General features: G+C 44.4%; 1 protein-coding gene across 1 annotated transcript; it reads right to left on the bottom strand.

Annotated features, from left to right (window-relative positions):
* Positions 1-56,158: 56,158 nt before the first annotated feature.
* LOC136486964 (cysteine-rich receptor-like protein kinase 10) lies at positions 56,159-70,223 on the bottom strand. The gene is made up of 7 exons (XM_066484054.1): positions 69,240-70,223; positions 63,552-63,680; positions 63,344-63,468; positions 57,370-57,580; positions 57,044-57,281; positions 56,818-56,968; positions 56,159-56,700 (listed from the first exon to the last, which is right to left on the bottom strand). Exons 1-7 carry the CDS (start codon positions 70,105-70,107, stop codon positions 56,383-56,385), a joined length of 2,040 nt encoding a protein of 679 aa, XP_066340151.1. The 5' UTR covers positions 70,108-70,223; the 3' UTR covers positions 56,159-56,382.
* Positions 70,224-72,089: the final 1,866 nt, after the last annotated feature.

Genomic DNA, 72,089 nt, shown 5'->3' with positions numbered 1-72,089 from the left:
CTCTAATAGATGCAGAAATTGAAATAGTATGACCAAATTAGAATTTGAGCAAAATATTTGTGTTTTCTATCTCGTTGATCATGTTGGAAAAGTGCACATCCTTGATTTGCATGATGTTGCTCTTCATCTCCAGAGAATGATCAACAATAGGTGTCGAATCATTCGAAGATGCATCGGCAGCTGCCGAGACCGAGAAAGTCGGCTTAGCCGACTAGAAGTCGGCTAGGCTGACTTGGGCACTAGCAGGGGCAGTCAGCTTGGCCGACTGGGAAGTCGGCCTAGCTGACTCAGGGAAGGCGGCAGAGGCAGTCGGCCTAGCCGACTCAGGGCAGGCAGCAATCGGCTCAGCTGACATTGAAGTCAGCTCAGCCGATTCTGAGTAGGTAGGCAGCCCTCCTTTGTTGCTTGTAGGGGCTTGATCTCCATCAATGATGCGGTAATTACTAGATATGTGTACAACCCCATTAGCTCCTAAAAATCAAGTCTAGCTGGTTTCTAGCGTTTTCCATGCTTTTCTATAGCAAGACTTGTTTTTTGATATGTGATTGATTCGGAAAGGATATTGTATTGTTCGGCTTTTGTAGCTGAACCTTTGCTTACATCAGAATCAATTATTTCTTTCATGCCCACTAGCAATCCTCTTTTAACCGATGACTCAACTGTGATCGGCCTTTTCTCATTAGTCTTTCCAAAATATTCATAGAATTGCTCCTCTAATTGAGACCATGAACCAATAGTACATCGCGGCAAAGATGTAAACCATGCAAAGGCAATACTGGTGAGAGATAAAGAAAAATTTCGCACTCTCATATAGTCTTCTTTACCAGCAAAACCCAGCTGTGAGAGATATATACTAATATGTTCCATAGTAGTTTTATCTTCACCACTAAATTCATAAAAATCAGGTACCCACCAACCATTAGGAGTTTTCAAGTAATCATAGCATAATGGGTACGGTCTATGATAAGTGGGCACCATATGGATTCCTAGCATGGGCTAAATCTTCATGGATTCGGCTTGATTTGAGAGCAACAAGTGAAGCCGAATCATGATTGTTTGCAAGTGCACACATTGCTGAATTTTCATTGATTTGGCTACAATTATTAGCAATATGTGGAGCCGAATCATGAGTTTTAGCACCCGAATGCCTTGCTGACATTTCACTAATTCGGCTATGGTCATGAGCGAAATACAAAGCCGAATTGTGGGCATTGATCTTTGCATAAGGTGCTGAATTTTCATTGATTTGGCTATGGTTACTTGTAACACGTGAAGCCGAATCATAAGTATTAGCACTTAAGCACTTTGCTGAATTTTCATTAATTTGGCTCGAGTTGGGAGTAGCATATGGAGCCGAATTATGAATAGGAGCATTGGCATATGGTGCTGAATTTTCAGAGCAATTGGCTAAATAATTAGCATTGTTATAGCCAATTCTCTCATTCATCGGCATGTCTTGTGGTGGAACCACATATTGTAAACTTATAGTTGATGAATAACAATTTACATGTTGTATGTTGCTAGTAGCATCAAAACTCAAAGAATTTACAACATGCATCGGCTCTTGACCATAATATTCATAATTATGATGTGTATGATGAGGAGCATTAACAAAAGTATTAGCCGATGTAACATATCTAGTATCATTACCGCTAGCAACACCAACATGAGAGCTCATAGAACTTGCAAAATAACTACTAGGATCATAAGATGCATTTGCAAGTTGTACCTCAGGGTGATTGTAGTAATATTGTGATGCAACACCTTGGTACTTCATGATTTATAACTTGACCGCCTTGCTGAATTTTTCGATTATCAGCGCAACTTGTTGCAAAATCTCAAACAAGATCACAAGGGGTCAAAACCAGATGCGATCGGCCTTTTGGGCCAGATGCAATGGTAATGGCAAGCTCAAGAAGATAGATCAACGAGGAGTAAGGCTAGGTCAGAGAGGTCGGCTATAAGAGATAGGCGAACCGATCTTCCCCAGCGGAGTCATCAAAAAGTGTGTTGAAGTCGGAAGTGATCCGAATCAAACACCAATAGGGCCTTGGACGCCCGGGCCGCTACGGACCGAAGAATGCAGCGAGGATGTCACTCTTTCGTGGTGAAGAACAGAGAGGTTTATAAGCAAACCACCAAAGGATAACCAACGTGCTTACGTGACGAAGAACCGAAGCTCTCGCCCGGGAGGGACCCCGTTAGGGCAAAGACGTCATCGGGCTGCCCTAGGTCGGCCAGCAAGCCTAGGGCGTCATCCTTGGTCATTGGATCAAGGGATGAACAACATGGGGGTTGGAGAAGAGGGCAAAAGGGTTGGACTAGAGGTAGTAGATTGATTTCTTTGACGATTGGATAGATGGGAACTCAATCGGCCATAATCCTCTCATATATATAGAGGGAGGTGGTCTTATCCCAGTAGGAAACCTCTCCAAGCCTTATTTTCCAGGTTTCCCACGAGTTTGGAACAGTTCGGATCGGAATCCAAAAGGCTAGATCCGAACAGGATTTTCTGTTAGGTATGTCAGAAGTCCCGACTTGGGTCGGAACTCCTGACAGTCGAAACTTCTGACTTTTGTCAGAACTCCCGATGTAGGGATAACCCCAGACACCCGAGCAGATTTCTTTAGGCTTCCCGGAAGTCCCAACACGCGTCGGAACTTCCGACAGTCGGAAGTCCCGACTTGGGTCGGAACTCCCGACAACGAGGCATCTTTCCGAGGGTATAACTTCTTTATCCGGACTTTGAATTAGACGTTCCATATATGTTTTTTTGACCATCTCGACAAGAGGAACACAATGGTGAAGTCCATTTCACATTTTGACAACTTCACAAAATGGACATTTTTGGTTGTCAACAATTTGCTTGATGATCAACACCGTACCTCGTCTGTACACATCCGTGAGCCGAGCTACAACACCTCATTTGTAGTGTGTACACATCCGTTGCCTTGTTCAGGAGGCCATGGCATTTTGCCTTTGGCTTGTTCGTAACCCCTACTACCACCAGTTTTGGCCCCTTGCAGTGAAAGTGGGCGATGATAATTATGGTCATCACTGCTGGTTGGTTATAATAGGTTTTCACTGTCCATCATGTTACCAACCGGTGGCGATAATCATTTTCAAAAATTTCAAAATTGGACCAAAAATAGCATTTTTTAATCCAACCAGCGGTCATAATCATTTTCAGAAATTCCAAAATCATGAAAATAGCAATTTTCTAATCCCCAGAAGTCGCACAGGTCACACTATTTTTCATGTACTGCACACCGAGGCTCAGCAATATACAACATATGTATACAAAACAAGGGTGTTCTTTATGTTTCATATTAACATGGTAATTCCTATGTTGTCAAAAAAACATGGTAACTGCTTGCTGGAGGTCAACAATACCCTTTTTGCCAATTACTAAAATCTACTCCCTCTGTCCACAAAACTTGACATTTTAGGATTAAATTTTGTCCTAGAAAACATATCGCTAAGAAATTGGACAGGTCAATATAATCTGTTTCCTTCCACCTTGATCAAAACATGTTTCCTTCCGTTTCTCAGGTTTTCTATGTCAAAGAGCCTAGCTTGCATGAGTTGAGGCAGCCATCCATGTGTTTTCATGCATACAAAGACAGGTACTTCGATGCATCAGATTTCCAATGAGTCATCGAAAGGCTATGATTTGAAGGGCTTTAGAGGTTGGTGACTATGAGCAGATGAATGCTAAATAAGTACGTATGACCCAAACACGGACGTTAGCATAGGTACAGCATAGTTCATCAAGGTTTTGGGGACTAGCATGTGCTAGACCAATTCCTCTGTTGTGTTTTATTTCTTTGAGTTCCACAAAAGGAAATGATTTTCATAATAGAATCTTTGAGATTTGATGATTATGAACAATGAGAGGAGGAATGACATTTCTCATGATTAAGCTGTTCCTCTTCCTTTATGGTATTTTAGATTTTATTTTCAGCAGTAGCAGTTTACCATATGAAGTTTAGTGACATTTCACAAGAATTTTTTCAACACCCTAAATGCAAAACAACTTCATGCTTAAATGTCCATTTTGACAAAATAGAAAAAATATTTACCTTGGTTATTTGTTTTAAATTCAACAACTGATGATCCAAATAAATAAATATACTAGTTTAATTAGGCATCTGAACCTAAAATTTAATGTCTTTATGCACTCCAGTAAACAGGAGTACATAAAGGTAGCTCGAGACATAAGTGAATGTGGTACTCACATTTGTGGAGTTGCAGACGGTGTGATCTCGAGAGGTGCACTGAAAGAAATTACAATATACTGTACAGCCATTGATAACTACTAGAAGAATGGGAGACTAAAACAAATTGGAGACATTTCAGATGAACACATCATGACTATATATATCAGGATAGTCGTTGATTCCCTTCAACACTGAAGTTCTTTGTAGCCTGCAGCCCCTGCAACTAAAAATCCGGAATACACTTGAGATCCATAGCTATTAACATATAATGGACTCCCAAATGTGGTCTTCATCCATCAAAACTCCTACCTGACCGCATCGAGCAGTGGCCTTGGGAGGCATCTGGAAATTTGATAGGTTTGCAACTAGTCCCTCCCGTGACATGACTGTTGGTGAGGGGCGCTCCGGGTACTTGGAGATACAAAATGCCGGTGATCTGTGTTGGCCCTTGACTGGATCTCTCTATGAGGTTCTACCAGATAGAGAGCCTCCTGCTGACACCGAGAAGGATGACGATGAGCTGATTAACAGAGACTTGGTGGAAGCTTTACACTGATTGGTGATTGCAAGGAATCGGTCCTTCAGCGTGGATTCGACTTCTCAGAGGCATACTCAAATTCTGATGAGAAGTGTGACGCCAACAACCAGGCCAGACCAAACTGATGTACATCAAACAAATCTGATGTACAACTGATGGAGGAATCCTATTGTAAAAGTTTTGCTTAGCTGCAACTATGCAAATCCAAATCCTAATAGCCGGTGGATAAGTTCAATAAGCCAAGAACCTAACTTTTGGGCAGCACAAACCATTTGCTTCTTCTATAATGACTGTGTTTAAGGAAACATAGGAGAACAAATTATTGTGGTAATAATTATTGGAAATATTATTTAGGAGTGAAAGATTGAAATAGCAACTAATCTTATCACTTCAGAGCCCTACGAGGCTACGACGGCACATCAAGGCTGTTGGTCGAGCACAATGCAAAACTTAGTGACAGGAAAGCAGTTTACCTATAGTCTTGTCACATTTTGAGAAGTCATTGAAAGCCTTCGTTTAGGTGAAGGTTTGCAAAAGATGGGTGAGTATGAGTAGATGATTGACAAATATGAGATGAACAGGGACAGGAGGATAGATATAGCAGAGTTCATCAATCTTTTGGATGCTATTGCGTTTGCTAAACCAATTCCTCTGTTGTGTTTGATTTCATCAAGTTCCACAAAAGGAATTGATTTTCATTATAAAATGTTTGAGATTTGATGATTATGGACAATGAGAGCAAAAATGACGACAATTCTCCTGATTAAGCTGCTGCTCTGCCTACCATGTAGATTTTATTTTCAGCAGTACCAGTTTATCATCTGAAATTTAGTCACATTTCACAAGAAAATGTTTTTTCAACTCCTTGAATGCCAACGAAAATACAACTCTCAGGCAGCCATGACCTTTCTCTGAAGAATAGAAACAAAAAATGTCATTCTCTGAGAAAATAGAAAAAATGTTTTTCTAGGATATTAAATTCAGCCACTGACCCTAATGAATTATGCGTAGTTTCACTTTAGCTATCTGATCCTAAAGTTACTTCCTTTACACACTCCAGTAGACAAGAGTACATAAAAGTACCTCAAAACATAATTGAAAGGTGTACTCACATTTGTGGAGATGCAAAGCATAACAACTCTATGAGGTGCACTAAAGGAAATTACATTCTATTCAGTCATTGATAACAACGGTAAGAATCGGAGACCGAAACAAATTAGTGATGTTTCAGAGGAACACATGGCTATATGTTTCTTCAGACTAGTTGGTTCCCTTCTAAATACTCGGTAGCCTTCACCTTTCTATATATACAATGGTCTGCCAAATGTGGTCTTCATCCAGCGAAATGCTTACGTACATGCATCGAGTAGTGGCCTTGGGAAGTATCTGGAAATTCAACAAGTTAGTAACTTGCCCCACATATAAAACAATTCTTCCATTTCGAAATTTCTATCATTCAGATGTTTTGGATCACCCATATTTTGGGCAAGTAACTCATTTCGATTTTAAACTTGTTAGAATAAAACAAGCTAAAATTCAGAAACTAAACAAACAAGAACCACAACGATCAGACTTGTAGATTCATAGATATTAACAAAACAACCCTTCTGTGTTCGATGGCGATGGAAATTAATTATGAATCAATTTTGGAAACTTAGCATATTGAGCTGAGACTGAACTAATACGACACGCTTCCGGTTGGATTTAAAAAGACCCAACGCAAATTTTGTAGGCCCGAGCTTCGCTACCCTTGACAAGCACATCACTGTCGATTCAAAACCCCCCTTCACTGCTGGGTTTTGAACCGATAGTGGCATACCGGGAGTGATGGAGGTTGACATCACTGCCGGTAACTCAAACTGCCAGTGATAAGGAGAGACCACTATCGGTTCCGGCCTCCACCCGGCAATGTCCAGTTGATCTAACACTGCCGGCTTGCAGCACAAGCCATTAGTGTTGTCTTGACCAACACTGCCGGTGCGTGGCTCAAGCGGGCAGTGTTAGCTTGACCAACACTGCCGGTTCAAGACTCGAGCCGACAGTGTTATGTTGTCTATCACTGTCGGCTTGTGGTTCATGCCGACAGTGATGTCTTCCAGTGAACTGCCGGCTTGTAGCTACAACCGGCAGTGATGTCTTGAGAAACACTACCGGCTTGTGGCTCAATCGGACAGTGCCCTCTTTACCATCACTGTCGATTTTGTGCTAACCGGCAGTGATGTCTTTTTCACATTTTATTGTTTTCGTGGCTCAATCGGGTGGCTTCCTCGCTGTGGACCGCAGGGCGTACGGTGAAGAACGGCCACTGGCGTGGAGGAAGAGGAGGGCGCGAGTGCAGCAGGTGGCGGCGCAGGTGGAGGCGGTGCTTCACCGGTGTGGAGGAAGAGAGCGGCGCGGGCGTTCGAATGACGATGAAATATTTCGCCAGCCCGCGCTCGGCCTATATAGCATAGGCGCATCACTGCCGGTGGCCAAGCCAAACCAACAGTGATGATAGCTCATCACAGCGGGGGCTAGCCAAGAACCGACAGTGATGAGCTATAGCAGTGCCGGTTCCACTTAGCATTTATGTAGAATTAGTTTCGAGTTCCTTACGAACTCGTACAAATAGCGTAGCGGTTAAGGCACCACACTCTTTACCTCGAGCCCCGGGTTCGAACCCTATGTAGCGCAGGCGGGCCAAAATTTTTGATTTATTTTTCAATCACCTAACTGCACTATAACTAATAAAAGAAAATAAAAAACTAATCCTAACGCAATTACTATCCTAGCACAACAGTTAAGGCTTTACACTTTGGAGCTCGAGACCTAGGTTTGAACCCCGGGCGGGCCAAAATTTTTTAATTTTATTTTATTTTTAATATAAACTAAGTACGCTACAACTAAATAAAACAAAATACAAAAGTAAACCTAACACAACTACTATCATAGTGCAACAGTAAAGGCACACTACTCTGGACCCCAAGATCCGCGCTCAAACCCGAGGCTAGCCATAGTTTTTTGATATTTTTTTTAAATATAGTTATCACTGTTGGTTTTCAAAATGCCGCCTGTCGGTGTTTCATAAACCGGACTAGTAAATTTATACGATTGCCGCGCTGCTCTAGGAAGACATGGTAGCATCCAATAGACATAGGGATTTATACTGATTCAGGCCAGAGCCCTACGTCCTATCTCAGAGAAGATCGAGTGCGTGTTCCTCACTTGAATGCTCTAAAGTTCTTACAATGAGGGGTGCAAGAATGGTGAAAGAGGTGGTAGAACCTATGCTAGACGAGGGGCAACCCAAAGAGAAGCTCTAGGAGCCCTACTACTATGGATGGAATGGTAGAGGATGAAGAATGTCAAGATGTCCCGAGATGCGAGCCCTGGCTGCCCTTATATAGAGTTCAGGGCTAGGGCTCGTTACAAAGAGAAGGGTCGAGGATGGAATGGTAGAGGATGAAGAATGTCAAGATGTCCCGAGATGGGAGCCCTAGCCGCCCTTATATAGAGTTTGGGGCTGAGGCTCATTACAAAGAGAGGTCCTAGCTAACTTGGCTTGCAAGCTATGCCATCTTCTGATGCTTGCCCGGGTGTGGCTGTCATTAGGGTCTTGTGGTCACATCGCGGCAGGGTCTGACGTGGTGCTACTGTGCTGGCCGTGCCACACTATAGCCATGGTGATAGTTCGTCAGCTATCCTGTGCAACGTGGCATCCGTCATGGTCTTCGTCGTCGTCTCTAGGTTCCCTAGGGTGCAGTACCCATAGTAGGTAGCCACCCTGGGTCATTGTTCGCCTGGTCGCTTCGTGGGGCCAAGGGCCATGACCCCAATCATTGGGGTCGGAGCACTCCGTGAGCCAGGGAGGTCTCTAGGTTGAGGCCCTTGTCATGGATCCCATCCCATAGTGGGTGGGACATATGCGTGTCTTATAGGTCCATATTCGGACGGTGGGTTTCGTACCCATTGCCACAGCTATGTGGTGTTGTCTTGTTGATGCGGTATGGCACTGGGTTGGAGCCTGACCGGACCAAGGTGACTGCTATCATATCGGTCCTAGCAGGGTCAGCATGGCATGCTCGCCTTCATCAGAACGGGCATGTCACATGGGGCTCAACCTCTCCCTGTCTCTCCCTGGGTCATGATGGGGAAGAGGTCGTGTATTTGAGCATCAAGCGGCTAATCCTGAAGGAAGGGATCATGATCGCCCCTAGCCTTACCACCTGGCCTACTTTGCTCTGCTTTTGCTAGGCCTCGGTCATTCGTAGCTGCTGGGTTGCGGACCATGTGGCCCGCTAACTAATCGATGCCCTGAGACGCCCTAGGGTTATGACCCCGATAGTAGCCCCCAAGCGTTTTTGCGATCATAAAGTGATTGTGAGAGCACTGATACATGTGTGCGTTAGAGCGTGGGTCGGTGGTCCTGACCTAGGCTGAGATGAGTGATCTCATCGACCTTGTTGCGGCTCTGCCTTTAGGAAGATCTCAATTTCCCAACCTCTCGTGGGCGTCTAGTGTGGGCCGGGACCTCCCTGGGCTCGCCGTGTGGCAAGGGGGGTCCCAGGCTGCTCGGTCTTCCCCTGGTCTTTATAAAAGCCTTTTTTCTGCTTCAACCACCCCTGGTTTCTTTGAGAGATTGAGTTTTGAAGAGGGGAAGGTTTTGAAGAGGACCATGTGGTTCTTGAGCATGCGACCCGCTGGGGGTAGTTTGCGGTGGCCAGAGGCGGCCATCACCCATTCTGGCAATCAATGCTAGAAGGGATCTTGTGGGCGGAGAAGTGAAGGAGGGCATGGCCACCATGTAGGAGGCAGTGTAGGCTTTGTGACATGGTTGCACTTTGGCCTCCCTTTTGCTCCATCTTGGCACCGGGATGGTCACCAAGATTCTTGTTGGAGCTAGGCAGTCCTGCCGATCTCTTCCTTCTCGTGCCTCATTCCTAGGGTTGCGACACTATAGGAGGGTCTGTGAGTTCATTTTTTTGCTTCGTCTCGCTTCCCCTGTAGCGTCGTTCCCCATAGGCCTTTCAGTGATAGCACCACTAGTGTGTGGTGGCATCAGTTTTTTCATTCTTTGCTGTGCGGATCGCCCATGCATCACTTTGTAATCATATAGGATATGAATGAAAGCTTAAGGAATCAAAGCTGTGATGAGCCCCTAAGCCATTTTGGCCAGATCTAGGCTTGTTGATTAACGGTTTCCCACACAGGCCATTGTTCTCTCATCATGTGAGGTTGCTAGGCAGCTTTGGGCTTCTCTGCCCGAGCTCCTGGGTTGCGTTTGACCAGGCATTTGCTTTTTCTCTTGCGTGGATCATGGCCTTAAGCCTTTCTCCTTGGGTGTTCATAAGTCAGAGTTCTGCAGGCTTTGGGTGAGTCATTGGCCTCTCGCCACGCTGGGCGATGAGGTCGTCAAGCGACCTTGGACCTCTCCTCCCGAGTGTCTACGAATTGGAGGTTGTAGGCTTCGGGTGAGTCATGGGCCTCTCGTCGCGTAGGGTGATGAGGTCGTCGAGCAACCATGGACCTCCCCTCCTGAGTATCTATTAGTTGGAGGACGCAGGCTTTGGGTGAGTCATTGGTCTCTCACCGCATAGGGCGATGAGGTCATCGAGCAACCTTGGACCTCTCCTCCCGAGTATTTGCGAGCTTGAGGACATAGGTTTTGGGTGAGTCATCGGCCTCTCACCGCATAGGGCAATGAGGTTGTCAAGCGACCTTGGACCTCTCCTCCTGAGTATCTACGAGCTGGAGGTTGCAGGCTTCGGGTGAGTCATTGGCCTCTCGCCATTCAGGGCAATGAAGTCGTTGAGCGACCTTGGACCTCTCCTCCTGAGTATTTGCGAGCTAGAGGACATAGGCTTTGGGTGAGTCATCGGCCTCTTGCCACATAGGGCGACGAGGCCGTTGAGCGACCTTGGACCTCTCCTCTCGAGTACCTACGAGCTGGAGGTCGCAGGCTTCAGGTGAGTCATGGGCCTCTCATCGTATAGGGTGATGAGGTCATCGAGCGACCTTGGACCTCTCCTCCTGAGTATCTGCAAGCTGGAGGACGCATGCTTTGGTTGAGTCATCGGCCTCTTGCCATGCAGGGCGATGAGGTCATTGAGCGACCTTGGATGTCTCCTCCCTAGTGTCTATGAGCTGGAGGTTGTAGGCTTTGGGTGAGTCATTGGCCTCTCGCCATGTAGGGCGACGTGGTCATCGAGCGACCTTGGACCTCTCCTCTCGAGTGTCTATGAGCTATAGCGTCACTTCACGAGGAATGTGTTGTTGCATGACTTTTTTAGCCGCTCTTGGCAATGACCTAGGCCCGACCTTAGGTCGCTAGTTTTGGGTCAAGAGATGGTGCTAGCTGGGCCTAGTCCTGTTTATCAGGACCGCTTGGACTAGGCCTGGCTTCCTTCTACTACCCTTTTTCATCCCAGAGGGTCATGCCGCCTTATTATGAGTGGGGTTTAGTTTTTGCCCCACGCGGGGAGAGGCTTGTCCACTGTGACCACATGGTTGGAGCGATGCACCTCGGTGGGGTCAATGGGTAATTTCGAGTGGGACCTGATATCCTCCCCAATTGACGTGGACTTCGGCTGTGCCTCACGTGAGACATCCCATAAATCGTCAGTCATCAATCCCGTTGGTCCCCAACTGCCTCCGCAGCGGCCAGAGGGCAAGACGTCTCCCCCTAGATGCGGTCAACCCTGGAAACTTCGAAGTGAATGACTCAAACACAGGGAGAGATGGTCATGTGGCTTTGCACCACCGATTAGAGCCACGGAGGCCCATCTCTCTATGCCCCTATCCCTTTTTTGGCCTCGAGCCCATCTAAGGGCTGGCCCAAGTGTGGGTTTCCTATGCATGACACGGGGTCATGTTCGCAGCAGGTTGCCTTTGCGTGCAGATTTGGGGGCATGCGACCTCCTAGATTGCGTGGCAAGAATGACGTCTACTCGCTAGCTGCGGGGTGCCCTTTGAACGAAGGCACATGAATCGAAGTGATATGAAGGAATGAACATGAGTAGGGCATACCTAGTCTGGGTCACCGTGGGGGAGACCATTGCCCCACCTTCCGTCCAGTCACCGCTCCAGTTCTGCAGGATTACCAAAGTGGTTAGTAATGGTTGTGGGCATGTTTTGCTCTGCCGAGGTTGTCCTTGTGGCTATAAGTCCGTTGGGAAGGCGCAGTGTGGGAAGCCTCGTTGTTCCGCCTCTCGCATTGCTGTCTTTTCCTCTTTTCCTCGCGTGTTCACTGCTGCTCTCCCTCCGATTATGGATCTCGGGAAACATTCCCGTGAGGAGTCTTCTGAGGTTAATGGGCCACAATTGCTTCTCTCGTTTTCTCTGCAAGAGCAAGGGTAAGTGGTTTCGTGTTGTTATTCAGGTTTGATCATGTTTGAGCTAATCATGAGTGTATTTAGGGTTGTTCCTCTGGCGACGGCATCAAAGACTAGGGGAACCCTAGGCGCCCCCATCCCTAGCCCATTCTGGCATCGGGACCGGTGAGCCCCCATCCCCTGTCCCTTTCCATCGGATGATAGGGGATATGGAGCTATGTGCTCTAAAGGGACAAAGCTCACTAGCAGCACTCAAATTCTGTCCGTGAGGTGACCCAGCTGAAGGTCCATGTGGACTACCCCTAGGTGGCCCTTTAGGTGGCAGAGGAGGAGGTCAACAAGGCATGTGTGGTGGCTACCGCCGCGTGGGTGCGGGCGTACGATGAGGCTTCTTTCATTCCTGGCTTTTGTTCACTGGGTTCTTGCTCTTAGGTTCTGATAGGACTTTGTGTATAGTGTTGGAGGAGCAGCTCATGGCATCCCGCCATGAGGTGGGGGAGGCTCGCCCTCATAGAGGCCCTGCGGAGGGGAACCATTACTAAGGCACGGCCTCCAGAACCTAGTGGGGAGTTGGCTTTGCTAGGTGATCTAGCTACCGCTGCGGAGGCTGCTGCGGCGATTGTGAAGATGAAGGTAGGTTTTCTAGGTGGCGCCGAGCATTCGTAGTCCGTTGGCCCATGTGCTTCACCGGCGGGCCAAATTGTAAAGGAAATCTTTTGTATGTGGAGTTTGTTAATGGTATTTAATTCTATTTGCTCGCGCCGTTATGTGTCTTTTCCTGTTTTAGGATTATTTTTACTTTAGCCTAAAGCAATCGGGCCTATGGCTTTGGTTCGTGAATTGATCGCTTCACTTTGTGCGAGACCTCGTTACGGGCCACGTGCCTAGCTATACCTCATATAATGCTGCATGACAAGGGTAGTGAGAGTGTGTGTTAGTGGGGGCCCTATGTAAGCTCCCTTCATAGGCCGTGATATCACGGCCGCACTTACAGAGTGGGTCGTGATGTTTAGGAGGTGAAATGCCTCTGAGACAAAATGCGTGGGCTTTCCGTCCCTAGCTTCATTCATCACTATGTGCTGACCGATCGGGTTTGTGGTCGTGTCTACACGCATATATGAACGTGTTCAAATAACAAAGAGAGGGACATGATTGATATCACCAGTGCTTGTTCGGGGAGCAGGCGCTTGCCCCACGGTTGCTGCTCGCATTGAGGAGAGCTCCTGAGCCACGAGCTGGCGAGGGCACTTCTCAGCTGCTTAAGGTGGTCATGGCTGGCGCGGGTCATCCTCTTGGGTTGCCTTGGGCTCACCTTTGCCATTTTGACGCCTTCGGTTGGATCGCGATCTTCCTGAGATGTCTTCTCCATGTCTTGTCTCTCATCACTCTTGGTCAGGGGGACTTACGTGTCCTAGTGCCTAGGTTTTTCTGGTGTGACGATGCTTTTGTCGCTATTTGTCCGCCCTCAGTTGCGACTGCCTCTTTTCATGGTGTGTCTTGTCAATGCGGAGGTTGGCTTTGATTGTAGCGTGGGTTGATCTGCTCATCACGACATGTGGTGCGCTCAAGGAGCTCACCTCCTCGAAGGTATGTGCCTCCATGCAATGTGTGATGGTCCTCAGGGACGCGTCGTGTGGTCTACCCACTGTGTAGGATCGGATCCTGACTCTGGGTTTGACCCTTTGTGGAGTGGTGGTGGCTAGCGACTCGGTTGATGTCGATGACGCCATGGGGCGGTGAATGATTTCATTGCTCGTGCTCACCTTGGCTCATGGTGTTCCGTAGGCGGAGCCATTGTTCGGGGTGCGTTTCTACTATAGGATATTGTTCCACCACGTGGTGGGTCCAGATAGGGTAGGAGCTGGTGACGGGTGTTGTTCGGCTGGTTCGGGCGATCTCGCGGTTCCCTAAGAGGACATGGCCACCGTGGGCCATTCCCCGAGTGAGATCACCATGAGCCATGGCCGTCTGGCTCCCTGGGTGGAAGTCTCAACTGCGACTGGTGTTGAGAGAGGGCCCATGCCCCCTATGTTGGCAAACTCTAGGATGCAGCCCCCATAAGCAGTTCTGAGAGTGCGCCCGCCATAGGCCATGGGACCCAGATTGCCAAGGTGGAAGTTTGGGCTGAGGCCAAGGGCAGACGCGGGCACTGGCCCTTTGGTATGGTTAACCGCATGGTTCCCTAGAAGGATGTGGCTGGTTGAGGCCATTCCTCAGGCGGGTTTGATGTGAGCTGTGGTCCTTCGGTTTCTCAGACGGGAAACAAGGCCATGACTTGCGACAAGCGAGGGTACTCACCCCTATAGGTCGGTGAACTCTAGGATGTAGCCCCCACTGGCAGTTCTAGGAGTGTGTCCACCATGAACCAAGGGACCTAGATTTCCAAGGTGGAGGTCTAGACTATGGCTGATGGCGGACGCGGGCACTAGCCCTTTGGAGCCGATGAACCCATAGTTTTCATGGTGGATGTGACCACCGTGGGCCATTCTACCATCGAGTCCACCGGTGGTGTGACGAGCCATCGCTTCCTTCCTCAATAATCGAGAGTGCGCGACTATCCCCTACCTAACGCGACAACTGCCGTGTTTCATAAACCGGACTAGTAAATTTATACAATTGCCGCGCTGCTCTAGGAAGACGATCGTAGCATCCAATAGACATGAGGATTAATACTGGTTTAGGCTAGAGCCCTACATCCGGTCTTAGAGAAGATTAAGCGCGTGTTCCTCGCTTGAACGCTCTAATGTTCTTACAATGGGGGGTGCAAGAATGGTGAAAGAGTTGGTAGAACCTATGCTAGATGAGGGGAAGTTCGAAGAGATGCTCCAAGAGCCCTACTGCTATTGATGGAATGGTAGAGGATTTAGAATGTCAAGATGTCCCAAGATGGGAGCCCTGGCCACCCTTATATAGAGTTCGGGGCCAGGGCTCATTACAAAGCGAAGGTTCCCCTGACCGAAGGGCCAAGGATGGAATGTTATTGGATGAAGAATGTCAAGATGTCCAGAGATGGGAGCCCTGGCTGCCCTTATATAGAGTTCGGGGCCAGGGCTCATTGCAAAGAGAAGGTTCCCCGAACCAAAGGGTTGAGAGCTTGAGGTAGGTTCTAGTTAACTTGGCTTGCAAGGTACGCTATCTTCTAACGCTTGCCTGGGCATGGCTATCATCATGGTCTTGTGGCCATGTTGCGATAGGGTCTGACATGGTGCTACTGTGTTGGTCGTGGTAGCACTATAGCCATGGTGATAGTTCGTTAGTTGTCTAGTGCAACATGGCATCTATCATGGTCTTCATCGTCGTCTCCAGGTTCCCTAGGGCACCGTACCCATAGTAGGTAGCCACCCTGGGTCGTTGTTCACCTGGTCACTTCGTGGGGCCGAGGGCCATGACCCCGATCGTTGGGGTCGAGGCACTCCATGAGCCAGGGAGGTCTCTAGGTCGAGGCCCTTGTCATGGATCCCATCCCATAGTGGGTGGGATCATAAGAGCATCCTATCGGTCTGTATTCGAACGGTGGGTTTCGTACCCATTGCCACCGCTGTGTGGTGTTGTCTCATTGATGCGGTATGGTGCTGGGTTGGCACTTGGCCGGACCGAGGTGAGTGCTGTCATATTGGAACTTGCGGGGTCAGCATGGTGTGCTCGCCTTTGTCAAAACGGGCATGTCGCTTGGGCTCGACCTCTCCCTATCTCTCCCAGGGGTCGTGACGGGGAAGAGGTCACGTATTTGAGCATCAAGCAGCTAATGCTGGAGGAAGGGATCGTGATCGCCCCTGGCCTTAGCGCCTGGCCTGCTCTGCTCTGCTTTTGCTGGGCCTTGGTCATTTGGGCCTTTGCTAGCTACTGGGTTACAGACCATGCAGCCCGCTAACTAATCGGTGCCCTAAGACACCCCGGGGTTATGACCCCGACACCGCCCATTATATACATTTTTTCCTTTTTTAAACTGAATAAATTAACACATTTATATGCCTATTCCTCCTATGTCCAAATGGCTTGAATTTTTTTGCAAGCATGTACACCCAAACTATGGCCGCACACAAGATTTTAGGTTTTTCTGATCATTTTCTTTATTATTATATTTTTCTTTGTGCTAAGCGGGATACGAGAGGCCTAATTACATCTTGAACACACTAGAATTTTGCATCCACCTCATAAAAAATTTGGTCCCTAGGGCACATGAGACCATGTTGAAAAGTTTGGCTCCATTCTAGATTGTTTCGGGGGTAGGCTCAGTTCAACCTCTAATTAATCGGTGACGTCATGTGTAAATTCAATTAATCCGGAAAAAGTACTGAACCATCTCAGAAAAATCCTAAATTTGGTGTTTCCTTCAACCATGCCATGTGCAAGCCTGAGAAAAAGTTTGAAACCAATACGACACCGGAATGCATATGAACCATAGTAACCTTGGGAACCTTGGTGTTTAGTCATTGTTTCATGAGATGGCTTCTATAGGTTTGTGAAGTAGGTATGTATCGCCTATGTCCAAATGGCTTGAAATTTTTTTGAAGCATGTACACCCAAATTGTGGCCCCACATAAGATCTGAGGTTTTTATGATATTTTTTCTTTATTATAATATTTTTCTTTGTGCTAAGAGGGATAGGAGAGGCCCAATTACATCTTGAACACACTAGAATTTTGCATCCACCTTGACAAAAATTTGGTCCCTAGGGCACATGAGACCCTGTCGAAAAGTTTGGCACCATTCCGGATCGTTTTGGGGTAGGCTCAGTTCAACCTCTAATTAATCGATGACGTCGCACGTAAATTCAATTAAACCAGAGAAAGTACCAAGCCATTTTAGAAAAATCCCAAACTTGGTGTTTCCTTCACCCATGGCACGTGCAAGCCCAAAAAAAAGTTTGAGACTAATATGACACCAGAATGTAGAGTTCTAGTTGCACAATACATGAATTACATGACAAACACAAGCCCAATTAAACTTAAACCTTGCAAATTAAACCTAAACAAACACTAATTAGGGGGTGGATGCACAACAGCATACATTTGTAGCCAAGCATGGTAATTGATGTCACGGATTCTATAACCGCAGCTATCGATTAAGGCCAATGCCCGTATAAGTGCACTCTCTCATGCCTCAAAAGACCGAAGACATGGTTGTCCATAGATGTAACCTACTAAATGACCATTGGCGCCCCTGTTAGTAATTCTTAGGCAGAACTAGCATCCTACAACAGTGTGCTAGCGGAGGTTCCCAGTACAGTACTCTCAATCGTACCCGAGTTGCTCCGTAGTTTGGTCTAGAATGGTCGATAGGCCAAGTGCAGCATAGTTACTGTCATGGAGCCAAACCTGCAAGTGGGCAAAACAAAAAATGAGAGGTCGTTGTTACAATAACAACAATAAATAAGCACGACAAAGGTATTAGTGACGTCAACTTTACTACATCCATACGGTTGTAGCTCGCGAAATATTCATTTACTTGCGGAACGGGGACATCTCCAACACGCAAAGATTCTATCTTGAAGTGGGAGAAATCGGGCACCTGATAGCAAATGTGCTGAAGTGCATCCAAACAGAGGCACACGGTAGAGAACTGGGTGCTCATCCTGCTTGGCATCCGTGATCCCATCCGCCTGATATGTTCCTGATGTGTTGATGGTAGCCTCGAAGGGATGTAAAAGTTTAGTTCACACGTCCAAGTTTGACCGCGTGCTTCAGATGCCGTGTTCTCAACGATGTCCGACACCATGAGCAAGCTAAGTGCTGCTTGCAGCCGGGGATATCATCTGTGACATATGCAACAATGATATTATTCGAGTGAGTCCATACATATTATGAAACAACACTTAGTATGGAAATTAAACCACACTTATTAATTATCATCCAAAACTAAGATGTTGGTAAATATTTCATACAATAGCTGGAAAAGGGTGTTCTGGAATGGCAATATCAGGAGCGAATGGATCATAGCCAGGGTGGAAACCTGGTTCTTGTGGTGGGGGAGGTCCGTTCACCATACCTAATAAAATTCAAGAAATATGAGTATAAATATATATTTCATTATATAAAATGTTCCAAGTAAAATGTCGCAAACTAAATAAATATATATCGATGTTTCTGTTCCTGCAGTAAGGGTGATCCTTAGGTAGGAACCTACGGTGTCCCATATAAACTATCTTTGAGTTATTTGATAGTTGTACCACATCGGTGTTGTTCAAGCACTCGACACATCTAGTATAGCCTTTTGTCTTCTCTTCGAACAAGCAACCTCGCCCTGGTAGGTCAGTGATTGTAGCGATAAGTACTGCCTTGATCGTATTCCTTTTTGTACTCATCCCAAACATCCTTCACACCCGTTTCCCACATCTCTACTAGTTCATCGATCACTAGTTCCAGAAACACATCGATGTCATTCCCAGGTTGTCTTGGCCCTTGGATGAGTAGTGGCATCTAGATGTACGACCGCTTCATACAGAGCCAAGGTGGAAGGTTGTATATATAGAGCGTCACTAGCTAGGTGCTATGATTGCTTCTAAACTGGTTGAAAGGATTCATCCCATCTGTGCTCAAATCAAACCAAGGGTGCCTTACCTCTCTACTGATGTTCTTATAGAACATAGTATTGACCAGTCCTCCAGTCCTTCCCATCGGCGGGGTGCCTCATCATTGTATCTTTCTTACGCTCTTCGCCATGCCAACACAATAGCTTGCCTGACTTTGCATTTGCAAACAACCTATGCACCCAGGGAGCTATAGGGAAATACCAAACGACCTTTATGGGACCTCCTCTGGTCTTGGCACCCTCCCTTCCTTATACTGTGGAGCTTCACACTTGGGGCACGCATCTAAGTCTTTGTATTTGACTCCATGGTACAATATGCAATCATTGGAACACGCATGGATTTTTTTAATCTCGAGGCCGATGGGGCAGATCATTTGCTTGACCTGGTATGTCTTTTCTGGCAACTCGTAATCAGGTCTCTACATTACGTACCAGCTGAGAAATGGCATCGTCATGCTCAGTGTCATCAGCTAGTGTATTCATAAACACATCATTAACAGTAGCCATAGGTTAATCGTTAGTAACAACCTCGTGGAGGGCTACGTCAGGCATGGCCACATCATCGTTTTTCTATGGAACATTCACAACAAATCTCGCCATGTATAGTCCATATCGTATAGTTTGGCATGAACCTCCTGGTAATCAAGTGCATTCGTACAGACTCAGCTCTCTCCCATTTCCTTTGATTCATGCAATCTTTGCATGGGCAGAAGGCAAGATTTCCATCCCTAGAAGCGACGCTTTGGCATCGGCAATAAACTTGCTGATGCCAAGCATGTACCGCTTGTCTGTTTGGGATAGATGCATCCACTCTCGATCCATCTCTGCAAAAAAAATATTGAGACAGTAATTACAAAGAAATTAATAACAAGTGGAGCTTCATGAACAACAATTGTAGCTCGAAAGTACCATTTATTGTATACTTATTTAATTTAGTCTCCCCATTTTAGGAAAAAAATATGCTACACTAATTGTTGGAAAATTGAAATTGGTAGCCCCGGCCATATAAGTTGAAAATTGTAGCCCATAAAAAACAATTATTGCACAATAATGAAGAACAATTATTCTACTCCATGCCACATAAAAATAGAGACAGTAATTAAAAAAACACTAAAATTGGAGATGTGATCATAAACAACAATGTAGCTCCAAACATGTGTTGGTAGGTGACACATGGATTAATTTGCTCATCAAAATTGTAAAAGAATCTACTCAACTCCTAACAAGAACTAATTACAGCATCACATACTGACAATAACCTTGAGCACCATGTAATTAGCTAGAAATTTAAATAGGTTCATAGACACCAACCTTTTGGATGATGGATTCTCCACAATTTGCTTGGAAGCCTTGCACAAAGTCCAATTGTAAAGTGCTCTCTAGAATGGAGAAAAACTAGAATGAGAATCAAGCAATGTAGCCATCAAAACAACGCTAATTAAGCAACAAAATCAAAGGAGTGGATGCTTGTTCAAAATCCAAGAGATAACTTCATGGTGAAGTGCAGCCGCAACAATGGAGGGAGAGGCCCAATCGCGCGCCTCTGCGCTCGGGATGGAAGAGAGGAGGAATGAGAGGACGGCACCAGCTTTTTGTACTCTCATTTTATCACCGTCGGTTCTTGGCTAGAACCGACAATGATATAACCAAATCACTGTCGGTTCTTCGCTAGAACCAACAATGATAAGTGGCCGTCAACTCACTGCCGGTGCCAGCCACAAACCGGCAGTGATGTGGACCTTCAATGCCGGTTTTGGCCCAGCCCCAATCATTTTCTGATTTTGTTGAGACCTTCAATGCCGGTGCCAACTCACTGAAGGTACATCACTGCGGGTTCACCCAAATCCGACAGTGATGAGGCCGGCAGTGATACCCGATTCTGTAGTAGTGCTTGATCCAAGATTTAGTCATGTGCTCAGTAGATGCCAGTTTCAGGTTGGGTTCTTTTTGAACCCATGCTTGGTTGTTGGCTTGTTGCAAAGTCTGAAAATTAGATCCCGAGCTTGTGGGCTCAGATTTGTGTGGTCTTTGTCAGGAGAGCTCTTGCAGATACATGGAACTGTGATAGTGCGTGTTTTAACAACATAACCGTAAAATGGAATATTGAACTAAGAAAATAATACATTTCGTGATGCAGTCTAATATAAGCTGTCGTCATAGGTTGGTGATGCGAGTGCTGAGATTGAGCCACGGAATAGGTTGGGCAGTTCGGCCTGCACTCATAATTTCCACTGTACTAACTAAGATGTTAGTGTAATAATTGAAATCTGGTTTAGAAAAAAGTACACAAGACTAGCTCAAATGCTCAGGTGGAACTTTATTACTCTGTTTCTGCTAGCAAATTTTACACATAGGTAGCTCAAAAATATAGTTGGAATCTTTTTTTACTTGCCTTGTTTCTTTTCATAATAAATCTAGAAAAATGTTAGCACCCATGTCAAATATAGGTCTCTATCTTATGTGGGTAGGATTGACCATAAAGAACCTAATATAACGGACTAAGCTGTGAACTAATCGTCCTGACTCTCTTCAACTCTTACATTCGAATGATTTACCATCCCGATGGCTTATTTGGTTGCACTAGTGTCTACCTCAATCCTTAAATATGAGTGCATCCAGGCAAGCCTTGAAAGAGGTTTGGGGGAATTTGGACTTATATAATAGAGGATTGAACCCCCTCAATCCTCCTCCCAGATTGGAGACTAACCCAACAAGCCTAGGAATATAAGTGCTCCCGACACCATCACAAGTCAAATATTTTACTAATATAAAGACCTAAAAGGTACAAAGGGGAATGTATGAAATGTTGAAAGAAATAGAGTTGCAATATTGGTCATTCATGAAATTGGCTGTGGGACACTATACCTTTTTTATTTGCTCTAGGTACACTTTGTGGTGTCCTAAAAAAAATTAGTGTTCTACAACAAAAAAAATGTATATTTCAGTGTCCCACAACCAATTTTATGGAAGTGCAGTGTCCCATAGATAAATTTTTATATGGGCTCCAAACATTTTATAATGACTAGTTTTTTGAATTTTTGCTCTGCTCATCACTGGAAGAATAGTGTCACTAAAACCGGCCCAAAGGGACAAGTAGGATAAAAACTGCACGTCAGTGAGCTTAGGATGGTAAAATATCCAATTTGATAGTCAGTGAGAGAACTCTCTTTGGTATTCAGTACAGTGTGAGTTTATGAAAGGAGCTTTGTTGTTGTGCTTGGAAGAAACCGGTTCCTCCCTAAACAAATATTGCCAGCCGTTGATTATAAAAAGTATTCAATTATAATTAAGGGTACTTCAGTACTTTTAGTCTAGGTCATTAACTCTAATGGACATTATTTTTTCTTTGGCGCATGTGTGAAATTGAGAAGCATGATGTGAAGCCCCCGTTGCCACCCGCATCGCCGCTGCCTGCCTCTCTAGACTCCTAGATCGGAGCCACTGCTGCTGCCTCCTGCATCGGCTCGGGGCAGGTGGGTAAGGCCGCATGGGTGCTGCCTGTCTTGCTGCTGGTACCGGGGGCTAGGCTGGGCGTGGCTTCGGCATGCTGTTGCCGTACCGACCTGCCAGCCACTGCAAGAGCCTGACGGCTTGGGTACTACCGCCCATCAAGGCACATGGAGTGCAGGGGCGAAGCTAGAGCTTATAGTCGACCCTGACGCCTTCAAATACAAGTTGTCTTCTAGCCTGACAAAAAAGTGTCCAATTTGAACTTCTGAAAATATTTGAACATTTTTGTACAAAACTTTTTAAAAAATGGTTTCTCTAGCTGATTGTTTTCCAATAAATCTCCTATAATTAATTGGATTTATTGAATTGATAGGCCAAATATGTTAGTTAACTGAGCCAATGTTCAAATAATAGTTAGTCATGTTATGTAATACAATAAGAGAGTGGAACACATAGATTCAATTCAATCAGAGCTTAGTTTTGCGTCGACCTCCATTTCTTGAATTTTTTGGATTGAATCTGTGTTCTATCGTGGCCAACTAGGCATTTGGTGGGCTTATATAATTTAGAAGGGCTCAAAATTTTGACGGTAGCCAAAAAACCGGACCCAATGGATTTCTCATTTTTTCTAACTGAGAACTTTTTTGTCCTGGTGTAGATTTTATTTTCAGCGGTAGCAGTTTACCATATGAAGTTTAGTGACATTTCACAAGAAAAATGTTTTTTTTTCAATTCTATAAATGGGAAACAGCTTCATGCTTAAGTGTCATTTAAAAAAAAAAGATAAATTTTTCCTAGTTTTAAATTCAACAACTGGTCCAAATAAATAAATGTACTAATTTCAAAGTATGTATCTAAAACCAAAATCTACTGCCTTTGCACACTCCAGTAAACAATAGTACATAAAGGTGGCTTGAAACATACACTACAGGAACTGCTGGCTTCCCCGAGTGCCAGTTGCACTCGGGGAAGGCCCAGTTGCACTCGGGGAAGCCTTCCCCGAGTGCAACACTTGGGGAAGAGCCTCCGGCTAATCCTCTCACGGGAAAGTCGCCTTCCCCGAGTGTAAAAAATCGTGCACTCGGGGAAGGCTTTGCCGAGTGCCGTGTTGGCACTCGGGGAAGACTTGACGCCGTTGGCCGTCGGCCGCCGTCGTTTTTTTTTATTTTCTTCCCCGAGTGCAACACTCGGGAAAGATTTTTGAAATTTTTTTAAATACTCTTCCCCGAGTGCCACAGCTCAGGCACTCGGGGAAGAAATTTGTTTTTTTAAAAAAAATCCCTCTTTCCCGAGTGCCACAGCACAGGCACTCGGGGAAGCCACCTCTAAAATTCTTTTTTTTTGTTTTTTGCTTTTCCATGTAAACAACAAAGCATATATATATATCACAAACCACAAATCAACACCAATATGTCACAAACCACATTTATATATCACAAACGACCAAATTTGTCCGAAATTCACAATATATTAAAAACCACACATTCAAAAGTACACACTATTCCAAGTTCACAAGTTCAATACATAAAAACGACTCCGAAGGCGGCTCACGGCGACTGTGAGGGGTGGGACGCCCCAGCGTGCGATCCCGGCGACGGTCCAGGTGGGGATGGCCCGACGTGCGATGCCGGCGACCCTTCGACATGGTTCGACGCCGCCCCCGATTGATGCTGCAAAAAAAGAGAGGAGATTGCACGTGAGTGACAAGATAAAAATGTAAGGAGTTTAAAGAAAAGTTGAAAATTTCGGCAGCACCTCCCCTGCACGGGGAGGTGTCCAAAACCTGCAAGAAAAACGTCGGCACGAAGGCCGACAACCACATTCCGGCACGAAGGCCGACACATCAACAAATCCGGCACGAAGGCCATCACTAGGTTTGACACTAAGCATGAGCAAAGAAAGTAAAACATCCGTACTCATACTCACCGGAGTAGACTCTCGACGATGTGGTGGTGGTGGTGGTGCAAGTAGTAGTAGTAGAACTAGTAGAGGCCTTAGAAACATGTCAATCATCATTTGATCTTAAACTTGGAGCATAAAGGCATCATAGCAGAGAAGAGAGAAGATAATGTAGGGGCGACTGGTGGTGGTGCCAAGTTCCTCACAAGTTTTTGATCATCAGCTCATATTTCCATATAATGAATGGACTTAGACAATTTCATCATCGGCAAAAAACAGAGAGGAGAGGGGAGAGTTGGCAAAAAAAAGCAGTAGAGAGAGTAGGAGAGTAGAGAGTAGAGAGGTGCAGTAGAGAGAAGAGTAGTAGAGTAGAGAGAAGAGAGGTGCAGTAGAGTGTAGAGAGTATAGAGTAGTATAGTAGTACAGGCAACAAAAAGAGTGACATATGAGACAATTCAAAACAAAGTGTTATTGATGCAGTTCACATTCAGAAAATAGTCAGGTTAACTATGTAGCCAAGTTATAATGGATGGCAGACAGTAATATTCTTGATGGCAGACTGGATAGCTCCAATTCTATATAAAAAGTAAAGCAACAGCTCCAATTCTATATAAAACACAGCTCATATGAACTATGTCTACTACTCCAAAGGTTAGCTAGAGTAGTAGTAGTAGAGTACAGTAGAGTAGTAGTAGGTAGTAGTAGTAGAGGTGGGATAGGACAGGAGCAGATAGGAATAGTACATAAAAACCCTCATCATTGGCATAAGGCAGGTGCTCAGTATATAAAAACTCTCATCATTGGCATAAGGCAGGTACTCAGTATGTTAAAAAACATCGTCACAGGCAACAGGCAGGTGCTCAGTATGTAAAAAACATCATCACAGGCAACATTCCCAGTTAAGCAACCCCACAGCAGGCAACATTCCTAGTTAAGCAACCCCACAGTAGTAAGAGTAGTAAACTAGACAAAATGTGTCATTTCAGAATCAAGTGCCATTTCAGAATCACCAGTTAAGCTCAATTCAAAAAAATGTGCTCAATTCTTCGGTTAATGCGCTTAATTTGGAAAATGTGCTCAATTCAGATAAAATGATCAGAACAATTCAGGCCAGCAGCAGCAACCATCACTGCACAGTATGTAAAAAACATCATCACAGGCAGGTAAAAAACATCATTGCACATGCCTTATGCCTCAGGTCCAGAGTAGCATCAAAATAAAATATCATTGCAGATGCCTTATGCCTCATGTTCAGAGTAGCATCAAAATGAAACATCATTGCATATGCCTTATGCCTCAGGTTCAGAGTAGAGTAGTAGTAGTAGTAGTAGTAGTAGTATAGAGGAGGCGCACAGTTTAAAAAATGTGATCAATTCAAAATAGGAGTAGAGGAGAGTTGGAGAGAACAGGAGTGGAGAGAGTAGAGTAGTAGTAGTAGAGAGGAGTGTGGCATATAAACAGCAGTAAACCTGCCATATAAACAGCAATAATTATGCCTCATTATACAAAAACTGTCATCATTGGCAAAAGACATGAGCTCAGTTTTAAAAAACATCATCATTGGCATTAGGCAGAATATATGCAACATAGGTAACCAAGCAGATATCCAGTTGTAGTTTCGCCAAAACAAATTAGCAGATATCCAGTTCTTGTCTTAAAACAATATAAAGTGAGGTAACCAAGCATACTGCAAATAAGGTATGGGATGCAATAGTTATTATCCAAATGAAAATGACACAGTTATTTTCCTAGTTTTAGCTAGCACTTGCATTAGTATCAGCATAAACCTCTGACGGAACCAAGCAATAAGGCAGACGTAGTTTACATTAGTAGGATAACATGTCAGTTATTGATGCAGTTCACATTCAGAAAATAGTCAGTTTAGCTATGTAGCCAAGTCATAATGGATGGCAGACAGTAATATTCTTGATGGCAGACTGGATAGCTCCAATTCTATATAAAAAGTAAAGCAACAGCTCCAATTCTATATAAAACACAGCTCATGTGAACTATGTCTACTACTCCAAAGGTTAGTTAGAGTACAGTCCATGTTAAAACACAGCTCTAATTCTATATAAAGAGTAAAACAACATATGTTGGTCACACACTGAATTTTCTAAAATATATAATGATCCATTGATGAGCCTTTAATTTGCTTTCCCTTTAATTTACAGGAAGAAAAAACAACCCTTAGGGTGTATGGGTGGCGATCTAGCTTTTGTATCGATAGTTACTAGAGCGTGTATGGCTTTGTCTAGTTCTTTTTTAAAAACTCTGTATCATCTGAATGTGATGTCTTGAAAAGTTAATAAGAACTTCCTTTTATCGAAAAAAAGGTTTTAGAATATAACTAATGCTAATCAGATATTGGTAGCTAGCCATTAACCTCTCTTACAAAATTTCGGGAACTTGTGTATTCCCTAATGTATTCCAATTAGTCATGTAAACTAGCAGAAAAATTCAGATATGCAGGTCGATCATTTTTCATTGAAACACAAGAGGGCATATCATTTATTTCTGCAGTCATAGAACATGAGAAATAAATCCAAACAAACAACAGACTGAAGAATTAGGAAATAGCTTATTACTAGTTCATCAGAAGCGCCGACTCATCTTCAGTATTGATACGTATCATGAATGCATCATGTGCTCTGAATCAGAGAAAGAGGGAGAGGAGGGTGGGGGTGGTACCTTTGGAGGAGGAAGGAGAGTATAGCCGGTGGGTGGTGGCGGACCGGCTGCGGGACAAATCGTCGAGGAAGGAGAGAAGGGCCGGCAGCCGGAGCGCGTAGACCGTCGATGAAGGAGAGAAGGCGCCGGTGGCGGGGATGACAGCCCGAGCGCGCGAGCGGGCTGGGGCGCCGCCGGGGAGCTCGCCACAGCGCGTGCGGGCGTCGAGAGTTCGGTGATGAGGGATCGCCGGTGGTGGGGACGAAACCAGCGGAGCGCGAATGTCGGACGGGGCGGGCAGGGAAACCCTAGCAACACATATTCAGAAATTGAAATTTGCAATATAGTGTTTCACAAAATCTTTTTTAAGATAAAAATATGCTGTACTTAATTAGTTATTGTTTTCCATGGATAGAAATTTTAAATAGAGTTTCACATGAAGAAAAGAAATTTTCATAGTGCATCTCTACTGTATGTATTTTACAGCGACTTATTTCTAGAGCAGCTATGCAGAGAATACAGTCATGCTTGCCATCCAAAAGATCACAAGTTCCAATCACATGTTTATTATTATTAGATGACCATCCTTATTTTAAGAAAATATAAATGCTGCATAGGCCTACAGAACTTGGCCAGCTTTCAAGGAACATTTTACTCATTCATGTGAGACTACTTGTGAGACGTAGGAAGCAGCCCAAAATAAAGTTCAAATTCCATTACCATGTCAGGTGGATCAAAAAAATGCGTGAAGTGATGCATACAGATAAAGATAGGAATCAGTACCTGATGAACTTGCAATGCCCAACGGGCCAAACAACAAGATGCATCGTTTAGTCCAGGTGGATCACAGGGGCTACTGCAAGAAACAAGAGGACTGTAAATGGAACAGTTGCTTGATCTATAACAACAGTAGTAACTATGACAATAAACAAAAGTAACATATAAATAGAATATATATGTTTTATTTACATGAAATATGAAATGTTCTTAACTTGTGTATTTTTGGGATCTTCCTTATCTTTGCCGCGATGTTTTTTTGTGAGATTGGGAAGTGGTCTTCTATGATCGGTAGTGTGATGTTAGCCCCTGAGCACCTTAGATTTCACGACCATATGACACATCTGTCATTAGGTGACATTCGTAACACGCAACCACCACCGCCGACAGCCTTCACCGCCGCTTCTAGATAGTCAAGATGGCACCGCTATCGTCAATTTCCAAGACCGCCCAAGTCTCCCGCGCGTATTTACAAAGTTTCGCTCAAATTTGCATTCTCACGCCTCCTACTTGAGCTTACAAAGACCGCTTCCCCGCCCTATCTGCCTCCTCCTCAAGTCTTACTACTACAGATTGACCTATCACCAATGCCTCTATCACCGTCGATATCATTAAAACGTTAGTGATGCTTATCACCTATGGTTCGTAATACGAACCATTGGTGATGAGAGTATCACTGCCGGTTCGTAAGAATGTCGTGGCTAATAACTATCATTGCAGCTTCATCTTACCAACCGGCGGTGATAGTCCATCATCACAGCCAATTTGCACCACCAACCAGCGGTGATGATGTGCTCCTCATCACTGCCCCCTCGCTATATGAACCTTGGATGAAGACGTTTTTCACCGCCAACTTGTTGTAAGATACGGCGGTGATAACCATGCTGCAGCATAATAAAATTCATAACTTTTCAAATAACGTTGGATGAAAACAAACTTTATATCAAAGTTATAGATCTTGAAGAGATCTGTAACTTTATAGTTGATGACTTTTTTATTTGAAACCATTTGCGGTCCTAGAATTCTTTTTAAAGCGCTCAAATTTGGAAATTCAATTTTTTTCGAATTGTACAAATGACCTTAGATGGAAAAATGACCAAAACCAAAGTTTTAGATCTTGATGAGATCTACAACTTTGTAGTTGACAACTATTTTATTAGAAATCATTTATAGTCTCGAATTTGTATCTGAAGATTTAAAATTTTAAAAACCCAAAAATTTCAAACAACCTCGGATGGAAAATTGACCAAAAGCAAAGTGGTAGTTGATGAGAACAACAACTTTGTAGTTGATGAATTTTTCATTTGAAATCATTTGAGGTCCCAAAAGTCTCGCTGAAGTTTTGACGTTTTGAAATTCAAATTTATCAAACGACCTCGGATGGCAAAACAACCAAAATCAAAGTTATAGATCTTGATTAGAACAACAAATTTGTGGTTTATGACTTTTTCATTTGAAGCCGTTTAGGGTCCTAAATATTTATTTTAAATCCTGAAAAGTGAATACTAGAGGAATGTATATGCTATAGAGACTCAAGTGACTTCGGGGTGGAGTGATTAGAGGAGAGTGGTTCGAATCCCACCACCATCGTGTATGCTGAAAAATAGCGTGGAGTTGGAGCTGGAGTAGCTTCCTAGTACCATGAAGCTAGAGCTGGTGGGAGGGGCTTCCTAGGATTGAAACAAAAAATTTTGCTATTTTTTTTGCCCATTTTTGGGATTTTTGAAAATTCAAATCACCATCGGCTGGTAATACTAACCGACTGTGATAAGCTAGTATCACCGCCAGTTACAAACCATCTGTGATGAGAATATCATCACTGTCGACAACTTAGTGCCGAGATCGAAAAGCGTTTGCGATGGGCTTTATGAACCACTTGTGAATGGTCTGAATGTAGTAGTGTCTACTATTCCCCATCACCGCCACTCACCGCCGATAATCTAGTTCGCTGTGCCACGGAGCCAGTACACCTCACCAGCCCGCACAGATCCATCGGTGACCAAGGTGGTACTCACTGCCATGCCCACTCGAGCTCACTGCTCCAAGATCTAAATGTAAGAGTAATGCTTTCGCACTTTCCTTTGTCCATGTTTCTTAAATTTTTATTCCCCTCTTCACTCATGTAAGTAGGGAGCAAGCTTCCATCTGATTAGTGTGTTTCTGCCGCTCCAGCAGATCCTTGTCAAGATGGAGGAGGTCCCCAACAAGATGAAAGGAGTGGGCATCCTCACAAACCATTTCTTGGTCCTCATCCTCCACCACCTCACCGCCCGCTCCTTATGCAGCTACAAGTGTGTTTGCCGCTCCTAGAACCACCTCATCTTGAATGCCGAGTACCGTAAGGAGCTACCCCAGATTGTTAACAGATTCTTCTATTACACCTGGAAAGGCAAACGCCACTTCACTAGCGTCACTGGTGAACACCCCTCTTTGTCCTTCTTGCCCTTCCCCATTCATGATGTCGTCGTCTCAAATTGCTACAGCAGCCTCATCCTCTGATGTTGTTTTGGGTGTCGCTATGTTGTCTGGAGTCTAGCAACTAACAAATGGTTGCTACTGCCAAATAACCTCCGTTCTTGTGGCGAGGCTCGCTTGGGGTTTGATCCGACAGTCTCCTCGCACTTCCATGTGTTTGAATATGGGAAGATGTGGGAGGGTGAGTCCGTAGGTGTGAGCATCTACTCATCTAAGAGTGCAGCTTGGATCTTTAAAGAGTGTTAATGGGGCGACGATATTATAGTATCCACATATGCGAGAAGTGTGTTTCTTAATGGTTTTATGCACTGGCTCGAGTTCTCCCAGATCTGTGCTATTGATATGGATGGAAAGACATAGATAAAAATACAGAAGCCATGTGGTGATGCAATCTCCATCCAAGAAGCCCAAGGCCAGTTGTGTTTATGTACTGCTGATATTTACACTATGAATCAGCTTTCAATCTGGATCCTTGAGGACTATGGTAGTAATAGATGGACACTGAAGTATACGGTGACCACGCTGCAGATATTTGGACAGAACAATATTGAATTTGGTTACGAGGTTTGTGATGTGCAGTATAGAGTGATTGTAGTTCACCTTGAATGAAATTTGATTTTCCTTGTTGGGGAGGACAGAACACTACTTGCATATGGCATGAACCACAAAAAAGTTCATGTCCTCCCTACACTGGTCATCCGCTGTCCTAGACCTACCCGGAGTCTATGTATCAATGGACCTCACTATCTTCCTTATGTTCCATTGTTCATGCAGTCATTAGCAGAAAAGTAAAGGTGCATTTGTTGTATTATGTTTGTTCAGGTAGGTAGTTGTTTTGATTCTATATATAGGCCAATTTGGGCTTGGTAACTAAAGAAATGGTGTGCTCAATATCATTTATTCTCCTGCTTTGCGCAGGTTGAGTCTGAGTGCTTTTGAACATTTTTTCTGCATTGGCTAAGGGACAAGAAGAGGGGTTCCATGGTGCATTGGCTATCAATCTGAAGGATGCACTAATTATATTCATTTTTGCCTAGCAAGCAGGAGTGCCATATGGGAGGAGCACAACTATGGTTTATGTAAGTCTTTAGAGATCAGTACCTTTAGTTTGAAATCAATGTACCGCTTGTGTTAGAACATCAGTTGATAAAGATATTATGGTAAGCGTCCATTGTTATTGTAAGAACATGGTTTATGGATGTAATGATTATATCTATATGCTCTTTGTTCAGTAAGCTATTAAGGGTTGTTTATTGTTTTGTTATCACCACCGCCGTTGGTGGTGCAAATGTCCAACACCGTCGCTAAACGTATTATGCGGCAGGGATAAAAGTGTATCACTGCCGAATCGTTTAGTAACCTATCACTGACTAAATGATCATCAAAGGTGGATCGTGGTGCAAGGTGATGGTGACCATGACCTTGGTGTTGACAGTTCATACACTGAAGCGATGGTGATGTTGACCTCTACAAACATCTTGGCCGTCGAAGCGACAACGAACCTGAACCATACACAGTCGGGTTGAAGTACAAGGTGACGGTGTCGTGACCACTACACAGGTGGTTGATGTGCCCACACGATAGTGCTGATGGCCTCCACCACAGGCGGATCATTTGCCAATGCGGCGGTGTTGGTGTATACCAACATAGACGGGTCATGCTCCAATGCGACGGAAGTAAGGACCTTATCATGGATGGATCATAAGCCAATACGGCGGTGTAGTGTACACTGCATTAGGTCTCAAATGCCGACAATGAGGGCTACGACCATCACTGCCGAGGCCGAAATGCAGCTGCGATGGGGGTTACGACATGGCTGTGAAGGGTCTGAGTGTAGTAGTGCAATATAGTTTTCGTCCTCTATGTATTTTGGCTAGAGGTTGATTCAACTTATTTGGGTGGACTATATGCGCATCTATTGACAAGTTGAGAGAGAAAAATGGTGTGCCACATGCGGGCGCCATCACCAAGCCAAGTCGTGGCGTGAGCGTGAGCGTGCTCGGGCCAGGCCCATCACGACACGATGTGGTGCAGGGCTAGGGTTGGTTTTGCCACTATGTGAGTTTCTCTCTTCCATCATCCTATTGAATCTTGACTTCTGATCTCCCATAGCGCACGTCCTGGCAACTTGTCTTCTCCCTTGCCCATGTTACTCCACTACTTCTGCTGCAATCCAAGTATTCCTGTCCTAGTTCCTGCGCACATAGGTACAACAATCCAATCCAAGTATTCCTGTCCTGGTTCCTGCACGCACAGGAACAGGGAGTGAAGGCCTCCGAAACCATGATTAGTATCATGCTCGTTAACTTGCTCGCAATTAGGTCACACATGCACCTCTTTGATGCCACAAACATGTTAATCTTTTTCTAGATTAAATTAGTACTGATTCTGCCTAAATTTCTAACACAAACAGACGAGCTTGTATCAGCAGAGCCAGGATTCTTATCGTTTGATACAAACAAAGTTGGGCACATGGATGCATCAGATTTGCAATTAGTCATTAAAAGCCTATTATGATGAGGAGAATATTTAGAGGTGGTTCAATATGAGCAGATGATTGTCAAATATGAGACCAGGAGGGACAATAGGATATATATAGCAGAGTTCATAATGGTTTTGGAGCCTAGCATGTGCTAAACCAATTCGTCTGCATTTTTTTATTTCTTTGATGCTCACAAAAGGAACTGATTTTCATAACGAAATGTTTTTATTTTGATGGTTATGAACAATGAGATCAAGAATGACACTTCTCCTGATTAAGCTGTTCCTGTCTATATGGTAGTGTAGATTTCATGTTAGCAGTTTTGCCATATGCTGTTTATAGTCATTTCAAGAAAATGTTTTTTCAACTCCATGAATGCAAAAACAGCCTCACGCGTCCTTAGGAATTTGGCACATGTATGATGGCAATGAAAATACAACTTTGAAGCAGACACAACGTTTCTGTAAACAATGGAATGAAATGGAAAACAAATGCTTACCTAGGATACTAGTTTTAAATTCAACAACTGATCCTAATAAATACTGTATCAGTTTCAGATTAGGCATCCAACCCTAAAATTTACTGCCTTCAAACACTCCAGTAGACAAAGAGTACACAAAAGTAGCTCGAAATATAAGTGAATGTTGTACACACATTTATTGAGTTGCAGAGCGCGTGAACTCCAAGAGTTGCAGAGCGCGTGAACTCCAAGAGGTGCAAGACTATATATATGAGGCTAATTGGTTCCTTTGTACACCGAAGTTCTTGGTAGCATGATGCACTAAACAATCAGGATAACACCTGAAACCCCTAGCTATAACCTACAATGGACTGCCAAATGTTGTCTTCATCCAGCAAAACACTTACAAACCTTGGTCGAGCAGTGGCCTTGGGAGGTATCAGGAAACTTGTATGGTTAGAAACTTGTCCATCGCGTGACATGACCGTTGGCGGCAGTTGACCTGTTCTTCACTATCTCTCCTTGAGCTGCTTACCATGATTAGCATGTCAAGTTTCTGAAGCTGGTCTGGTCCTTGTGGTCTGGGAATGGAGAAGGCGGCTCAGAATATTGAGGATGTGTTTCTGGGCTGTGGCACCCGGTAGAACGTTGCTGTGGGTGAATGGAAATCATGGCGAGGTTGTTTATGGCGGCACTACTAGAGAACAGACTTTAGAACGATGTCTCTTGCCCCCGGACAAAAGGACCCTTTAGTCCCGGTTGGTAATACCAACTGGGACTAAAGGTCCCTGTCCAATGGTCGTCCGCGGGGCAGGGATCTTTAGTCCCGGCTGGTATTACCAACCGGGACTTTAGTCCCGGCTGGTATTACCAACCGGGACTAAAGGTTTACCTTTAGTCCCGGTTGGTAATACCAGCCGGGACTAAAGCTTTTAGTCCCGGTTTGGGTGATGCCCCGGGAATAAAGATTAATCTTTAGTCCCGGTTTGGCCTCCTAACCGGGACTAATTATCCCGGCCTATAATCCAGCTCATTTCTTCCTCCCCGAGCCCGAGCCATTCCATTCAAACTCACTGCCTCTATTCTTCAGCTTGCTGTTGTTCTTGCTCTCTCCCCCTCCATTGGTGTTGCTCTTCGATTTTGGAAGTAACAAACTTAATCCTCTTATATTTTATCAGTAGCTTATCTCATTTTACGATGTAGATGCATGTGTAACTTTATATGTTGGACTTTATTATGATTTTATGTCATTTTTAGCTCAAAATCACATGATGATTTGCATATATGTTTGGATAAACAAAAGTTAAATTAGTTCATCAAAATCACGCCTCGCTCGTCCTCGCTGGAGCACGTTCCATCCTAGTCCCCGGTGGCTTACGTGATCTTAGAATTAATTTTTCCATGAAATGAAAAACTTAGAAAATAGTTAGAAAATTGTAGAAAATCCGTACTAGTTGAACTTGCAGACCGTGTTCAGCTCGACGAGCATGTTCTCTGCCGAGCGGTAATGGATGTCAAGGAGGAGCTTTGATTCTACGAGGGAGAGCGGCAACGGTCGTGGAAGACCGTGTTCCCTTTCTCGTAGAATCAGAGCTCTTCCTTGGCCAAGTACGGTGCCGTCCGGTGGAGAAATGCTCGCCGAGATGATCACGTAAGCAAGGTCAACTAGTACGGATGGTTATTTATTGAAACATGTTTTTGAGCAATAATTTGATGGATATTTGATAACTTCAGACCTACAAATGTCATCTACAAATGTTACTATCCTCGGCAACCTAAACGCCAGCGAGCTCGCCGATATCGAGCAGGTCACTTAGAATTATTTTTTCCATAAAATGAACTACTTAGAAATCATGCCTTTTATTTTTTAGAATTAAATTTTCCATGAAATGAAAAACTTAGAAAATAGTTAGAAAATTATAGAAAATCCGTACTAGTTGAACTTGCGGACCGTGTTCATCTCGGCGAGCATGTTCTCTGCCGAGCGGTAACGGACGTCAAGGAGGAGCTTTGATTCTACGAGGGAGAGCGGCAACGGTCGTGGAAGACCGTGTTGCCTTCCTCGTAGAACCGGAGCTCTTCCTTGGCCAAGTACGGTGCCGTCCGGTGGAGAAATGCTCGCCGAGATGATCACGCAAGCAAGGTCAACTAGTACGGATGGTTATTTATTGAAACATGTTTTTGAGCTATGTGATTTCTATGTCATTTTTAGCTCAAAATCACATGATGATTTACAATAGTAAAATCACTTGATAGTTTGGTATTTTACTATTATACATAGTACATATTTCATGGTTTAGTTAGATAAATAAATAATTTTAGTTTTGTTTAAATATATTATTTTAGAAAATGTGAAATTTACACTAGTTTGTAAAAATAAGTATAGAAAGTAGATGACAACTGGTACCGGATCCTCGGCCTCTTGTTCGGTTGCGAAATGACTGAGGCTAGAACTCCCTCTCATTATCTACGGCAAGTGTAAGCAGAAGATTGTGATGGAGTACCGAGTCAAGAGACAGGGACCCAACAAGGGTCGTGTTTTCTACAAGTGCCCGGATCGCGATGTGAGTTTCTTACGCATTTGATTATTATGGCTAATTAACCTGCTTTTCTTGAATATTTTTGACTAAATATTTTTTGGCTTTAATTTCAGTGGGAGGGCAATGGATGCGATGGTTGGTGCTGGGAGAAAGATTATGCTACATACGTGTAGAATTCGGGTGCGCTTGAGGTAGCGGCTGCTGATGATGAGGCAGTGAGCCAGCAGGAGAAGCTTATTGATATTCAACAGAAGAATGATTTGTCTGTTTTAGTTGCGTACGATCATGAAATAATTATGTTACTGAAGTGCATTGTAGTTTTTGTTTGTTTAGTGATAGTTGGGATTGCTTACGTTGTAGCCAGGCTTAGGTAATTAATCAACCGTGTGTGTGTCATCTATGTTGTGTAATAAAATACTTAATTATGTTCAAGGTTTTCATAATTTGTCGTGTAATGCAGATTATGTCACGCCATTGGATGTACAATGCCGATCGCCGCTCCCAAGACTTTATTGAGGGCGTGCACTATTTCTTAGGTGTGGCTGAGGCAAATAAGCGGGATGGTTTCATGTGCTGTCCATGTGCCATATGTAAGAATTTAAAGGAATATTCAAGCTCAATGAGTCTTCATTCACATTTGCTTAAGTCAGGTTTCATGTCAAACTATATATGTTGGACTAAGCATGGAGAAAGCGGGGTCATGATGGAAGAAGGTGAAGGAGAAGATTTAGACATTGATGACATTATTGCTCAGTATGGTGCCTTTGATGATACTACAATGGGGAGAGATGAAGAAGAGGTAGCGGCAGAAGATGATCTCGGTGATGCTCTTGGCGATGCCATTCGTGATGCACAACAAGAATGCGAAAGTGAAAAAGAGAAAGTTAAGTTCGAGTGCATGCTTGAGGATCATAGGAAGTTGCTATACCCGACGGCCGAAGAGGGGCAAAAAAAGCTGGGTACAACACTGGAATTGCTACAGTGGAAGGCAAAGAATGGTGTATCCGACAAGGCATTTAGGAATTTATTGAACCTCATAAAGAAGATGCTTCCAAAGCCAAATGAATTGCCCACCACTACGTATGAAGCAAAAAAGGTTGTCTGCCCTTTGGGATTAAAAATCCAGAAGATACATGCATGTCCTAATGACTGCATCCTCTACCATGGCAATGAATATGAGAATTTGGATGAATGCCCGGTATGTAAAGCAGCGCGGTATAAGATCAGGCGCGATGATCCTGGTGACATCAAGGGTGAACAACGTCCTAGAAAGAAAATCCCTGCCAAGGTTATGTGGTATGCTCCTATAATACCACGCTTAAAACATTTGTTCAGAAATAAAGACCATGCAAAGTTATTGCGGTGGCATAAAGAAGACCGTAAGGTAGACAATATGCTAAGACACCCAGCTGATGGGTCCCAGTGGAGAGCGATAGACAGGGAATTTCCAGAGTTTGCAAATGAGGCTAGAAACTTAAGGTTCGCCTTAAGTACAGATGGTATGAATCCTTTTGGGGAGCAGAGCACTAGTCATAGCACTTGGCTAGTTACTCTATGTATCTACAACCTTTCTCCATGGTTATGCATGAAGCGAAAGTTCATTATGATGCCGATCCTCATCCAAGGTCTGAGGCAACCTGGCAACAACATTGATGTCTATCTGAAGCCATTAGTTGAAGAACTTCTAGTTTTATGGAACAAACCAGGTGTACATGTCTGGGATGAGTACAAACAAGAACACTTTGACCTATGAGCAATGTTGTTTGTAACAATCAATGATTGGCCTACTTTAAGTAATCTTTCAGGTCAGACAAACAAAGGATATAATGCATGCACACATTGTTTTGATGACCTTGACAGTATATATTTGAAAAGATGTCGAAAGGCCGTGTACCTTGGCCATCGTCGATTCCTTCCTTTGAATCACCAAGTAAGAAAGAAAGGTAAGCATTTTAAAGGTAAGCCAGACCACCGGAAGAAGCCTCATAACCGAACCGGGGAAGATGTACTCGCAATGGTCAAGGATGTGAAAGTAGTATTTGGAAAGGGACAAGGCAGCGAATCTGTTCCCAAAGATGCTAAGGGACACGCACCCATGTGGAAGAAGAAGTCCATGTTTTGGGAGCTACCCTATTGGCAAGTCCTAGAGGTCCGTAACACAATCGACGTGATGCACCTGACAAAGAATCTTTGTGTGAACCTGTTAGGATTCATGGGTGTGTACGGGAAGCCAAAAGATTCACTTGAAGCATGCCAGGACTTGCAGGGCATGAAAGAACGAGACAACCTTCATCCAGAGAAGACAAATGATGGACGTCATTACTTAAGTCCTGCTAGCTACACGCTTAGCAAAGAAGAGAGGGACAGCATGTTCGAATGTCTAAGCAGCATCAAGGTCCCACAGGATTCTCCTCCAATATAAAGGGTATAATAAACGTGCCAGAGAAGAAATTCCTAAACTTAAAGTCCCACGACTGCCACGTGCTTATGACGCAATTGCTTCCAGTTGCTTTAAGAGGAATTCTACCTCCACATGTATGTCTAGCCACCATGAAGCTATGTGCATTCCTCAATGCAATTTCTCAGAAGGCAATCAATCCAGTGGAACTAGCTACTCTACAGAATGATGTGGTTCAATGTCTTGTCAGCTTTGAGATGGTGTTCCCTCCATCCTTCTTTAATATCATGACACACCTCCTAGTTCATTTGGTGAAGGAGATTAGTATTCTTAGACTTGTGTTCTTGCATAACATGTTCCCCTTCAAGAGGTTTATGGGAGTCTTGAAGAAATATGTGAAAGTCCATTCTAAGCCTGAAGGAAGCATCGCCCAGGGCTATGGAACAGAGGAGGTCATTGGGTTCTGTGTTGACTTTATTCCTGACCTTGCCCCGATTGGCGTTCCCAAATCGCGACACGAGGGGAGACTCAGTGGTAAAGGAACTTTAGGGAAAAAAACATATATTGGCATGGAAGATGATTATTTCAATAAAGCACACTACACAGTTCTTCAGAACTCGTCATTGGTGCATCTATACATCGAGATACATAAGGAGTTCTTACGATCCAAGTTTCCAGGGAAGATTGAAGCTTGGATTAGGCGTCAGCACATGGAAAGTTTCAGTGGTTGGTTGCGAAAAGAATGTCAAGGCGATGACAATATTGATGAGCAACTGTATTTGTTGACTAGGCAACCATCATGGCATATCCTCACGTACCAAGGGTATGAGATAAATGGGAATACATTTTACATAGTTGCCCAAGATAAAAGGAGCACCAATCAAAATAGTGGTGTTCGCATAGATGGCACAGATCCAAATGGGAATATACAAACATATTATGGCCGCATAGAAGATATATGGGAACTAGACTACGCACCTAATTTTAAAGTCCCTTTGTTTCAGTGCCAATGGGTGAAGCTGACCGGAGGAGGGGTAACAGTCGACAAAGAGTATGGAATGACAACAGTGGACCTCAACAATATTGGGTACAAAGACGAACCATTCGTCCTTGCTGCCGATGTGAGTCAGATGTTCTATGTGAAAGACATGTCTACAAAATCAAAGAGAGGAAAAACCGAAGACATCAACTCAATGATCAATGAGCCAAAGCACCACATAGTTCTTTCTGGGAAAATAAATATAGTGGGAATTGAAGACAAGTCAGACATGTCAGAAGATTATGAAATAAATGTTCGAATTCCACCGTTCATAGTGAAGAAAGATCCAAGCATCATGTTAAATGATGAAGACACTCCATGGTTACGATAAGATCATAACCAAGGGTCATACGTCAAGAAAAAATTCACTATTGTGCCCGCATGATACAATTGTTGTTTTGGTCAACCTTCCATTTGAGATAGTTTGGACGGTTCAAATTTGTGATTTTTAAATTTCGACGCCTACAAACTAGTTTTCGGAACCCTAGATTGTCTCCAATTGAAAAGTTTTGAATACCAAGTTTGTTCAGATCTTTAAGATCTACAATCCTTGTATAGGCCATTTTTCATTTGAGAAAGTTTGAACAAAATATAGTTCAAATTTCACAAGTGTGTGGCAGTTTTAGAAAGTCTATATGAGATTCAAGAATTTGTGACTAGTGTTTGATAAAACTTTCTCAAATGGGAAAATGAGCTATGTAACAATTGTAGATATTGCTGAGATGATCAAACTTGGTATTCAGAGATTTTTCATCTGAGGTCATTTAGTGTCTCATTTGAGCAAGTTTGACCAAGTCAAATTTGGTCAAATGAAAAAACAACACTTTGACTCTAGTATTATGAACTCTAAATGACTTCAAATTGAAAAGTTTTGAATACCAAGTTTGTTAAAATCATCAAGATCTACAATTGTTGTTTTGGTCAACTTTCCATTTGAGATAGTTTGGATGGTTCAAATTTGTGATTTTTAAATTTCGACGCCTACAAACTAGTTTTCGGAACCCTAGATTGTCTCCAATTGAAAAGTTTTGAATACCAAGTTTGTTCAGATCTTCAAGATCTACAATCCTTATATAGGCCATTTTTTCATTTGAGAAAGTTTGAATAAAATGTAGTTCAGATTTCACAAGTATGTGACATAGTTTTAGAAAGTCTACATGAAATTCAAGAATTTATGACTAGTGTTTGATAAAACTTTCTCAAATGGGAAAATGAGATACATAACAATTGTAGATCTTGTTGAGATGATCAAACTTGGTATTTAGAGATTTTTCATCTGAGGTCATTTAGTGTCTCATTTGAGCAAGTTTGACAAAGTCAAATTTGGTCAAATGAAAAGACAACACTTTGACTCTAGTATTATGAACTCTAAATGACTTCAAATTGAAAAGTTTTCAATACCAAGTTTGTTAAAATCATCAAGATCTACAATTGTTGTTTTGGTCAACTTTCCATTTGAGATAGTTTGGACGGTTCAAATTTGTGATTTTTAAATTTTGACGCCTACAAACTAGTTTTCGGAACCCTAGATTGTCTCCAATTGAAAAGTATTGAATACCAAGTTTGTTCAGCTCTTCAAGATCTACAATCCTTATATAGGCTATTTTTTCATTTGAGAAAGTTTGAATAAAATATAATTCAAATTTCACAAGTGTGTGACATAGTTTTAGAAAGTCTATATGAGATTCAAGAATTTGTGACTAGTGTTTGATAAAACTTTCTGAAATGGGAAAATTAGCTATGTAACAATTGTAGATCTTGCTGAGATGATCAAACTTGGTATTCAGAGATTTTTCATCTGAGGTCATTTAGTGTCTCATTTGAGCAGCTCATCAAGATCTACAATCCTAAATGAAAAAACAACACTTTGGTGGGCTGCAAAAATTTCAGGCCTTCAGTCCCGGCCCAGGCCAGGAACTGGGACTAAAGGGTGGGCGGAATTGCCTGCCCAAAAATACCTTTAGTCCCGGCTGGTAACACCAATCGGGACTAAAGATCCTTTAGTCCCGGCTGGTAACCGGGACTAAAGGTCAACCTTTAGTCCCGGCTCGGCTTACCAGCCGGGACTAAAGGATCTTTAGTCCCGGTTGGTGTTACCAGCCGGGACTAAAGGGTCCCGGCCTATATACATTGAACGGTTTATCTTTACTTTTCGATCTACAACGTCGATCTCGTCGTCTCTGCCGCGCCCGCGCCGCCGTCGTCGTCTACCCCCGCCCGGCCTCGATCTCGTCGTCTCTGCCGCACCTGCGCCGCCGTTGTCGTCGAGCCCCGCCCGGCGACCGTCGAGTCTCCACCGTACGTTGTCCTCGCGCGGCTCTGCTCGGCCCCGTGGCCAGCCAGCATGCCCAGCCACCATATGCATGGCCATCCCTGTTTTAGATAGTTTTTTAGATACTTTTTAGATAGTTTTTTTAGATAGTTTTTTTACATAGTGTTTGATATATATGTTAGATTAAAATGTATTAGAATTTAATTAGTAGTTTATTCTTAGTTTTTAGATAGTTTTTGATATATGTTAATTAGATTTAAATGTATTAAAATTTAATTAGTACTTTATTTAGATAGTTTTTTTAGATAGTTTTTATTATAGTTTTTGATATATTTAGTAATTATTATTCTATGTCTCTCTCTATATGTGTTAGATTTAATTTTGATTTATAGTAATTCTATCTATGTATATATGTTAGGTTTAATTAGATTTAGTAATTAATTCTATCTAGAGATTCTATATGTATACATATATATGTACTTAATTATTTCTATGTGTATATATACATGTACTTAATTATTTCCATGTGTTGAGAGAGAGAGAAAATTATATCTAGAGAGACATTCTATGTGTTATCACATGCATATCTAGAGATATATACATATGCACTTATTCTATGTGTTGAGAGAGAGAGAGAAAATTGTATCATTCTATGTGTATATATACATGTACTTATTTCCATGTTTTTTGGATCGAAAGTGTTTTTTATTCGATTCCAAAGCCTATACACCTTATTATTGTTTATCCTTATGAAATATTATGTGTTATTATATTTAATTGGATTTAGTAATTCTATATGTGTTATCACATGTACTTATGTTATGTGCCTTAGTAATTCTATCTATGTGTTATCTTGAAGATACAAATGACTGCTCCGGATGATAACTTGAATGATGACATAATGGCGAATGTTATCAACGCCGGCACCAATGTGGATGTAGATGACACGAGTCAATACTTTGCTGATTATGAGGATATCCTGAATATGCCGGTGGTTGAAGATCAACAAATTGTCGCGCAAGAAAATACTGGCGAGGTATATTCGATTATCTATCATCTCTTATAGATGCATGCGTACGTATATTTATTGTTAATCATTGTGTTTCTACTCATGTAGCCGGTCTCTGGATCTACATCAACCACCGGCAAGAGTAGGAAAGTCCGAGGGCCAAAAAAGCCATTAGAGGGCCGTTTCATAATATCAGAATTTGACACCGACACCGGCAAACCATTGGGACCACATGCTCAGACATATGTCAATCAATGTGGGTTCATTGTAAGGGATAGGATCCCAGTTAGTGCTCATGAATGGAAGCAGAAGATATCCGCTCCTAATGTTAGTTTTGTATCTGATCGTGACAAGAACCTAACTTGGAGAGATATCACTCAGCATTTCACATTACAAGCAGATGATGCTTTGAAGGAGCTAGTGAGGGATTGGACAATGAAGAAGATGGCAACATTGTTCCAGAGTTGGAAGAAGACATTGTATAAAAAGTTTATCTTGAAGAATGAAACGTCGAATTTCAATGCTAAGGCGTTTGTCAAGTTGGAGTCCCATTGGGATGAATTCGTACAATACAAGACATCTCAAGAGAGTGAGGAACGTGTGATGAGGAATTAGCAGAATGCCCGATAGAAGCAATACCATCATCGCATGGGATCAGGTGGTTATAGGAGTGCTATTCCCAAGTGGCAGAACCTAGAAGCAGAGATTACTATTAAGGGAATCATACCTGAAACAATAGAGAAGAACTGGCCTCAACGCGCGAAGAATTGGTTCTATGCTCATGGGGGAAGCCTAGATCCAGACACTGGCAAGCTAATTTTCGGACAAAAAATTAAGAGAGCAACACAAAGACTAGCTCGTGCTAGGGAAGAAGCTGATAGTGGTGTTTTCAAGCCCAACAGAGAAAAGGATGAATTGACATATGCCCTAGAGAATCCCGAACACGGTGGTCGAACAGGAGGCTATGGGGCGGTTCCGTGGCTACAAGCATTCCTAGCAGACAGGGATACCTACAGAAGCCGCCAGAGAAAGAAGGATGAGGAGGCAGACCGAATCTGTGTATTGGAGCAATTTGTTAATGAGTCACGACAAGCATTGCTTGAATCACGTGAATGAGAAAAATCTCTTGAGGCAAGAATGCAGGAGGAGATCAAGAGGCAAGTGCAGCTAGCAATGAGTCAAATGTAATCACAAACGACGCCGGGAGTCACCATTAGCCCCATTGGTCAGATGAAAAGCAGTTGTGCTTCCACGGAGCTGCCAGTTATTCAAGGTGACGCTGGGTTGCGCTTCCCTGTTGATGACATTACCGAGCCTCTAACAACATGTGAGCTGCACATTCCAGATGGTAATAATGCATCAATCATGGTGGCTGTCAGGGTTGTATCTCCAATAGACCGAACGAAGACACCAAGAATCCATGGTTCAGTTATTCAACCTGGATATGCTAGCGTCTTGGTTGATAGAGTGCTCAAAGGTTACAGCAATGTTCCTCTTGACATTGAAGGCGGTGATGGGGAGAAGACACTAGGAGAAGTAGAGAAGACATTTATTCAATGGCGCAAATGCTTCATCATCATTCCTGGGGCACCACCGCTTCCCCTACCTCACCCTAGATACGAATGAAAGTGAATGAAATATTATTTTTCCCTTAATTTTATATTGGCTTAAAAAATAATTAACCCACAACTTGTTTTTGTAGCAGGGTCTCCCCCCAACCTAGCCCAATCATTCATTCCCCATCTCATCACAGCATCGCGGGGGGTGAGACGACTTCATCCCCACGGCGATCTCCAACTCCTATACCGGCCCCATCGCCTCCACAACGATCTCCAACTCCTACACCGGCCTCACCGCCTCCACAACGATCTCCAACGCCTCCACGCCGGACTCCAACACTGGCCTCATCGCCTCCACGCCGGTCTCCAACACCGCCCCCACCCCCTCCACAGCGACGCACTACAAAGACGTCTAAGGTCCCGGCGGCAAAGAAGACCCCCAAAAAAAGAGTTATTTCTCAAGAAATACCTCCTAAAAAGACTGATGAGCAAATAGCAGCTGAAGAAGACAAAAAAGTGAAAGATTTTTTTATAGATATCCAAAAGCATAGACAAGCGAAGCTTAAGGAGAAGTCGTACTTTTACATACCACGAGATCAGCTAAGGCAGAAGGTCGAAGCTCACAAGAAAAAGATGCTTGAAGTTCATAAGCCTCTGCCACTATCAGACTATGACCGCTCCCTCGTGAAGTCACATGATGCACATAAGAAAAGGAAAAGAGCATCAGGGAAGGATGTCCCACAGCTTGGACAACAGAAGCAACCAATGCAAAATCTTGTTGTTGCTAATGAATATGATTCCAACATAGAAGTCTATCGACCAGACAACTCTGGAGAAGTGTCGGTTTAAGACCTTAATGCTTTTTTTGAACAAACTAGTTTAACCTTGGATCAAGTGATGGGCAAAGCTCCAATCCAGAACCTGGAAGTTGATACCTGGAAGACTTATAAATTTGACAAAAGTCTGTACAATCCTGTGGCTCTGAATGAATTGGGTACGCAAATGTACTTGCTCAACAAGTGGTACATGCAGGCATGTGGCAGGGGTAAGCAGTGGATCTTTGTCAGATTTAGAGACCATCATTACTTCTGTGGAGATGACATCTTACATATTAGTTTCGAAGAATTGCATCAACTATTCCACTTGGACGCTCTGGACAAATCAATCATTAGTTCCTTTTGTTTGTAAGTGATTCTTACTTTTATTTAATAAACTCACTTCCATGCATACGTGTATATAATTATCCTCACATGTAACTTATATTTATATATAGATTCCAGATGTCAGAGCTCCAAAGAATACAAGACACCAGTGTTGGCTTCATTGATCCTTATATCGTATTCAAAACCGATATTATTATCAAGGAGCACTGGGTATCTGAAGCACAGATGAATATCATGAAGTTCTTCATGAAGCAGCACGACAAGACAACAACACTTTTCCCGTACAACTTTGAGTAAGTGTTAATAATAATGTAGTCTACACATTTTATGTAATATCAATACAACTTATATGCATGTACGTGTGTGTATAAACCAATGCAGGTTTCACTGGATACTCATTGTCATTGAGTTAAACTCAAGTCAGTTAGTAATCTTGGACTCATTGAGAAAAGAGCGAGAACTATACCAAGATATGATAGACATTATCCAGGGGTAATTTTGATCTCTCGCGCACAACTATTATTGAATAGACTTTGCCATAATTTATTAATGATCGTACATTATTGGTCGCACAGGGTTTGGAAGGAGTTTATTCGGCAACACCGCAAGGATTGCAAGGCACCACTTAATGTAGTTGAAATACCAGTAAGTTGTACTATATATACTTCCCCACGTGTTTAATTACTATATCGTACTTCAATTTACGTGTGAGATGATGAGAATAATCTTCTTCTTGTACAGTGGTGTTTGCGGCAGGAACCAGGTAATAACTTGTGTGGATACTACGTTTGTGAATTTATCACTGCATACATAAGAAGAACTCCTGAAGATGTCCTCAGAGTACATATATATCAATTTTTTATTTATTTTTAAATGAATATATTTATATGTATTAATACTTTTCCTTTTATTTCAAATACCAGACTGAATGGTTGAAACGAAGGGTCATGCAAAAAGACCATCTGAAAGCAGTTCAAGAGTCAATAGCAGGATATCTTCTAGAAAAAATGCTAAATCCCAACGGCGAGTTCTACTTTGATCTAAGGAACTAATGATGTAAATTAAATGTTTATTGATATCGTTATTTTCGAGAACAAGATTATGAAAGTGTTGTATATATACATATATATCTATAATATATATAGTTTCATACTTTATTCGAATATAATAATGCTCGAGATGAGAATTAGATGTAATTATTTGTGTGCATGTATTTATATTAGCAGCGTAGAATACGTACATAAAAACATATTTTATATTAAACAAATATGTATAACTGAACTAAAAACAAATTAAACAAAAAAAAGAAAAAGAAAAGGAACCTTTAGTCCCGGTTGGGGTTACCAACCGGGACTAAAGGGTGCGGCCAGGTTTGCTCGGCTGGAGGGCCTTTAGTCCTAGTTGGTAACACCAACCGGGACTAAAGGTCCCTCTTTAGTCCCGGCTCGATGACCCAGGACTGAAGGTTCCACCTTTAGTCTCAGGATCGTTGTCCCGGCGCGGTAGCCGGGACTAAAGGCCGTTATCGCCCGGGACAACAAGTCCATTCTGTAGTAGTGCGGCGGACTGGATTGTTTTCTCCGGCTTTTTGCAACACGTAGTCGATGGTGTTCCTGAGGTGGCCAACCCACCGTACGTCACATGGGTGTCCCAATCCAGACTAGAGGTCCATAGTGAGCAGCAACTGCGTCAGGAGATTGAGTGCATCACATATCAATTCACTATGGGAAATAGGGGCTTTGCCGAGTGTTTCCTACTTTGCCGAGTGCCAAATGTCGAGCACTCGGCAAAGATATACTTTGCCGAGTGCTGCACTCGGCAAAGCCAAACTCTCGGCATATCCTTCTTTGCCGAGTGCCAGGCACTCGACAAAGGATAGCACTTGGCAAAGCCTCCCTTTGCCGAGTGTCGGGCTCTCGGCAAAGCTAAACACTCGGCAAAGGCTAACCGAGGTGACGGCGGCCACCCACCATTAGGCTTTGCCGAGTGGTCGCCGTCAGACACTCGGCAAAGAATTTTTTTTATTTTTTTATTTTTTGTTTATTTTCTTTGCCGAGTGCCCTGTCTCTGGCACTCGGCAAAGATTTTTTTTATTTTATTTTTGCTCCTAGATTTTTTCTTTAGGGTTGCTATAGTGCTTTAAAGTACATGTTAAAATTTGGTTGAATTTGGTGACTTTTTACTATATTTTAGAATTATTTTTGTTTTGTTGATTTATTTCGCAAAAAGCAAGTTTGAACTGCAGGTGCATCGAATAATGAAATCTAATCATTCGAAAAATGATTGTCACGCTAGTGAGTGTGTTTTGAGGCCGTATCCAGGAACTTGCGGGATATTTTTCACATCTTGTTAACGAAACATGAGGACAAAGTTGCGGCCAAAGTGTTTTTAAATTGTATAAAATTCAAATGAATTCAGAAAATCATGAAACTTGTGGATGCATCATTATATAGCATGTGGAGCCTATGGTAAAAACATCACATGTGGAGATGTCCTGGTTTCTAAGCACCGTACGTGACAACGTGCATGAAACTTTTTCAAATTTTTACCATAGGCTCCACATACTATATAACGATGCATCCACAAGTTTCGTGATTTTCTAAATTCGTTTGAATTTTGTATAATTTAAAAACACTTTGGCCACAACTTTGTCTTCATGTTTCGTTAACAAGATGTGAAAAATATCCCGCAAGTTCCTAGATACGGCCTCAAAACACACTCACTAGCGTGACAATCATTTTTTGAATGATTAGATTTCATTATTCGATGCACCTGCAGTTCAAACTTGCTTTTTGCGAAATAAATCAACAAAACAAAAATAATTCTAAAAATATAGTAAAAAGTCACCAAATTCAACCAAATTTCAACATGTACTTTAAAGCACTGTAGCAACCCTAAAGAAAAAATCTGGGAGCAAAAATAAAATAAAATAAATCTTTGCCGAATGCCAGGTCTGGCACTCGGCAAAGGGGGTCTTTGCCGAGTGCCAGAGACAGGGCACTCGGCAAAGAAAATAAACAAAAAATTATAAAAACCTTTGCCGAGTGCCGGCCCGTGGCACTCGGCAAAGGACCTAACATCAAATTGGGCCGCGGCCGGCCCACCCCGGCCAAACCCTATCCACACAACCGCACCCGCGCCGCGCGCGCCGCCGCTGCGCCCGCGCGCGCCGCCGCTGCGCCCGCGCGCGCCGCCTGCTCCCGCTGCCCGCGCCACGCGCGCTGCCCTGGCGCCCCGCCCCGCGCTGCCCCGCCGCCCACGCGCTGCCCCGGCACCCCGCCCCGCGCCGCCGCTGCACGCGCGTTGCCCCGGCGCCCCGCCCCGAGCCGCAGCTGCACGCGTGCGCTGCCCCGACGCCGGCATCAAGCCCTGCCCCGACCCTCCCCACCACCGATTTGCGTCGCGCCGCGTCTGGCCCCGCTTCCCGCCACCGCGACCGGCCCTGCCGGCCGTTGCCCCGCCGCTCCCCGCCCCGCCACGCCCCACCGAACGATCGGTGCAGAAGGAGGAAGAAGGGGGAGAGGAAGGAGAGGAAGGAGGAAGGAGGAAGGAGGTTGCCCTCCCGTTCCGTTCCTAGCGTCATCTTCCCTGTGTTCCTATCTCATCGATGCCTCTGCCGCCAAGGTATAATGATGTGCCATTGTGATTGTCGGCCTTTGAGCCATTGTGATTGTCGGCCTTCGAGCCGTTTTGATTGTCGGCCTTTGAGCCGTTGTGATTGTCGGCCTTCGTGCCATTGTTTTTTGTAGGTTTTGGAAACCTCCCCGTGCAGGGGAGGTGCTACCAAAATTTAGAATTGACCCAAATCTATTTGTTTTTCATGCAGGTGAAGGAACTGTCTGAGCGGAGCCAGAGCACCTTGGCTACACCGACCATCTTCCTTGGCGTTGTGGGTCTGCCTGCACCGCGTCGCCTCGCCACTGCACCGACTCGCCACCGCCCCGCTAGCCTGACTCCACCGACACCCTAGGAATAACCCCTCTTTTGCATACCTTGGTCGTAGATCGCGTAACCAAGTTAGGCTTCTCCCATCCGAAAGAGATACGGTTGGTGGTATGCATATCTATGGCCGTATCTTTTTTAGATTATCCAAGTTATTTGGACAGCCCATGGATGCGTAGATGAGTTTAGTTTCCATGGTCCGCTCTGATCCGAGATAGGGTTTCAGCATTACCTCCCCGTTGTTCTCCGGATACACACTCTCCCTGCCAGGACATGTATCGGGAGAACAGCGGGGAGGTGCTGCCGAAATTATGTCTAGGATAGGAGCAGACCATGGTAACTAACCTCATCTACGCATCCGCGGGTGGGATTAAGACCTATCCTCACCTATTAGACAGTATGAAAGTCGTGTAGATGTAGTTGATGGTTGCATTACTCACTGGCATTTTAGAGGATGGATGACCGTTAGTGGATGTACATGGGCTAGAAAAGTCACATGGAGTACACAGATGAATGGTTTCGCAAGACCGAGGCTTTTTTGAACAAGGCATTTGGCAAGGCTTCGTCATCACATCTGCTAGAGCCGTGTCCCTGCTCCAAATGTGCAAACAGGAGAAGGATAAACAAGGTCGACATGGGTAAACATCTTGTGAAGAATGGATATATGACGGGCTACACCCGGTGGATCTACCATGGTGAAGCCCATCGTACAAGAGAGGAGGTGGTGAGACCACGCATCGAAGCTTTTGATGATGATGCCGGTGTACTAGACTTGTTAGATGATGTTCACCAAGCACTCGGTGTTGATGAACGCGAGAAGGAGGAGATGGAGGCAGCCACAAAGGCTTTCTACGAGATGATGAACTCTGCTCAGAAGCCCCTTTACGATCGGTCCTCGGTGTCTAAACTTGACGCCATTGGACGCTTGATGGCGTTGAAGTCCGAGTTAAACATCAGTCGAGACGGCTTCGATAAGATGTTGATCATGATTGGCACCCTGCTTCTAGAGGGCCACATTCTACCAAAGAGCATGTATGATTCACAGAAGCTTCTTCAGGCACTTAAGATGCTGCATGAGCAGATACATGCTTGTCCGAAGGGGTGCATCCTATTCTAGAAAGAACATGTGGACGCAAAGTACTATCCAAAGTGTGAATCATCTAGGTACCTAGAGACAGACTCTGGTGATGGTCAGAAGAGTCAGACGATAGTCCCAGTGAAGATCGTACGACGCCTTCCGTTCCTATCATGGATCCAACGGCTATTCATGAACGAGGAATCTGCGAAACAGATGACATGGCACAAAAATGGAAAACGGTATAGTCTGGAGAAGATGGTGCATCCAGCCGATGGTGAAGCATGGAAACACTTCGATGACATATATCGTGAAAAAGCTGGAGAGGCTCGTAATGTACGTGTTGCGTTGGCAACCAACGGGTTCAATCCTTATGGAATGATGGCTGCCCCATACACATGTTGCCCCGTGTTCGTTATCCCCCTCAATCTCTCCCCCGGTATCTCCTTTGAACAACATAACATATTCTTGTCGTTGATAATTCCTGGACACCCGGGGAGTAATATGGGTGTGTTCATGGAGCTGGTGATTGATGAATTGATCCATGCTTGGGAGGTAGGGGTATGGACATACGACAGAGCTACAAAGACAAGCTTCAAAATGCACGTTTGGTACCAGTACTCCATGCATGACTTCCTGGCGTATGGGTTATTCAGTGGTTGGTGTGTTCACGGGAAGTTCCCATGCCCAATATGCAAGGAAGCTTTGAGGTTCATCTGGTTACGGAAGGGTGGCAAGTATTCGTTGTTCGACGCACATCGGCAATTCCTCCCTTCTGAGCATCCATTTAGACAAGACATCAAGAACTTTACGAAAGGTGTCATAGTGACAGACCCTCCACCGCGGATGATGACTGGTGCCGAGGTTCATGCACAGATAGATGCTCTCGTGTCCGCTCCAGATGGTGGGTTTGTGGGATATGGTGAGCAACATATGTGGACACTTAAGTCAGGCTTGACGAGGCTCCCCTATTTTGATGACCTTCTTCTGCCACATAACATCGATGTAATGCACACCAAGAAGAATGTCGCCGAGGCACTTTGGGGAACACTCATGGACACTGAAAAGTCTAAGGACAACACTAAGGCTAGAGTAGACCTGGCAACATTATGTGATAGATCAAAGCAAGAGATGTAGCCTCCTAGAGGCAACAAGACATGGAGGCGGCCTAAGGTCAATTTTGTCTTGACCAGGGATCAAAGGAGGGAAGTACTTCAATGGATCCAAACGCTAATGTTCCCTGATGGGCATGCAACGAATCTGAGGAGGGGAGTCAACTTAGGCACTCTGCAAGTCAACAGGATGAAGAGTCATGAGTTCCACATCTAGATTGAGTAGCTTCTTCTAGCGATGGTTCGAGGCTATGTCCCTGATCATATATGGCAAGTGCTTGCAGAGTTGAGCTATTTCTTTCACCAACTTTGTGCAAAGGAGCTTGACCGGTCCGTCGTTCGTGACTTGGAAAAAGCGGCACCTATGTTGGTCTGTAAGTTGGAGAAGATCTTTCCACCCGGCTTCTTCTTGCCGATGCAGCATTTGATTGTGCACCTCCCCTATGAGGCATGTATGGGGGGGCCCGTGCAGGCCCGGTGGTGCTATCCAATCGAGAGATGTCTGAAGACTGTTCAAACAAAATGTAGAAATAAGGCCAAAATTGAGGCTTCCATTGCAGAGGAAACCGTTAGGGAGGAGGTGGGAACCTTCACACAGAAATACTACAAACCGAACCTCCTTCCTAGCGTGCATAATCCACACCCTCGATACATTGCTGGCGAAAATGAATCGAAGCTCAGCCTTTTCTAAGGGCAGCTCGGAACCGCAAGTGCATCGACCACTAAGCAATTGAAAAATGAAGAGTGGCACAGTATCATGCTGTATGTGTTGACCAACCTTGTCGAGGTGCAGCCGTTCATTGGGTAAGTTCTCAACCCCCTTGTTTTGATACGCCGTCACACTATTTCGCATCCAAACCCCTTAATTCTCTTTGGTATAGGGAATTCACTCGTCAAACCTGGCAAGGACAAAGGGATCCAACCCCGTAGGAAACTAATACCCTTCTTTCAAAGGGTGCGGGACCAGGAAGGCCCGATTTCATTTCTTGGTTCAAACGGAAGGCCCAAACTGATGTTACTATAAGTGACGAGTTAAGATAGGATGCAAACGGCTGTGCCATTAGGGTCAAGTCATTTAACGGCTACGACGTGAATGGATATCGCTTTCAAACAACATGCTATGAGTAGAGTCGGCCCAATCGAAACACCACAAATAGCGGAGTTTTAACACCAGGCACTGATGAGGTCCAATATTATGGAAGAATTGAGGAAATCTATGAACTTTCATTTCATGGTTCCAAAGCTCTTAATCCTGTCATATTCAAATGCCACTGGTTTGATCCTAGAGCAACGAGATGGACCCCTAATCTTGGGCTAGTGGAGATTCAACCAGATTCCGTCTACCCAGGAAAAGATGTCTATATTGTGGATCAACAGGCCTACCAGGTGTATTATATGCCATACGCGTGCCAAGACGAAGAGCTTAAGGGTTGGGCTATTGTGCACAAGGTATCACCACATGGTAAACTACCTGCCCCAAATGATGAAGATTACAACTTCAATCCAAGCACATATGAGGGAGAGTTCTTTCAAGAAGAGGGGGCTACAAGGAAGCTTTGTGATAGACTTAACCGAAGTGATAGAAATGGAAGTAGACAATGAAAGGGTTGATGATGAGGATGCTGGAGATGAGGTCCAAAATGTGGATGACCTACAAATGCTTGAGCGATTACGTTTAGGCACTGACAATGAAGACAACATTCCTCCTTCAATTAGTGTTGATGATTTGGACAATGTTGATAGCGATGATGAGACCTATGATCCAGCTAATCCAAATAATGACGATTATTTCTAATAAATGTAATACTAAAGTTGATTATCATTTTGCATCTATTTCTAATTAAGTGTTTTGTAAGCATGAATATTATTTCTAATACATGTAATACTTTTCTTTTTTTTAGGTGATTCAACAAAGATGGCGGGTGGGCGTCACAGGCCCGTCAGGTCGCTTTACCAAGTGGGGGAGGAGGCCGAGGGGTCGGACGCGAGGAGGAGGAGGAACCCGAGGAGCAGGAGGCCCCCGGCACGTCTCCAGGTGTCGGAGGAGGCAGAGCCGGTGACACCCGTGGAGAGGGCGCACGAGGAGGAGGAGCAGGAGGAGGAGGAGGTTTCGTAGACGCCCCCCGAGGGCGACGAGGAGGAGGTGTCCTTCGACGAGCAGGAGGCGTTGGCGGGAGGCACGGGTTCCTCTTCCTCTGCTCCGAGGGTGTACCTGCGAGGTCCCGCGAGCCTCCCTGCTTTTTCGCTTCCTCACCGCCGCCCAGTGATTCGCCCTAAAGGGCAAAAGTAAGTAAACTTGACATTTTATTTGCCCCTACTTCATATGATAAGTTCAAACAAAGATGAACTACTAATTTTTTCTTAATCACATGTGCAGGAACTGGGTGGTTGTGTCCGGTGCTAGTGCACGCACCCCCAATGGCATCCTGGGTCTTCTGTGCAGGCAACACTACCCCGGCGTCGTCACGTACAAGAACAACACGTTGGCGGACTGTTCGTTTGACCACTACGCCATCGCCGCTGATACGGAGCCGTACCCCAACAAGGCAGCATGGGTCATTGGGGAGTTCTGGGTAAGTCTCCTCGCATAGCATTGCTTCTTTCATTGAACTTTTTCTTTAAAAAATATCCATATAAATATCGTGTTTGTCTGCAGGCTTATTTCAAATGCGAGGAGGGATTTGAGGGCAGGAAGGATCAGGTGGCGACCAAAGCCTGCAAAAAGCTCGTCGTCGACATGATTCACGAGGCAAAGATCCAGGCTGTTGTCACTTACTACGGGTCAAAGCTTGGACAGAGGGTCAAAAAGGCTGACGCCAGAACCATGGACCTGACCCGGGAGCAGTACATTGAGGTACTTGAGAACATCCAGATTGATTCGTTTTGAGAATAAGTAGGTTTAATTTGATCATCTTATATGTCAATTACCGGATGACATGCAGATGATTCCTTGGTGGTGCGGATCGTATCCCGAGGCGTGGGAGAAGATCGTGGACAACTGGTTTACGGAGGGGTATGCCTCGACGCACAACGCTGCAAGGGAACGACGTTTGGAGATGCAAGGACCAGCACACCATCAAGGCAGCTGCAACCTCGTTGGATATAGAGACGCATGGGTACACGAATTCATTTATCTATTCTGATGCTCAATTATGACTGATTTCTAATCTTCTTGAAGTTTTCTCGTAGAGGGAGGCACATCAAGGCCAGGAGTGCTCGGACTTCCAGGCATGGTGCATGTCCCACAAGGGAAAGGCGACGTCTGACGTCTCCTTCAGCCTGGAGGACGGGTCCCAGGAGTACACGAACCCGAGCGTCCACACCCGCATTAGCGAGTACACATCGGCGGCAAGGTTAGTCCATGGGCTAGACTTCGACCCGTGCACGCAGAAGATTGATACGGAGCTCGTCATGAGGTTGGGAGGAGGGAAGAAGCACAGCCGCATGTGGATTGCCGGTGGCACAATCGACTCGACCGCTGTCCCTGACCTCTCCATGATCCGAGCCCGGAGCATGAGTGAGAGCTCGGCCATACGCACACGATCGACCATTACACAGCAGCGGGTCGACGTCCTCGAGGTAATTTTAGTTTGACTCGTCGTATATTGACTTTTACACACCGTAATTAGCTATGCATTACTGAAACACTGGAGTGAAATGTTGCAGGCCTGGCTCGAAGAAGAAGCTCGACAGCGTCAAGAGCTGCAGGCGCAGCTGATGTCCCAGCGTTAGACCTATGAGAGTAGGTTGACGGGCATCACGGAGACCTATGAGACTCGGTTGTCGAGCATCACGGGCTTTCTTCAAAGCCTTGGGCAACATATGGGTCTTGCTGTGCCACCTAAGCTGCTCGCTCCACCACCTCCACCTGCAGCCTCACCCTGGGATGGACCTACACCTGTGAGTATGAAAGTTAATTGCAGTCTCTTACATGCAAGTAATTTCTAATTAGGTAGTCAAGTACATGTCTAACACATAGAATATATACTCCTTTGTGCAGCCTTAGTCGGCGGGTTCCAATAATCCGCCTAATTCTCAGGATCCGTATCGGTCACCGCTAGATCAAAGGCGTATTTGGTAATGAGTTTGAACTTGTCCATGTTCATGGAATTGTGGTAATAAACTGGATGTTAGATGATGAACAACTTTTGAACTTGTGAATTTCGATGTGATATATTCAGACACTTATGTTTGTGACTTCTAAATGGTGTTTGTGATATGTAAGTGATGAATGTGTGATGAATGTCATGGATTTGAAGAATGTGATGAATATCTGTGAAATTTTCTGTTTGAATGTGTGATGGAAGTGTTGGAATGTAAAAACAAGAAAAAAATAGGCAATTATAGACGCTTTGCCGAGTGTCACACTCGGCAAAGGCCTCTTTGCCGAGTGCAATGGTCACTGCACTCGGCAAAGCTGGCAAAAACTTGAGGAAAACACCAGATTTCCTAGCTTTGCCAAGTGTAATTGCAAGGACACTCGGCAAAGCTGGGCTCTTTGCCGAGTGTCAGGCCACGGCACTCGGCAAAGGGGAAGGCTTTGCCGAGTGTCACCGCAGACACTCGGCAAACAATTTCGACAAAGCTGGGCTCTTTGCCGAGTGTCAGGCCACAGCACTCGGCAAAGGGGAAGGCTTTGCCGAGTGTCACCGCAGACACTCGGCAAAGGGACTTTTAAAAAAAAATAAAAAAATTCTTTTCCGAGAGACGACACTCGGCAAACAATTTCGGGAAAAAATTATATAAATTCTTTGCCGAGTGTCGTCCTTGAGACACTCGGCAAAGCAACCGTCATGATAGCGCGCCGTTAACGGCTACTTTTCTTTGCCGAGTGTCCGGTCGACACTCGGCAAAGGCTTTGCCGAGTGCCCGACAAATGACACTCGGCAAAGAAGGCTTTGCCGACTGTTTTTTCTCTGAGTGGCCTATGCCGAGTGCAGCGCTCGGCAAAGCCTTTGCCGAGTATTTTTAGGCCTTTGCCGAGGCACTCGCAAAGTCCCTGTCTCCAGTAGTGATTGTGGTAGAGTGGAGCTACTAAAACCTGGGAACGGATGCAGATGCAGATGCAGATCTTAACTGCTTTGTGTCATAGAAGTTTGTGCCTGGTTAGGAATCCACCAAATGGATTAACACTAGAGGGGACTTAATTTATCCATGTGCAAATCACGGGAGAATACTTAGTTATGTTGGATTTTAATTACGCATGGGATGCGATGGAAAATTTGTGCCAGCGTGCCTGTCTTCAATTCCATTGTAAGTACATCATTATGTAAGCATTTGAGCAGTACACAGTCCAAGTACATCACCTAAGTATTTATGCAGTATACACACTGAATACAGTATACACCTACGCAGATTGTGCAATTGTTTGCTTGGAATTTATGAAATAAATATAGTTATGCCTTCTGGGCTGTTTATATATGTTCCTGCGGATGGATATTTACTCCGGAAAATTCTGTGTCTACCTTGGCCCGAGCTCTGTGATGGACGAATGAGGCTCCGAACACAGCTCTTCCGTTTCCTTGACAAGTTCTACCGTCATCTCCGAGTAGCTCCTGCTCCTGTAGACATAAGCTGGCTTGTAGGGAGCTTCCACAGTGACGGTGTCGCTGCCGAGCATGACAACAACCACCGACATCGATGGCCGGTCTGCCGGGCTTTGCTGGACACAGAGCAGCCCAATATTGACGCATTTGAGAACCTCAGCCGTGGGGTAGTGCCTGCCCAGACTAGGGTCTGCTATCTGTGCGATTGTTCCCTCCACCCAGTGCTTCCACACCTGTAATTATATTCAGACGGCGAACGAGTTCAGCAACGTTCATGAATGGACGGACGATTGAAAAGCAGTTGAGGAGCTCACAGTTCCTTGATTTGTATGCATGGTAGTGGTACTTACATGAGAGAAGAGGTCTGGAGAATGGTCAGAGTTCACTGCGTAGTTGTTTCTTCGCCCGGTCACTATCTCCAGGACAAGAACACCAAAGCTAAACACGTCTAGCTTCGTCGAGTACTGCCCACGCATGGCATATTCTGGGGACATGTAACCTCTGCAGTAAAGGTATATTAATATTATAACAAAAACATATACAAAAGAACAGCATATATGCTCCGAGGAACTTTACAGTGTTCCAATGATGCGGCTTGTGGCATTTCTGCTTTGATGATCATCAAAAATCTTTGCCAAACCAAAATCTGAAATCTTGGGTTTCATGTCTGCATCGAGTAAAATATTACTCGCTTTCAAATCACGGTGGACTACCGTCATCTGGGAATGTTCATGCAAGTACTGTAGGCCTCGTGCAATTCCATTTATTATTCTGAATCGCATCCCCCAGTCAAGCTGCCGGCTTTTATCGGGATCTAACATCCAAACACAGCAACTTTATTTGAGATAAACATAATAAGTTCCTGAGGAATTTTCAATAGCAAATTTTGTAGGAACAAGTACCGAAGATTATGTTATCAAGGCTTTTGTTGGGCATGTACTCATACACAAGCAAATGCTCGCCTTCTTCCAAGCAAATACCAATGATCCTGACAAGATTCTTGTGCTGCAGCTTAACCAACAAAGCTAGCTCGTTCTTCATTTGGCTTAGTCCTTGTTTTGTGCTCTCTGAAAGCCTCTTAACTGCTATTTCTTGTCCATCTAGCAGGGCACCCTGAGCCAGCAACAAAAAATGTTATTTCTGTTGATCGAATTAATTCTCTTGAGCTGATTGATATTCACAGTCTCACAGATACATCAGTTACACTTACTTTATATGAGAATCACTGGACTTACAAGAAAAATATGCTAATCACAAGAATCAAAAAAATATACCATATTAAATAGATAATTAAAAAAATATCTAACTAGCCACACAAATGATTGTGAACTTGCGATGGCTCCCATCAATGGCAGGTCATCCTCACGTGCTGAAACAGTTAGTGGTGCTCATCTGCTACCAGTGCCCACAACCCACTTGCCTTGCCCGCTTACCCTAACCCTACTGCTCCACTGCCATCGGAGTTGACTTCTGCCTGTGATGCACTAGTGAGGTTGTTGCTGCACTGTTCTGCCCTGCCCCCCTCCAGCAGCCGCCATACACTACCGGAGACCGGCTCTTTGCCGAGTGCCAAGTGGTTTGCGGAGTGTTGTTTTTCGGGCACTCGGCAAAGACGCCTTTGCCGAGTATTTTTTTTGGCACTCGGCAAAGAAGCTTCTTTGCCGACACTCGGCAAAGAAGCTTCTTTACCGAGTGTGTTTTTTTGACACTCGGTAAAGAAAATTTCAAAGCATATTTTGAAACAGTAAATTAATTCAAATGAAAAAGTTTTCAACTACAAAGCTGTATAACTCATCAAGATGTACAATGTTTGTTTTGGTCTTTTCTTTATATGACAAAGTGAAAGTAAATTTGTTCACAAATCTAACATATCTCTCTTGTAGTTTATGAAACTACAAGAGAGATATAAGATTTGTGAACAATGTTAGAACGACCATGTCGGATGAACAGATGACTAAACAACCAAAATAAACTTTGTATATCTCGAAAAGTTATGAAACTTTGTAATTGGCAACTTTTTGATTTGAAATCATCTTGTCATGCAAAACTGTGTTTGAATTTCAAAATTTTAAAATTCAAACTTTTCAAACGACCTCGGATGGAAAAACAACCAAAATAAACTCTGTAGATCTCGAAAAGTTATGAAACATTGTAGTTGGCAACTTTTTGATTTGAAATCATCTTGTCATGCAAAACTGTGTTTGAATTTCAAAATTTTAAAATTCGAACTTTTCAAACGACCTCGGATTGAAAAACAACAAAAATAAACTCTGTAGACCTCGAAAAGTTATGAAACATTGTAGTTGACAACTTTTTGATTTGAAATCATCTTGTCATGCAAAACTGCGTTTGAATTTCAAAATTTTGAAATTCAAATTTTGTAAACGACCTCGGATGGGAAAACTTCCTAAACTAAAAGTGTAGATCACGAAAAGTTATGAAACTTTGTAGTTTAGAACTTTTTTATTTGAATTCGTTTAGGGCCTCAAACAAGCAATTTATACTTGGTTTAGTATAATATGTTGGGAACTAAAACGGAATCTAGACACAAGTGACAGTGTGGTGTAGTGGTAGAGGAGGTTCGCGCGCAGGAGGAGGTTGCGGGTTTGAAGCCCGTCGGTCGCGTTGCTGCGAAAAATACCGGAGACTGGCGGGCACTGGCCAGTGGGGGCCTCCACCGATTAAAAAAATTTCCATTTTTTTTTCATTTTTTCCCCATTTTTTGGGTTTTTTTTTTCTGTTCCAACTTTACCGAGTGTCGGGCACTTGGCAAAGCAAAGACACCTTTGCCGACCCATTTTTTGCCGAGTACAAATTGGGCTTTGCCGAGTGCCCTTGGCACTCGGCAAAGCCACTGAGTCCGGTAGTGATAACTCCCCTATCCTAAATGGTTGGAAGAAGATGCAGCCAGTGTCTTGATCTAGTCATGCATAGGCACGTGTCTGTGTGCTCCCTGTTATTGCTACACATGCGCACTGTATAAAGATTATACCGATCAACCCTACCTCTCACCTCTTCTTACATGCTATGTCATCCTGAGAAAAAAAATGAGCTACCTTCAGAAGTTCAAACAGTACTACTTCCATGCAAATAAGGTAAATCCATCGAACCTCTAAAATTAAGATGCGAGAGTGCCCTTGGTATTTAATATCAAGTGCTACTAAATTCCTTAGTCGAAGAACCTGAAAAATACTGGGGTCACACGGTGATGGGGGATCCTGTGAAGGTATTGGATGGGTCACACTAGTTCTGTGTGACATGGAGAGTTGGACTTACGGCCTAATATAGTATCTTCTTGATGTTACACCACTACTACACAAAATATTTTCCGAGGCAGGCAAAATGGATTTACCGAGGCGGGCATCACAACCATCTCGGACAAAAGGTCACGGTAAATGGGAACTTTTCCAAGGCGGTTTGATGCCCGTCTCGGTAAATCGAATAAAAAAACAAAAAAGGAAAAACCAGTGGACAGGCCCGCCGAGCCCATCGATGGGCCCGCCGCCGCCGCCGCCGCTTGCCGTGGTGCCTCTCCACCACCGGAGGCCACCTCCGCTGCTAGATATGAGCCGTGGTGGCTCCCTCCTGCTGCATCTGCGACGCCACCCACCGGTGGAGCCATGGAGGGAGGGGAGGACGCTGGATCCACAGCCGCCGGGCTCCAACCCGCTGGATCCGCCACCGTAGGCCACCTCTCCGCTGGATCTGCGCCGTAGGGAGAGGAGGGAGGAGGGAGGAGCACGGCTAGATCCGCCACTGGAGGGTTGCTCCCCGCCGCCTGTTGTGGAGGAGAGGAGGCACTGCTCGCCGCATGCCGGAGAGGGAGAGGGAGAGGGCGCCGTGCTCGGAGGAGAGGGAGGGGGCGCCGCGCCATGCTTGGAGGAGGTGCGGCCACCGGAGATCCGCGCCCTAGATCCGCCTGGGAGCACAGCCACCGAAGATCCCCACAAGCCGCCGCCAGCCCCGCTCGCGCGTGCTCCTAGGGCTGCGTGCCGCACTCGCCGCCGCGTCCCGTGCTGCGCACTCGCTGGACCATGCGAGCCTGGATCGCCGCTCGCTGGAGAGAGAGGAAGATGAGAGTGAGGTGGTGTGTGGTGGCGGGGGAGAAAGATGAGAGTGGCGCCGAGTTAGGGAGATGAGAGAGTACGAGGCAAGGGTCGAGAAATGAGCGAGAGCGCGCGGCATCTAGGAGATGAGCGAGCGGCACCTGGGAGGGACTGGTGAAGGTTAGGGTTTTCATCCCGATATATATAATCGGAGCTGGATGTTGGGCCAGGAAATAGTAGCGGGCTGGGCCAGAATTACCGAGGCGGGCCTTATAGATGACCGCCTCGGTTAATCGATTAACCGAGGCGGTTGCGTTCGGGCAACCACCTCGGTTAATAGGCATTAACTGAGGTGGTTCTGTTATATTGCCCGCCTCGGTTAATAGACCATCTCGGTTAATAAAAAATGACAGCCTCGGTTAATCGAGGCATTAACTGAGGCGGTCTAAAAATCTGCCCGCCTCCGAGGCCTATTTGCAAATGCTGCGCAAAATATTTTGTTTAGTAGTGCACAAGGTTGTGTGATGTGAAGAGTTATGATGGGGGGCTTGTTAGGTTTAGTCACACATCGTAAATTCATGGTGGGAGAGCACAACATGTAAGGAGGGGCAACTCTCACCTGTTAAACTAGTCTTTTGGATGAGTTAGACCCGATGCCAAGGCTTGTGGTGGGTCTGGATCTGGGCCTAGTGTGGCACTGGCTGGAGGTTATAGCATGTTGGGTCGGATCTACTGCAATCTAGCAAGTGGTACCAAAGCCCATGGTAAAAAAATGTGAAAAATATCAAGGCCTCGTGGGGACAAAGGAGCATGTGAACGTTTCCAGAGGGTCACATAGCTTGTGTGTAACATAGAGAGTTGGACTCAAAACCTAGAATAACGCCTTTAGGAAATCACACGGCATTGTGTGATGTGAGAGTTCCGACCAATGTATGATGGGGGATATTATTAGGTCTAGTCCTACATCAAAAATTTATCGTACAATCACAACATATAAGGAAGCACAACCCTCACCTATATTATTGCTAGTTGTGGGTTGTAGGTCCAATGCATTGTCTTGTTTCTGGGCTCTGGTGGATATGGACCTAGTGTGGTGCTGGCACGTGGGTATAATGAACTGAACCATATTCAGCGCATATAGTCTATTAAGTGAGAAACTGTTGTGACAAGTTGTCCTACGGTTTCTTAGTTACCAATTACAGAGCAATCCTTTTATTTACTTCTCGAGTTGGTGAGTCACGGGATGTCATGTGTGAGCAAATCTCACTCTAGATAAAATATCATATCACGATGTTGATCTTAGAGAATTTTAGTGGAATGACTATGTTCTTTATGCTTATACTAGCCATTAGGGTTTAGATTGCATAAATTGTGCCCCATGGGCTACTAGATGACATCATCTTTATTGATTACTAGTAGGATCTTGTTTATTGTAGAGAATTCCGGTCCAAATGCCTATCTAGACATCTAACATGGTGCTGTTCACATTGTCTTTGTGTCATCGGCTCACTGGATTTTGATCTTGTGATAGCCAGGAAGTTATCTGGACTTCTAGTTTCAGCATGGTTGGTACTGGTGGTGCCAGATTGATGGTCCTTTGATCATATTGGATGACAAGGTGGCTGATGCTTTGTGTCAAGGGAAGTTCACGTTGTATTGGATCATGCAAAGGTTTCAAATTATCTGTGGCTAATATTTTTCGGTCATCGTCCCTCATTATCTCGTTTAGGAGAAGTCTGTGGGGCAAAACTTGAGAGATTGGAACAGAATTGTGTCTTCTTTAATGGACCTGAATCTTTTCGATAACCCAAATGTTTTTAGTTGGTCTCTACATTCAACAGGACAGCTTTCAGTTAAAAGTATGTATGCTGCACTAGTTAATATTGGTGTGAGACTTTCACAGGAAATTAAATTTGGCGTGCAAAGATGCCAATGAAGATCAAGATCTTTATGTGGTATTTAAAAAGAGGTGTAATTCTAACTAAAGATAATCTCGCTAGATGGAATTGGAACAGGAAAAAAATTGTTCGTTCTGTCATATAAATGAATCTATTCAACACCTGTTTTTGATTGTGCATATGCTAACTTCTTGTGGAGAGCTGTCCACTTATTGTTTGGTATTCCTAAACCAATTAACATACATGACTTATTTAATCGTTGGTGTAAATTGGGGGGGAGCAGACATAACCTACCTTTATTAACTGCAAGGGAGCATTGTGCTGGACCATTTGGGTCACAAGAAACGAAGTGGTGTTTGACAGATGTAGACCAAAAATGTTCTTGTAGGTACTTTTCAGGGGACGCATTGGTTTCGGCAGTGGGCACAGCTACAGCGCCATGAGGACCAAGAGATGCTCCCCAGACTGCTCGGCTACTGGAGGAGGCCGCGTTGCGTTTTTTTGTCGTTTGGTTGGTTATCTAGTGTGGCTCTAGTGTTTGTTTAGTTTCAGCTTGGACGCACGTGTGCTTGAGCATTGGGCTCAGACTTTCTGTAATAATGTGGTCTGGTTCTACCTTTTGTAGATGAAGCCGGATTTTCATCCTTTATCTAAAAAAATATACACTCTAGTAGCTGTTTTTATTTGTTTTGTACCTATTTTTAAGGGCAGTTGAATTATATGCCTATCCAGTGCAAATGCACGGATTGACAGTATGTATACATGAGTTAGTCAGATGAGAAGCGGAAAGCCCAAACACATGTCAAACAGGGATCTCCAAAATATGGCGACTTGGCAGATAAGTATCAAATCTCTCTAGTGGTATGGTCACGCCATAGGATTGAAGTGAACAAACTATACCGTATATAATTTGCAGCAGAAAGATGATTTACCTTATAAACAACACCAAATCCTCCTTCGCCAAGTTTGTTCTTTTCATCAAAGTTGCTTGTTGCTTTCCGCAGTGTTGACAGATCAATAAAGATGGACTCAAAACTTTCCATGTCTTCTACGTTTACTGCATCCATTGGAGTCCAAATAAAGATCACAAGAATAAGACATGTACACTTGTATTTTTATTACACTGTCGCACAAACTTACCGAAGAGCGACCCTTTTCTTGGTGACCTTTTCTTCCTCCAAATAGAAAAGCCAATTAGTGTCAGTGCAAGTAGTCCTCCCAATATTGCAAGCACTATTATAAGAACTAGAAACCTCGTCGTCCTCTTTCCTGGAACGTGATGAACATAATCTAAGTTGAGGAATAAATGCAATATTTTCTAAAACACGGTAGGGAGTTAAGTGTCAATTCAGTTAATATAAGAAGAATACCAAGATAAAACAGTATAAAAGAGTATTTAGTCAAAAATACACACTTTCATAAGTTTATCATGTGTGTGTGTGTGTGTGTAAAATGGTTTCGAGCCTGGGTTGACAAGCAAGGGCACAACTTCTATTGAAACACTCCAGAACCAATTGTAGGATTCCTTCTCCACCATCAGTTATTAATTATGGCCATAAATTGATTGTAAAATAGCATTATTGCTGTTGGTTCGTCATGACTAGACGAACAGCAAAAAAAGAACATATCTATCATCGGTTTGGCCTATGAAGGACCAGTGAAAATCAACATGGCTCGCATTCATAAATCAATATCTCTCTCGTTCGAACTCCAAATGAAGATATTTATATTTTCAATGAAAATTATAGCTCTTCATGACATATACAACTTTGTAGTCAACAAATTGTATTTGAAGTAATCTTGGTTGGAAACCATGGTTGCAACTAATAGATTGATACGCTTTTCTAGATATCTATCTTTTGCTATGAATTTAGATATAAACTATGTCTTGATTATGGCAAAAGCAATGTATCTACAAAAGCCAAAACGCCTTATCATTTTTAAGAGAGGGAATACTACATAGTAGTAGGGATCTATAATTTCCTTGGTAAACAAAAAAGCACGAAGAAAGATACATATACTACAAACTACTGGAACCGGTGGTGACCACCGGGTTCTCGGTCTTGGAGCTGGTTCACTAGTAGAGAAACGACTTTTGATCCACTTCGAAATTTGGCTTTAGTCCCGGTATTTTTCACGTCCGGGACTAGAGAAACCTTTAGTCCCGGTTGGTAACTCCAATAGGGACTAAAGGTCCCTGCCCAGTGGCTACTGCGGCAGGCTATTGCTGCAGGGGACCTTTAGTCCCAGTTGGAGCTACCAATCGGGACTAAAGGTTAACTTTTACTTCCAGTTGGTCCCTCCAAACGAGAGTAAAAGTCTACACCCGGCTGGAGGCTCCGTCCGGGACTAGAAAGGGACCTTTAGTCCCGGTTGCTGTCTCCAACCGGGATTAAAGGTCCCCTACGTCTGGTTCGCTAATGATAGGAATGTGGTCACACACAGTGGCCTTGCTGTGTCCCGTCTCGGCCCCTACGTCTCGGTCTTGGTCATCGTCCTCTCTCGCCTCAGCCTTGCCGGCAGAGGAGCGGCGCAGGCACCTGAGCGGCCACAGATCCACTAGCCATGGGCTACGCCCAGGCTTCCGGAGGTACGTATGTGTCATCTCTCCTCTCCGTGTCTCTCTCTGTGTTGGAAGCCTAGAACAGTAGGTCAACGTCTTGAATCCGACATGGTCGACGGCGGGCACATCTCAAGATTTTCCCGCTCCTCCGTGTCCTCAGACCTCAGATCTGATGATCTGGCCTGCCCGTGATTCTTTGCACTAAACCGCTCTGCCTTCTGCTACGCACAGGCTACTTCGTCGGCCGTCCGGCCAACTACGAGGACAAACAGCCTGATGCGGCCGATGCATAGAACAAAGAGAGCGCTCCTGCTCGTAGGTGACGCCAACGCGAACTCCCCCTTTTATTATTGTTAGTGCACATGAGCAAACTAGTTTCTTGGTAAAACTTTGGCTGGTTGGTTAAATCTGCTATTCCTCTGCTTTCTTCTTCCACTCTAGGTTTTCATGCTTCTCCGGCAGCGAAGTGGAGAGCTAGCTGACCGGCATGGCCGGCCGTGCACAGCATTCACACTCTCCGGCGGCGGAGAGGAATAGCAGATTTAACCAAAGGGACTAAAGGGGGAGTACCAGAAGAAAGCAGAGGAATAGCAGATTTAACCAAAGGGACTAAAGGAGGAATACCAGAAGAAACAAAAAAAAGAAAAAAAAAATCTTTAGTCCTGGTTGGTAATACCAACCGAGACTAAAGGACCGGGCCACGTGGCCAGGCCGGGAGGCCTCTTTAGCCCCGGTTGGTATTACCAACCGGGACTAAAGACCTTTAGTCCCGGGCGAGAAACCGTGACTAAAGGAGGGGCCCTTTAGTCCTGGATTCGTGCTCCCGGTTAGAAAACCGGGACTGAAGGGGTTTCCCAACCGAGAGTACAGCTTGTTTCTGTACTGGTGCTTGCAGCCGGCCCAGCTCGTTATCAGGAGCTTGCTCTCCCATAGATCCCAGGTCCACCAGAGCTCCAACATACAAGGCCTTGGGCCTAACTCAATCCAAAAGACTAGCCAGATAGGTGACGGTTCTCCCGTCTTATATGTTGTGCTCCCCCACCATCGCTACACGATGTGGGACTAAACCCCCACAATCGCTACACGATGTTCACGGTCTCAGCTACAACATATAAGGCCTTTGGGCCTTGCTCAACCCAAAAAATTAGCCTAATAGGTGAGGGCTCTCCCGCCTTATATGTTGTGCTCCCCCACAATTGCTACATGATGTGGGACTAAACCCGAACAATTTGGTACCGGAGGCGGTTGATGTTCTACGGTGGGTCTGTTAGCCCACCCTGAGAAATTGTTGGGGTTTAGTCCCACATCGTGTAGTGATGGTGGGGGAGCACAACATATATGGCAAGTGAACCCTCGCCTATCAGGCTAGTCTTTTGGGTCGAGTTAGGCCCAAGGCCTTGTATGTTGGCGCTCCGGTGGACTAGAGACCTGTGGGAGTGCAGGCTTGTGGTAACGAGCCAGGCCGGCTGCAAGCCAGCTCTGAGGCCGAGAACTCGGTGATCACCACCGGTTCCAACAATTGGTATCGGAGCCCATGGTTTAAAAAGCTAAACCTGATAAAAAATCTCGAGCGTCACATATGACGGGGGCACCTCGATATGTGACTAAGGGGAAGATTGTTGGGGTTTAGTCCCACATCATATAGCGATGGTGGAGGAGCACAACATATAGGCGGGAGAACCCTCCCCTATAACCCTCTCCTATCATGCTAGTCTTTTGGGTTGAGTTAGACCCAATGCCTTGTATGTTGGAGCTCCAGTGGACGTAGGACCTGTGGGAGCGCAGGCTCGTGGTAATAAGCCGGGCTGGTTGCAAGCCAGCTCCGAGACTGTGAACTCGGTGTTCACCACCAGTTCCAACACAAACTACTTTATAGAGCGCCATGGAAATTCAACTTTCTTGGTGGCTAGCTATTGGTGTTATTTACAATAACATTTCGATATGAAAGATTTATGCCACTTGATGCTAACGTTTAGCCCGTGAAACAACATCTTGTGTTTTCTTGCAACGTGTACTAAATTGCAAGAATATAGACTCGTGCCTTAGAGACTATACTAGTAGGAAATCACTGTCTGTTCAAAAAGCTACCACAGCTAGACTTTGGATCTGGTTGTGCGTAATTGGCAGTGATGATGAGGGGCTACACTACCGGTGCTACAACGGGCAGTGATGGTCGTTTGAACAAAAAAAAAAATAAATAAATCCAGATCTGCTTGGCTCCTTTGCCGCCATTGGGCCCGGCGGCTATAGCTTCTCGTTCCCATGCTCGTGCCGATGGCTAGGGGAGCTCGCCACACATGCCGGATCTGCCTCCGTGCACGCATCACGGCCATGCTCGCTGGAGCTACTTTTGCGTGTGTCGGACATCCTAATGAATGCACCCACCGAAGCCACCTCCACGCTCGTCGGAGCCGCCACCACACATCGCCCCTCCATAGTTACTCATGGCCGTCGCGAGCAGTAGGTCTATCGGTAAGGGTCATATGGAGGGTTAACGGGAGGAGTAGCAGGGCCGGACCCAAGAGAGAGAGAAGAGGGAGAGAGAGCGGAAGGTTAGAGTGACCGGCAGTGTGTCTAGATAAAAGGGTGGGACAGATTCCCATAGTAGTGACATAACTTTTTTTTATATTAGTTTTGAGCCCATTACATACTATCGGTTCTGGTTTTCATATCATTGCTGGTTCAAATTAGCATCAGATAGTGATATCATATCTATCACTGCTGGTTGCAGCTATGAACCGACAATGATATAACATATCACAGCCCATTCTAAAACAATCACGAGTGATTGCCTATTTGTAGTAGTGGTGGATGGGCCTCAAGAACTACAAGTCTCGATGAAAGCCCAAGACCAAAAGAAAAGGCAGTGCATAATTGTGGTATCTATTTCTATTTTTTCTAACCATGTTGCTACATCAGGGATAATAAATCTTGCTAAAGATGCACTTTCTTGAAGCTCTGGAAGATGAAGCCATATTGGTAGTGGCGCAGGGTTTCCAAGCTGAGCCTAGCGGGCCAAGGGGGGTCCAACATCAGCCGTCATAAGTTACGTAACACGGATACGTCAAGAAGATGCCGTGTCGCGTATCGGATACGTATCCATATGCTATCCAACATTATCTTTTGGAAGCTTCTGAGTGAACTCTTCATACCCATGTAACCCTCATGGGACGAGGATCAACATCAACATAGAAGGAGGGCAGAAACAAGACGCCTAGTAGGTCTCGTGCCGCCCGATGCCACCCTGCTAGTGTCGGCCGACATAGGCCTGTTAGGCCTCCGCATGCGCTAGAGTTTTATTATTATTTTTTATTTTATTTTTTACCGCATGCGCTAGAATTTTTTTAATTTTTGAAACCTCGCAAGGATTTTATCCGCATGCACTAGAGTTTGTCATGTGTTCCTTCATATTCAAAATACACCTACGTTGGTTAGAGACATTAGACACCACAGCAACAAGATAGTCGTTAGGGCGCCTTCGCTCTAGGAGGCTACACCAAACCAATGCTATGGATCAAGAACCACCAGCGATGCTGCGAGGCACTACTGAGCACTTAATTTAGGCACGAGGATTCGTCATACCGATCAATCTGCCAATGTGGGTGAACCGTCTAGGGCTGTAAGGCATATTCGAGATTAGTGTTCAAGGTACAATCATGATGATATTTACATGTATCCAGTTGGTCATATTTGGGCTACATATCTTATGACCTTTATATTACCACTGGTTGTGACACTGTTCACATACAAACACATCACCATGTGCCCCAGCGTTGAGGGCGATTTATTGCCCATGCGTACCCTGTTTTGGGGTATAATATAATTGATGTGTGTTATAAAGAACTTGTTGGGCCATATGTGTGTATTGGGCTTTGGTGAATAACTGACGTGTTATAAAGAACTTCTTGGGCCATATTTTTATTGGGCTTTGGTCAAAAACTGAGGTGTCATAACAGACTTTTTGGGCCTTGTTTATTGTGCTATTAACATGGGAGAATATTTTTCTACATTGCTACGTACGTGAATATTAATTTGCTAATTTATCTTAGTATATACTATTTATAATCTAAAAAAAAATCTTAGTACTCAGACTAAGGTTAATATGTGGTGGTACCTGCCCAGCAGTGTAAACATGATTGTTTTGTTTAGGGTAGTATAATGATAAATAAATAAAATAATTGGGTGACGCGGAACACATGGCACACCGGACTCAAAAGAAGCAAACTAAACGACGCATGGCAGTTGCATGTATGAGTATGACTCACCTTGTCCTTGAGGCCGCATCTGCAGGTGCACCATGGCGTCGACGTTGTAGAATGAATACGTGGCGAAACGCAAGCCACAGCGGTCGCCAACAAAACTCGCTCCCGTGGAATTGCGAGGGAAGACTTGGCTGGGCACCTCCGCCATGACTCCCGCCAGGCATGCATGGCACTGCCCAGGCGTCAGGTCCGGCGTGCACTGCGCCGTCGCGAAGATATTGGAGAACTGTCCGTCTGAGTAGTCCCTGTCGACTTCCATCTCGCCGGTGGCGAAGAACCTTCGCTCCGAGGAGCTGGCCGCCGCTGCGTAGTCCGCGGTTGCATTGAGAAGCCGGGTGACGAGGCCGTTGAAGCGGTCGGCGACGGAGGAGGCAACGCTGGGAAACATGCTGAAGAACGGACGCAGCTCCGAGTTGTTTGTGGAGGCGAGGAAGTCGACGTCGGAGAAGCGCATGTGGCAGGAGTCGGAGTAGTCTATGGTCACGTCCACAGAGGAAGGGCAAGCCTGCCGCGCGTCAGCCAAGCCTGAACTGAGGCACACGAGACAGGAGGACGGGACAAGGTCGCCACGGCAGAGCGCGATGGCGTACACGGTTTGGTTGGGGCCATCACCGACGACGGCAGTGCCGTAGAGGCTCGGGGAGGAGGAAGCGTTGGCAGGGAAAGTGTTGACGACCAGATCAAGATTGGCTCGATAGGCGCTGTTCATTTCGGCGCCACCACCACCGCCGCTACTGCCGCAGACGCTGGTCGCTTCGGCCGGTGGCGGATGCGGTGCAACCAGCACCAGGACCACCAGCACGGTGCCGAGGATACAGCCGCTGTTCATGGTGGCGGAGCAAGTCGTGAAGCCAAAGCTGGGACGATGCATGGGCAGACGTACGAGAGCTGAAGAAAGAGGTGGCCAGTGGCCTCGACGGAATGCGGAATTCAATGGATAGATAGATAGATAGATAGATAGATAGATAGATAGGTAGGTAGAGAGTGGCCGTGGCGCCCGTGCGACAAAGGTGGTGGTGCAAACAGTTTCTAGATGAAGCAATCACGCAGTTAATGTCGCGGGCGCCACTACAAGGACACTTATGGTTCTTAGCATTTTGTCAAATTTTTAGACATCTACGCTACCTTTGATGCTTGCATTGAGATATTATCTACGTACTTGCTCTGAATATGGCTACTGTTGAAATGATCTTTAAAATAATGAATATTTTATCGCCTCTACGCAAGTGTCTCTAGAATTCATTATTCATGTCAAGTACAGAAACGATTTTTTTGTTGACAACAAGGACTTTTTTCATCGGCTGTTCATAGAGAACTAGCACCACTAGAAATACTACATAGTCGAACCACAGGTGGTGGTGCCAATAATTTCTAGATGAAGCAATCACGCAGTTAATGTTGCGGGGGCCACTACAACGACAAGTATATATTTTGTCAAATACGGTGACACCCAAGGTTTTCATTATCGGAAATAAAAATTTATCGGAGGTCATGGATAAATAGGATAAGCAAGATATATCGGAAATATCAGACCAAATTCAAAAAAAAATTCAAATTGTTTTGAAAAAATTCCGTAGAATTTGACTTGAAACTATTCCTAAGCTATTAAACATCACTTGTTCACAGATAAAAACAAGAATAAAACATTATAGTGTGGGATTGTCGCACGGCTGAATTTGGGTTGTCTGTGTGGAAGTAGGAAAGAAGAAAAAAAATTAGCCGATGTCAAATTTTATCGGACCCTGTAGATAGAAAGGAAATTTCAGAAATTTCCGTGAATTTCGGCCGATAAAAAAAACCTTGGTGACACCTACAACCTTTGAGCTTGAAATATTGTCTACTTCTTCTGATTCTGACTACACACAAGTCCTTGAGGACACGTCAGAAGATGACACCTGGACTGAGAATATCTATGTGTAAATGATACACTCACTCCCTCCATTTACATTACCATTAGAAGGTATCACTATTGTGGAAACGATCTTTAAAAATGGTCATATTTGATCTTTACACACTGGTGTACGCAAGTGTCTCTAGAAATCGTTCATATCATTAGTAAATGAAACAATTTTTGTTGGGGTCACGGAATTATTTTTTGACCGGCGGTTCACAGATGCGGCACATAAAGAACAGGCAACTATAGAAATACAACTGCGGACCCATGCTATGAACCTCCGGTGGACATACATCCCTAATGGCAGATTTGCTAAGACTCACGCCAGTAAAAATCTTCTATTTACATTGGTAGTAGACTTAAGATGACCACCAGTGTGTAGATTGGATCTATACTAGCGATTGTCTTAAGGACCACTAGTGTAGATAGAGGAGTATGTTGGCAGTAATCTTAACAAAAACACCTAGCAGGTTTCTTAACCTAATGCCAGTACAAATAATTTGAAATTCATTTTTTTATTTTTTCCAAAGTACTTCGAATGGAGAAAGAACATAAATCAAAGTTGTAGTACTTAAAGAGATCTGTAACTTTATAGTTGATGATTTTTTTATTTAAATTTTTAGTACCAAAGTTTTGTTCTAAGCTTTTAGATTCTAAAATTTATTTTTTGAATTATTTAGATACAGATCTAAAACTTGCTAGTTCAAACTTTTTCCAATTAAATTCGCGGGGATTGGCTAGAGGGCTTCTCATGGGTTAAAATTTGTTTATGCTCATTTTTTCCAATTTATGAAGTCAATAAAACCATTAGCACTTGCGGTTTCTATAAGCCTACCGCCGGTGTAAATCGATTTACATTGGCAGTAACCTTAGACTAACCACCAGTGTAAACATTTACCCTAGTGGTTCTCTAGCCCTTCATAATGTTGGTTCACAAAACCATAAGTAGAAAATCCAAA

The sequence above is a fragment of the Miscanthus floridulus genome, chromosome 10 (genome assembly GCF_019320115.1).
Source record: "Miscanthus floridulus cultivar M001 chromosome 10, ASM1932011v1, whole genome shotgun sequence".
Lineage (NCBI taxonomy): Eukaryota > Viridiplantae > Streptophyta > Magnoliopsida > Poales > Poaceae > Miscanthus > Miscanthus floridulus.
This window is presented reverse-complemented; position numbering and strand designations above follow the sequence as displayed.

Coding starts and splice junctions, on each gene's coding strand:
- LOC136486964 (XM_066484054.1), bottom strand. CDS start 70,107: ATGCATCGTCCCAGCTTTGGCTTCACGACTTGCTCCGCCACCATGAAC. Junction 63,469..63,551: donor AAGAAAAGGGTCGCTCTTCG/GTAAGTTTGTGC, acceptor CAATGGATGCAG/TAAACGTAGAAGACATGGAA. Junction 56,701..56,817: donor CTCCAGACCTCTTCTCTCAT/GTAAGTACCACT, acceptor ATATAATTACAG/GTGTGGAAGCACTGGGTGGA.